Source organism: Argiope bruennichi, chromosome 3 (genome assembly GCF_947563725.1).
Source record: "Argiope bruennichi chromosome 3, qqArgBrue1.1, whole genome shotgun sequence".
Taxonomy (NCBI): Eukaryota; Metazoa; Arthropoda; class Arachnida; order Araneae; family Araneidae; genus Argiope; species Argiope bruennichi.
Window position 1 is genome coordinate 32045460 of NC_079153.1, and position 56949 is coordinate 32102408.

Below are 56949 nucleotides of genomic sequence, written 5' to 3' on the forward strand. Positions count from 1 at the left end.
GCTTCATTGTGTTCATTTCCTATTACAATATTTATAACATCGAACATCTGCTTAAATCAGTCATGATACATCTATTGACTAGGCCGTTTAATATAAAGATACCAAATTTGGCACATCATACTTTGGAGGGTAAAAATTTGGACCTCGTTGCGAATTTAAAAAAAATGTAATTAGTATTCTAATTAATTAAAATTAAGCGAAATTTTCGTGCTTTTCCGCAATAACTTCCGAAAATATGACAGTACAAAAATCTCCCATCAAGTGATAACGGGAATTTTGCCAATAAACCTCAGAGCAACGGAAATTTTCCCTAAATTTCAAATAAGAACTTCTAGTATTAAAATTAAAATAGGAAACAAATGCTTCAGCAAAAAAGATTATGAGATGTATTTTGACAAGTTCGAACAACATCCCGTAGAATGGTTTATTCATGGTTTTCAAATTACAATCCCAGATATGTATGGAACAGAAATTTTTACAGATGGTTCAAAAGATGAAAATAAAGCAGAAGCTGCAATAGTAGTATACTACTATGGGAAAGAGATCGATAAAAGTCTTGTGAAATTATCGAAGCATGTCTCAAGTTTCCAGGCAGATGTACAAACTTTAAAGATGGCCATTGAATATTGTGAAAGGGTGGAGGACGGACAGAAGTGCTCAATTTTTTCAGATTCTCTGTCAGTCCTACAAGCCATATAATTATCTCACAATTGTAATATGGAAATATGGACGATAAAAGAAAAGATAAAAAGTATAAAAACTAACAAGTGGATAGAGTTGAATTGAGTTAAGGCCCATATTGGGATATATGGTAATGAAAAGGTGGATCAATATGCAAAGTTGGCGGCACAGAAAGAGGGTGTTGATATGGTTGTCCCCAAATCAAATGGTGTCTTAAAATGGGAATTAAGAGAAGAAATAAAGCTCCAGTGGTTTGGCAGATGGTATATGTCCAAAAACGGAAGAGTAACTTTCGATTTTATTCCTAATCCAGAAATAAAAATAAGAAGATACCATCCACTGATAATTCAAATTATATCAGGGCATGGGGGATTTCCTGCATATTTCCAAAGATTTGGAAGAATGCAGGAAAATAAATGCATTTGTGGAGGAATCGGTACTGTTTACCACTATTTAAAGGAATGTATTGAGATCTCGGAGTTAATAAAAAATCTGAAAATTATAAATAATGACTTAAGTGAAGTACTGATGGTACCAGGTAATCTGAAGGACATGATGTCAAAAATTGACAGTTTTTTTACCAACTATTTGAGAATTTATAGATAAGGAAGTAGGACAGTAATTGACCACTTTGTGGTCAATTACCCTGAAGAGAATGTCAGTTTGACAAATCGGTCAATGCACGGATGGACAATTCTAAAGATAGCAGTCGGCCACAACAAATCCTGTCGATACTGCTATGTTCAGTGGTGGCGGGGTGGTCGGATGTGCGCAAGAACAAGAAGTACAAAAACCTTAAAATTCAAATAAATAAATAAATAATCTTTTCAATAATATTAGGTTTTATTTAGGCTGTATAATTTTTTTTCTCTATATTTATTCGGTTTAAAAAAATATTTTTAGCATATTTTACAACAAGAATTCTGAACGAATACTAGCGTGTCAGGAATAATAATACAAAGAGATAAGAATTCTGGTAGACCCCGAAAGTTATTGATAAAAATCACTATTAAATTTTTTGTTTTGTTTTACAATCCTAATTACTATCGATATTAAAACCAAAAATAATAAAACATAAAAGTAGTGAAATTAAACTTCTGTCCTTAACACAAATCATCATTATTGACAAAATAGATTTCGGGAGAGCAAGTTATATGTTTAATTAATTATGAGAAGAATCTAAAAGATTTATATTTCAAATGTACTATTTCCATGAAAAAAAACTGCCATATGTTACATTATTTTAGATTAAAAATTAGGTTACATTGTTAAAAGGTTAGAAATTGTGGAATATATCCACTTTTTACGAATTTTAGGGGAGCTAAAAATAAATAAGAATAATATGGACAAAGCGATGCAAAGCTTCTAAAATAATATAAATTATTTATCTATCAAAATTTGAAGCTTAAAAATATTTTGCTGAAGAAGCTTTAAGATAACATAACATGTTAAATAAAACATGTAATTGAAAATTTTAGTTACCATAAACCCCTGTGCTGTGAACCACTAGGTCTCCAAAGTATATACACTTTCATAACAAATAAAAGCATATGCACTTTTACAAAGTTACTAAATAAATCGCTGAAATGAGGAACTATCTTGGCCAATTTATTAAAAGAAAGGCATCGTAATGCACATAGGGCCGCGACTTACCTAAAACCACTACTGAGTAAGAACTAAGTGCCCTTCTTTCCTTGTGACATTAATGTGGTCTTGTGTTTTCTAGAAGTACTGACTTGATATCAGTTGCTTATCAGTTTGACCTTGTAAGGCATACTTCAACATGTCCAGGGAAGCGCAATAATATTCTTTACTAATACTTCTTCAACGTCCAAAAAGTCTATGAAGATCGCCTTTCCTTTGTTTTTCCTCAAAAGATTTTCACTATCAGCTTATTTCATCTCCTAGTCCGGTTTACTTTCTTCGCAAAGGTCCTGTATGCCTCTTTGGCGGTATGGGACGCACCAGGATAGAACCTGGGACCTTGTGCTTCGCAGTCCAGTAGCATAACCATTATACCAAAACAAGTGTTCGGGTAGAAGAGCTGTTAACTGGCTTATATGCTATTCATCACAGACTCTCCCTCCAGTGAGTCGGAGGTGAGACGAACGATACGGCTGTTGAGTGGTGATGTATTTATTAGCTTTTGTCTAATGGGCCTGTACCCAGTTGAGTAGCGCCAAGCGTCATAGCGAGCGTGTGTGGGTGAGTGGTTGCCAATGCTGCGTCACGTCAGCGTGACGACTTACGGGTTGCGTCAAGTGAATCTGACGACTTTGGTTTGCTGTGGGTAGATGGCGCCACAACAGCTGTACGAAGGTTGAAGGTTCATTGCCCGAGGTCACCAATTTGGTGGTATGGGAAGCGCCAGGATAGAACCTGGGATCTTGTGCTTCGCTGTCCAGTAACCATTATACCAAAACAATTGCTCGGGTAGAACAGCTGTTAACTGGCTTATATGCTATTCACCACACCTCCATTCAGAATCTGCATAAGAAATACGATCCCAGCTTATTAAAATGGTGCTAATTATTCATTCGTAGTGCCTTATTGATAACTGGAAATATGAAGTAGTGTAGGGGAGATGGTAAAAAAACAAATGCTTCTACCTATAAAATTATATTTCTCTACAGTTTTCCAGTACCGAGTTTTTTGTGACTGTAAGTTACATTTTGAATGACCTTTTGTTCTTTCTAACCTACGGATTCCCGAACTTTTAAACATTGCTACCCACTTTTTAGATACGACTCGCTTCATCTTCGGTACATAGAATTTTTTCAGACATACTTTTCAAAAGAAGTTTTATAGACGCTCTAGGAACTTTTGTGAAAAAAAAAAATATATATTATTAAATATAATTACAAAAATATTTTTAATGCGTGGCTTAATAAAGATTTTGAATCCATATCATATTTTTGCAAATTATGGTAAAAAAATGCATATGCATTCAAGATCTAGTCGCGACCCCCAAAAACTGACTGGCAACCTACACTTTGGAAAATACTAATCCAAAAATGAAATTGATATTATTGAAATAGTTAACTTTTGAATTTTAAGAAAGTATTAAAATATTTCGTATAAAATACTTTGCTCCAAATTTATCAACAAAAAAAAAAAAAAAAAAAAAATGACAAATTTTTTGTTAATTTCTAATTAATTGAATGGGTGAAATCGGCCCAGTCGTTTTGGAAAAGATGTGGAACATGTATACATGCATAGTCACAATGACTTTTATTTATAAAGGGTGTCCGAAAATTAACGCAAGATTTGAATTTGCCACCATTCTTGCAGTAAAGCATTGGTTATCCTATTAAAAAACATTTGACATCTGATAGTTATGGGATTAGCAAAAATGGAGCGTTACATGATAGAACGACGTGTTAACGCAAGATTTGAATGAAATAAAAAGTTTTTTTTTTCTTTAAATTTTTATTGAATCGTAAAGAACACAGGATAGGGCTCTGTATGGAATAATATATGGGGCAAATGGCCTTCACTGCTTTGCTGGCACATACGCACTCTTTTGTCGAAATTTCCCATGACCATTTTGCATAAATTTGGCTGAATTTCGTTTATGCAACGTTGAATTTCCTCCTTTAATGCACGCATGTTTATGGACTTTGTGGCACAAACCTTTGACTTCAAATAACTGCATAAAAAGAAATCCAGTGGTATTAAATCACATGATCTAGATCAGAGGTTCACGAACTTTTTTTTCCCGTGGACCACTTTCAAAGTTTTACTATTTTCGGTAAACCCCCTGCTGCTACATTTCTACTCCTATAAGATATCACCCTAAATTGGGGATGTTAAGAAGAAAAAAATCGCACGAAAGTGCAAATAAACGGGTATTCAAAGCATTGCTTCTTATTTTATTAACTGCGTTAATCATAAATTGAAGCGATTGGTGCTATCTATCACTCAAATTTTTCGCTACAAGGTGTTGTCGGGGGATGACACAGTGAATTACAATTAGTCCTGGTATTATTCTTTTAAAATGGCTTATAAACCCACGATATCGCCCGAACATGGCAGGAGCTCCATCTGCTGCCACCGAAATAATGTTTGTAAATGGAATAGATTTTTCTGTAAAAAAATCACTCGGGACATTAAATATATCAGGAAACAAATGAGTAACGTTTTGTTCTTGGCATTCGTATTTATACTAATGTAGATTGCAAGCACAGCGCAAGTCGCATTTCATCCCTTTGCAGGTGTAAACAAGCATCCCGGACGAGCGGGCGGCACTTTGCAAGTCTCGACATGTGGTGTACACTTGTACTATTATCTATTGTTCTATTCAATTCTGTGTTTGAACCGAGTCTCGAATATTTTTGAATACCTACAGATAATACCTGCCTACGTTGATAGGTAAATCCAAGCCAAAATTTTTGTTATTTATTATGAAAACCAGAAAATTTTTCGTGGACCCCCACTTACAACTTGTGAACCAATGTTTTCTTTTCACGTCTACGTGGACCCCCGTGTGGTCTCCTATGGACCCCTGGGGGTCCACCTGGACCACTTTGGGAACCTATGATCTAGATAGCCAATTCTGAAATTTTGAAACTATGGCTTCCAGACTCATTATTTTTGAAATATTGTTCAATAATGAAAAACACTTTTTTCTATCATTTTTCTCTAACTTTAAACAATCAACTGGATTTTTAACAGGGTTGCCAACACTTTACTGAACGAATGGTGGCAAATTCAAATCTTGCGTTACTTTTGAGACACCTTTATTAAGATAAGCATGTTTTTTTAATTATAAATATTTTTATTTAAGAATCGAGGCATTTCCGTTATTTTAAAATGTGTTTATAATCTAGCTTCATTAATACCGCCCAGAAAAATTAACAGTCTTAAATTTTTATTGTGAATAAAGTCAATTGTTTTTAACATTTTAAAAAGATAAGCGATTGATAAGATGCAAATATTATAATGACATTTTTAAGTCACTGCATTTGTCAGGATTTATTAAAAGGAGATTTTTATTTTCAAAAGAAAATGATTGATAATCAGATGAGAAATTAATTAAACTGAATATTTTTATTTTTGCTATAATAAGGATATTACAAACTTGATTTTTACACTGAGTTCTCCAGCATTTTAATTAATTCAATATTACAAATAATTATTTAATATTTAAAGATGTTTTATAAATTCTTCCTTTAATTTACGGAAATAATGATTAGTTTAGAGAGAAAATTAACATTACTAGTTGAAGTCCATGCATACATGTGATATTTGTATGGATGAAACAATTTTCGGTACTTTCCCGTGTACACAAAGATAAAATACTGTAGTCATTCAATAATACGAATTCGAGATTTTAACGAATTTGTATGCTTAAGTTTATCCTGAATCGGGGGAAAAATATATTTGAATTTATCCGTTTGTATGCGAGCGTACCTCAAAAAATAAAACGATTTAGAATAATCTGGCCGGCTATTCAGTTATAAATGAATTCGATAACTCCAAAACATGAACTAGATAGATAAAATTTGTTACCCGGGTTTAGGCTTTAAAATATAGATTCTTATTAAACTTTTGAACAAAATCTGTCAAAGAATTGACCCATGTTCTGCATGCATTTAAACGCAATAACTAATAAATGAACTTAAATCGATAAATTTAGTATGGTATCTTGCGATTACAACCATAATTCCATATCAAATTTTGATTTTATCCGGTGTTCAAAAAGGTATTTAGTGGATAAAGGAGTTTTAAGAAGTATATAATAGTTTCCGAGATATCATAAAAAATTCATGACTCTTTTAACATTAGAAATACCATTTTTTTGAAAACTCTGTATTTTTGGAAATTTTATAAAGTTTTCCAAAGAAGCTAATTTCATGACGGAAAACCAATTCAGAAAAGAAAATAGGCCGGTGAAAGGACAAAATTGAGGTATCAGCTAATTAAATTGTGTTAATTAATTCAGTTGTTGATTGGAATGAACCTGCTCTCTGGAAACATTTCCATCGATAGCAATTTTCTGAAGAAATAATAATAAATAACAGTTACAGAAATGCTAAATTTTTATAGTAATATAATGTCCAAACTCATACATAAAATTTTCATTTTGCAAAATCTTTCACCATATATGCAAGTGATGTCTGCATATGCAAATAATGATTTTAGCAGCCTGTTTTTTTCAATTGTATTATTAAATATATGATGGTTATAAAATCATCACAATGTGTAAATGATGAATCAATTGGAAAGCTGGTTAAAATTTATTTATTTATTATTATTACACTACTTTTAGTCTTTTTAAATTTATTTATTTACTAAGGTAATCGGAAAAATGTTTAAAAACATTGTTTCTAACATCACTGGATTGGATTCTAGGCAGAAAGTTTTTTGTACAAATGTGATTTGATATACTATGAATTTTTTTCGACAAACAAAGGGATTCAGTTTTGTTTTTTTAAATATTTCATTTTAAGATTAAAAATCTAAAAGAAATTTCATTCATTGACAACAAATTTAAATATATGTAAAAATTTAATGATTTTTACTCAATAAAAGAAAGGGGTGGCACAATTCTGCAGCAAGTATCTGTTCAGAATTTTAAAAATAAATTTTTTTTCTACTACTGCATGTATGACACATGTAGAAATCAATTATAATACTCCAAAACGATACATTGACTGACATTTTTATTTTAACATTTTTATATACACCCTTACAAGGATCAATGTAACAAAATTACAGTCACTCACATATTCAGACTGTAGAGATAACAAGCATATGCATCAATAGACAGGAATAATGCTTGTGGATAAATATTTATATGACAGGAAAGTATATATACAAATAATAATGTACTTTGTTGCCAGGAAACTATTGCTTAACTAACAGCTAGAAATTATCTATTATGTTTTTATAATTAATTTTTGAATACAAGGATACAGCTTTAGAAGTTTTCAAAGACTGTAATTGTGAATAACTTAGCAAGCAAATTATATTCAGGTGAAACAAAAAAGAAAACAATTGCAAAAATTACAGCTGTCAAAGCAAGTCTAAAATGCTTATAAAAATCTTACTTGGCTAAGAAAGTTCTTAAAATTTTGTAAGGGAAAAAAAAAAAAAAAAGAACAAATAGAAATACTTATCAAAATTCAAGACATATTCCAATTACAATATCAGATTTATACATTACATAATTGCTCAAATATATAATTATAGGATATTATTCTTTTAAAAATCATTTTAGTTTAAGAAATTATGTTCATAAAAATAATAGTGGATTTGGCAATTCTATATATTTAGTTAAAAAAAAAGTTTGAACTCAAACAGGAAAGTATATATACTTTTACTACTCTATTAAAAACAACTTATTTATTGTTAAATTCAGTCACCACAGGGAAGAATTAATATAAGAAAAATTATTTGTCCAAGATAATTAACCTAGAGAAGATTAAAGTTATGAAAATATCTCCAACTCTTTCACCATAAAACAAGAAGAAAATTCAAATAATACACACATTTTGCCAGTGACAAATATTTATAATCAATTAAAATCAACACTAATTGATTTCTACTTACATGAAATATATGAAAGATATTATGAATGAAATACAGTAAATAAACTAATTTGTAACTACACATTACTTTACATATATAGTTGCAGAAATTTCTTTACAATTCTAGTGATAATTAAACAAACAAAAAAACAATAAGAAACTATTGACTTAGTTATTAAAACCACATTAAAGGTTATAAAAAGGCACATTACATAATGCAACAGGAAGGTCACATTACAGTACATTCAATAAGAAATACAACAACAGCGATATTTCACAATGGAAATGGTATGGATTGGCAAAATACTGTACACATTCATTATATGTATATGAAATAAATTCAATAAAGATACTAATTTTTTTTGACATTGCAATATTCATTAACAGTAATAGCCAAGTAAGTTACATAAAGCAATATTATAAGTGCAGATGCAAAGAAAATATTACGACGCAAAATTTCTATGAAATCAGGCTTCACACCTATTCATGTTGTCCAATTTTGAACTATCACGCAATCTTAGGTTCACTTTATTACTACTATATAAATATTTACATCTTCACATACATGACTGAAAATTATGATACAAAATATTTTCTTTCATATTGACTATAAAAGTGTAAGAAACTATACATCATAAAACATAATTTGGAAGTCACACTAAAAGAAAAATCAAAAGTAACCGGGATTGAAAAACAAATAAAATAACACTTTTTGAAAATATATTTTTTAATTACTCTTTATTATTCTACAATAAGTAGCTCTTTCCTTAAAATAGTTTGGAAATGCAGAAAAAGAAAAAGTTAAAATTAACCCTCTTTTGTACAAACTCAGCAAATTTCAGACTCTTGTTTCCTTCGCTGATCGGCAAGGCGTTGTGATCGACGCAATCCACCATCGCCGTGGCTATAAACAGTTGAACCTTCTTCTGAATCTGAATCGATTTCAGTTTTGTTAAAGGTCCATTTCACAATAGTACCATCCCACTAAAATAATAATAATAATAATAATAATGATAAATACTTTGGTAATCATACTGTAACTAACTGATGTGAACTTCCATTAAGTCTAATCACTAATATTCAAACAAGAGCTTAAAAAAAAAAAAAAAAAAAAATAAATAAAAAACATGCCTATGCAGTTAAATAAAGTTGTATAAAAACTACCAAACAGATATAGTTGAATTATACCAACTTTCAGATTTTATAATTTTTATAAAAAGGAAATCTTTTATTACATTTGTTTATTACAATAGTTTGAAAGTTATTCTTACTTATCATACAAAGTACTGGAAAGAATTTTATCTTGCAAGTATAAAAATATGCAAATTGTTTTCTAGTTTCTAGACAAAAAGGTGTGGAACTCTTATTTTCTATATAATTAAATTCTACAAAAATTCTTTTGATATTATAATTCTGAAAAAGTGCATAATTGAAATAAAAACATTTAGTGTGATCTAAGGAAATTTTTTGAAGGTTTGATAAAACAAATTAGGCTTAGTACTTACTGAACTACTCATTATTTCATTTCTGTATGGATGCCATGAAACATCACGGACACAACCTTTGTGTCCTTTTAAAGTTGCTTTTATTTTGCCAGTAAGAACATCATAAACTGATAAAGAAGAAAAGCATTACATATTAACATTGTGCATTAGAAAATTATACATATTTAAATGGGGGGGGGGAGATGCAAAAGCAAAACATTAAATACATTTCAGGGAACCAATTTTACATCGAATTATAACAATAAATGCAACTCAAATTTGGAATTTAGAATTATGAAATTTGAATTATGCAAACCAGAAATTAGTTTCTAATATTTTATAACTCAAAATAATCTGATATAATTAATATATTGGCTCTAATTAATATACTAAGATAAAAAATATTGAAATATTAATCACACAACTTAAAGCTTAGAATTCAGTAATGCTGAAAAGACCAAGACTGTAAAGTAAAATTCAGGAATTTTTTTAATTACTGAAAAACTGGAAAAAACAAAACAAAAACATTTTTAAATATATATATAAAAATTCAGATTTCTTTTGAATTTCTTGTATTATCTCAAAAATAAATTGTAAAATGATATGTACAAGATGAAAATTGTTTAGAAGTTTCGAAATATTTATTTACTTATAAAAAAAAATTAATAGAATGTGCCTGGTTTCACTAAAGAATTTATCTATGAATATGGCGTTAGGTGTTAAAAGAACAGTGATAAATGCTAATGTTCTAAAGGGTTATAGAAAATCAACTGACCAATAATACGACCTTGAGCACAACCAGTATAAATATAACTTTGTCCAGTAGTAGTTTCTGGAGAAAAGTGACATCGAATCAAAGTCTGCAGAACACTGTGACCTCTATAGGTCATTAATGAGGTATCCCCAGGCAATTTACGTTTCTGTCTATTCACTGAAACAAACAAAAAATTTTACTAATGAGCATTGTATGAAACAAAAATATATAAAAAATTTCATGCATCTGTTATTTGAAAATTTTTTAAATCTTTTTTAGCATCTCTATGAAAATATAGAGCTTAGTATATAAACACTTGTTAGTTTCTTTATTAAATATTTCATTTTGGCTTGAAATTTCTTTTACAATTTTAAATGAATACACATAAAAGAAAACAACAAATTAAGCCACAAATAAATTATTAGAATTCAAGTCAACTGTTCTTTATGATTGTTTCTCATAGCTCAGAATAAATACATATGGAGAATAATTTAAAATGTATATAGTATACAGAAATAAATAGCACAATTTGACCATATCATCTTAACACTAATTAGCAAAGGAAGGGGAAAAAAAAAAAAAAAAAAAAAACCTTTGTTTTTAGCCTGTTTTCTTCATTTCCTCAACAGTTTATATTTTAGCTTTAATTTAATTACATTCCATAAATAATTCGTTGCTATAATATTGTTACATTTTAAATTTCCCTTTATATATATAAGTTATTATGATACGTTTTTAGCCTTCTCTGTATAATAAGATTAAAAATAATTATGAAACTTACAGCTTGTTGGGACTCTCTGCCATCTGTAGTCCCAATTGTGTGATTTGACAGCTTTATATGCACCCTGCAATTACAAGAATATGTGTTTTAGAGTATTACTAATCGATCAATTGATAATGTAATTCCAAAATACATTAATAGGATGCAAAAATATAATCAAAATAGTCATAAACTATAATACTGCATAGCTCTTAAAATCCGTCCCACAATAACATACAAAAAAACTTAAATCTCAAGGAATTTAAAAGCCTAATTTATCAGAAGAAATTAAGATAACAATTTTGCTGTGGAAGTGTAATCACTATTAGTAATAAAGGAGAATGTGTATGACTACTGTTTTGGTGTTCTGTAGGACACACAGTTTGTCTACAGCTACCAAATTTGACATGGATATATTTTGGATGTTGAAAATGAATATTTTGATAGCAATAATTTTTAAATCTTAATTAGAAATTAAGCAAAATGTTAGTAATGTTTCATAATAACCTTTGAAAATATCATAGCACAATTAAAAAAAAAAATTCAACAGTTGAAAGATTGTTTTTTAATGTTTCCAATTTAATTGTTGGCAAGTATTTCTTAAAATTTATAAATAAAAATATATGCACTATTTAAAACAATAAATTTCATTGCTGATATGAAATTCAAATTCTGATGTACAATGAATAGAGGCATATGCATTACAGATTTAATTGATAAAAAATACAGCCAATATTCTTGCTGAACCAGAAATCTGCCAAAAGCAAAAATTAAAAAAAAAAAAAAAAAAAAAAGCTTTATTATCTATTCTGTAAAACAACTGAATGTCTTGTAACAGCTCTTTGGCATCTCCCCCCCCCCCCGCTTTTCTTTAAAAATGATTTTGAATACACTGAAGAAATTTCCCAAACACCACTCTGAACAGTTAACAGAATTTTTAAAGTATAATCTGAACTGACATAAAATCAAATTAAAGGATTAATAAATGAAAACGAATGTTAAATTTTCCAAATGCAACATTAAAATTGGAGACTTCTGTAAAATACTACTTGGAAGTCCACTGAAAATTATACTTGTCAGTTTATTCAATAAACAACACTAGAACATATTTTTGACTTAAATAATAAAAGAAACTTACTTCCATACATGAAGATGGGGAAAACATACGCATATCCCATAATTTAATTGTCTGATCTTTGCTGTTAGTTATTAAATGCCTGCCATCACCCTAGAAGGAATATATTAGATTTTCAGAATATTATATATATATATATATATATATATATATATATATATATATATATAATACAAATAAAAACTGACAAACAAGATTTATATAATTCTTACTTTCGAATCAACATATGTAATACCATCTTCATGCCCAGCAAGAATACCTACAGGTTTTGGGGAAAATTCACAAAGAGTCCTGCGATCCCAAACCTGCAAGGATAAATCATTACATTTACAAACATAATAAAAGAAGCATACAAGGAGTGAGTAATTTTCATTACAGATACAAATGAAGCATTAACAAATATTATCAAGATACTGAGAAAAAAAAATTCTCTTCTAGTAACTCTGTAGCCAAAATCACATGGATAAGTTTTAAGAAGCTGTTCCAAGAAGCATAAATATAAAGCTGGTCATATAGTAAGTTGTTCCTCATGAGATTTGTAGATGCTCAAATGTTCATTTAGTTGACTTGGGAATTTGCATGGAGGAGGTAGTTATATTTCAATCTAGCAACCCCTAAACAAAATGCCCTGTATTTTTTAAAAACAATAAGTATTTGTCCCTTTTTTGGAAATGGTATTCTTGAAATTAATTTTTTTTTTTTAATAATTTCATAATTCTTCTGTCTTAAATAAAATTCTTTTCTTTCACCAGCAAACTTTTTTTCAGACTTACTAACTCATGGCTTGCTCACCTGCTTGCCATGGATATAAGATGATATGGATAAAATTATGGTATTGATGATTTGAAGGATCATTCAAAATAAATGGGATAATAATGCATGGTATTTAAATTTTCTTTTTAAACACTGTATATAAAAGAAATTCAAACTTTTACACAATGGCATCAAACAGAACAACATTTAAAATTTTAATGTGCATTTTGCAGACAAAATTACAACTCGCAAAATGAAGTGTAAGAAGATTAGAGAAGAATTTATATTTTTGAAATCAATTGAATTTTGAATAATCTATAACCAGTTTTTATGATGTTTTAGTAGGACTCCAGAGTGGCAATTCTTTTTGAATAAAAACAATCGAATCTGATCCTTTTCATGCAAATCAAAACATTTGCTTATTATCTAATATTAAGCTTCTAGATAAAGTCCAGTATCCAACTTCAGCTCCCCAAGACATTATCAGTAGGGATTGCAATACCGGTATACAGGGGTGTTTGTGGGACCCCAAAAAATCCTCGGAAACTTTTACGGACTTACTACCGGCATTTTGGAGTTTCGAGAAGGGGGGGGGGGGAGAAATGAAAAATTACAATTATGAAGTATTGAATGACCTAATTATAAAAGTTCAATGAATTACTTTTTTTGCAAAATTAATAACCATAAATTTTCAAACATATAAACTACTACATTTTATGCAAATCTTTTAAATTACCTAAATTAATTCTTTTAAAAAAAATTATCTAATTTCTGCTGCTTTTTTTTTTTATTTTCTGATGTTTGTGGGCTTGTCTTTCTTTTGTGGTGAACTTCATAATTGCAGGAAGGTTGACTTTTATTTTCCTCATTTACAGTTGAAGAAATTTCCTCGAGAACTGCACATGCAGAGGTAGAAGCAGTTTGCTTTTCTGCTAATGTAGAAGGTTTTTCAGAGACTTTTATAGGTGACTCATCTGAAATACATGTTTTTAAGTCCTCTTGATATGTTTTCCAACTTCTGTTCATATTCAGTAAGAGATCTTTGTGAATTGGATCAGTCATTGGATTTTTTGAGCCATATTTTTCACATGAGGTTTCTTTAGAAGCCATTAAATCATATTTAATAGTCTGAACTGCATCTAGGGAATCAATCTTAAGAGAGGTTCTATAGTCAGTGACAAGTGTATCCATTAAGTTGAATGCACTTTCCCTAATGGGCCATGGAAGCAGCTAAGGCAGGCTTTGACCAATTTAGCCAATGTAGGATACTTATAATCATTTGTGAAATCATCTTTTAAATTAAAAACTTTAGACCAATATTTATCAATTGTACACTTGACTTGATTTCCACTTTCATCAGATGTGTAGAGCATTTCTTTGGTGATATCAATATCACTCTGGTATAACCTTATTTCAGCTTCTACTTTTGACTTTTCATTATCACTAAAAATATGGGACATAAAAGATGATAATTTTTCAAAAGCTAATATTGTACTGGTTTTACCTCTTAGCTCTGGATCTAATGCTGTAAAACTAATTAGATATGAATTTTTAAGGGGTAATTTCTGTTTCATATGCTGAAATTTCTAAATGAAATTCTCTTGCGTACATAAATAAAAAAATATTTCAATAAGCGAAACGAAAAATTTACACGTGCATCAATAAATGAAACGAAAATTTTACACAGCGAAGAAAAAAAAGTTCCGAAGCGATCAATGACAAATAGCTAATACGGCGAAAAATCCCCCTTCTCTACTTATTGGCGCCACGCCAGTAGAGATAAGACCTTTGAACCCAGAGTCACGTTATCGCACATCTGGTCGAACGAAGTCTCCCCCTTTTTTTTCTGCCGCGCCTACTTGCCGAAAAGAATCAAGAAGAGAATGTCCGAGAACCGGGGGAATGAGTCATAACTCGCAATAAGGAAAGAACAAAAAAGAAGTTTTTTCCCCCTTTTCACGCATTATCACTGCCTTTGGAGAAAGAAAGGAAAAGTTTTCACCACACACACTGACCTTGCGTTTTCTGCTTTAAAAGCAAACAAAATTACCCAGATCAAAATAAATAATTCATTATTATTCCTACTTCCTTTTGAACGACGATCCCCGGAATTTCCGGGTGTCGAAGTTCAAAATCCCCGGAATTCCGGGGTTTCCCCGGAGCCCAAACACCCCTGGGTATACTGAATACCGGTATTTTGAGCCATTTTACAATTTCGTAATACCGGTATTCACAAGTTTAAATACGGGTTTTTCGGTATTTACTAGAAATATTTTAAATTGTCTCCACAGGGATCGCCAACATAGCAAAATAGTATACGTTTTTGTTTTTATGTCTCCCCAACGGGCGAAATTAATTAGCTAATGGCTTAATTAATTGCTTAAATCTAAATGAGCGAAACATGGATTATCCCTGAAAGAAGATATTGTATCTATAACGACTCATGGAGTAACAGTTATGAAAAAATTTGGAAAGTTGATTGGTGCAAATCAGCAATTGTGCTTTGCTCATGGATTTCAATTAGCAGTAAATACCAAATATACCAAAAAAAATAAAGAATAGAAGAATCCAAATATTGCGGATATAGAAACTTCGGATTCCGACATTGAAGACAGTAAGAGTGAGAGCGATATTGACAATGAAGATAATGACAATGTAATTGTGGAAGAAGATATTGCTAATGAGGATGAAATATTAACCCATCAAGAATTGCTTCCTATAATTTATAAAGTTCGAGAAATTGTTAAGATATTTAAACTTTCCCCTACAAAAAATATATATACTAACTGAAAATAAAACAGAATATATGTCAATAATATATTCTAAGACACGTTGGAACAGTTTACTCCTAATGATGGAGCGGTTTTTGAAATTTAGAAATCCAATCCAAAAAGCAATAATCAACTTAAACCTGCAAATTAATTTTTTCAGACAGTGAATTCGTCTTAATATCCAGAACTATACCAGTTCTACTTCCAATAAAACTGACTATAGAGGCATTATGTCGGAGAGATTTTAATTTATTAACAGCTAATGCAACAATAAATTTCATGTTGCAATCATGAAAGAACAGCACAAATCACTATCTGAAGAACGTAGACGTAGATACCGAAAGAGCGTTTACGACAGCTGGTAATTTTTACACAAAATTACTTTTCAGCTTTAATGACAGTACAACTGATGCATTATGTTTTTTAAGATCATATTTCCAAAATTTGTATTAGTACCACAGACTGAATAGTGATATTTACAATTTTTTTTTTTTGTGATTTAAATAAATAAGTTGTTTTTTTTTACTTTTTTGTGATTCTTTATATACTATTATAAGTTCCATATTATTTTTTGTGATAATACACTCTTTTATAAAACTGGCAAATAAAACAAAGAAACACCTTGTTTTCTTTCTTTTTCTAAAATTTCTAATACCGGTATTAAAACCGGTATCCCGGTATTAAGATCTATAAAATACCGAATACCGGTATTGAAATTTTGGTCCGGTATTGCAATCCCTAATTATCAGACAGTTCCAATTGCCCAAAGTAATAAAATCCTCCCCACCTTAATTGTACATGCGAAGCATCTATAATAAACAATAACTTCTTAATATGTATAAACTTGGAAAATGTGCGGCGACATTTCATTGCTTTTGGAAAACAGTATCTTTATTTGCCCATATGATAAAACTATAAATAGGTCACGATTATTTCATAACATTTAATTAATTGATCAAAGTGTACTTTACCTTACAAATACCATCATCTCCACCACTAAAAAGAATTTGCGAAGTGTTATCAGCAAAGGCAACTGTATTTACATCATCCTCATGAGAATATATCTGTAAAATAAAAATAGATAACAATGTACATACAATATTCATTATACATACATGACATTAATGTTAGTAAACCACTTATTAATTCACATTTAGGTTGTATTTAGTCATAAATGAAATTATATCTGCATTATAAATGATAATTAAGGAGGATTTAATCTATCAAATCAGTATTAAAGATTCATGATTTCTACATCTCTGATTTTACCTGTGAAACATGATTAAACTGATTACAGTTAATCTAACAATATTTTATCACCAGCATATATAATTAAATCTAACGTTTCATGAAATGTGCAAACTTTTTTGAAATAAATTTTAAGGATCTCATTTCTCAAGATTTATATGAAATTGGACTTTTTCAAGGATAATGGTGATAAATGTGACAAAAACAGATAACTTTTCTCTTATTAATGTACATGTAGGATTAAAATTTGAACATTAATTTATTGCCAAGTAGGGGAAACTGTAAAATAATTTTCAAATTTTGGTAAATATAAATAAAATTCATAAAAAATCAATTTTATGTCATTAATAATGCATGGATATTTAGAAAAAACTGTCTGTAAAATTAATTAACCATATTAAAACATAAAAGAAAATTTTTCTATAACAAGGTAGTTCATTATATACTGCTACAATGACTCCTATAGCATTTAAATTGTCTTAGAAAATTGACAAAAATTAATCTACTAAAACACTTTTTTTTTTTTTTAAATTTTCAAAATACAATCAATAAAACATAAGTTATTTAGTATATCCAAACTCTTAAAAAGATTGGCCTTTTAATTCTTATGGAAAAAAAAAAAATATTTTAAAATACAGAACAAGAAACAATGAACAATTTTTAAAAAATAATTTTTTGTAGAATAAAATGAATTTTTATAGATTAAATTCTTTTATGAATAGATAACTATATAACTTTTTTTTATTATCACAGTCAATAAGATTTGACAAATTTTACAAGGAACAATTTTAAATCTCTCTCTCACACACACACACAAAAACACACCAATTTTTCTTGTATAAGAAAAGAAATACTTACTCTTAAAGTTCTTCTATTTACTTCTCTGTTATATACATATAAATATTGATCATTGGCCCTAAAAATATAATTAAAATAGTAAAAAAAAAAAAAAAAAAAAAAAAAAGGAATTGCTACCATTTTCCTTCACCACTTCTATTATTATTAAAAGAATTAAAAACAATACTTAAAAAATAAATTCATTTTAAAAAAATTTAAAATCTCAGAATAAAAGACAAAATTACAAAAAAATATTCATTAATAAGAATAAGACAGCAGACATAAAGACTGGATGAAAATTAAAAATAAATAATAATAATAATAAAGAATATTAATCTACCCGCCAAGAATTTCACTTCCGTCTTGAGAAAATCGAAGAGCAAAAACACAAAATCTTCGTTCTTCAGGGTAAAGTGGAAGAGCCTCATGAAGTTCCTGATCCTCACTTACATTACAAATATGAACTAGATTGTAGAGAGAAAATAAATAAAAGTAATAAAACGTCTCACTTTGCAACGTTTAACACCACAGCATGGTATCTGATTATTAGTAATACAGTATTATTACAGTATTTTCTGTTTGCAAAATTACTTCTTAGAAGATAATAACTAAATCATACATTCCAAAACTTTTTCTTTAAATGAAATGCTTGATTTTATATTATCTATGGAAAATCATGCTAAAATTTCTTGTACATTTTAAAAATGAAGGCATTTGAAAAATTGCATAATATTAATAGAAAAACTTAAGAGTATGATGTAATCAAAAAAAGAAGACCAAAATTTTTTATATTTGAAAGTGAACTTGTCAAAATGTTAAATGATGTGCCAGTAATTTGACAAATACAAAATACATATAAATAATAATGACAGAATAGAAAGCAAAATCATTCAATAAAACAAATTTTCAACAAAAAGCACATGCGTTATTAAGTTTATTTTTCATCTAAAATACCAATTTTTATAATTGAAAGAAAAATCACTATTTTTGCAAAATTCAACAATTTAATGTCTTTCTTTTTTTACTCATGATTCTATAATGAATCACTATTTTCAGAAATGAGGGATTCTAGTTACATTCTGAAGTATTATGAATGTGGTAAGATAAGTAGATAAGGCATTACAAATTATGAAATATATATCCATATAATAAAATTTCTGAGAAAAAGCAAAAAAGTTCTCTTCAAAAAATTTATGCATTTGTAACCAGACAGAATGTTTAATTTTATAGCAGCTTCCAAAATTGCTTTTTTAAATTCATTATCAAACAATGATCACATCACAGGAAGACAGTAATCAGAAAAAGGGAGCAAGCAGAAACATTCAGAACTAATATATATTTGTATACCATAATATATACTAATATACATAAAATTAATATAAAGGGGATTTTACCAAAATTTAGCTGAGCATGCATTTATTTTAAGCATGTGATTTGCATATGACACTATACCTTAAAGTTGGAGTCAACACTATAGAAATAATACTCTGAGAAATATTAGAAAGCCAGAATCCTATGAAACTCAGAAGTCTAAATTCAAGTATTTAGAAAATAATTTTAACAATGCAGATAAATTGGATTAATTACATTTTATGTAAATATAGAAGCTATAGAGAATGAGTGAACTACTTACTACATTCAGACCAGCTGCAGTAAATAAAAGTGTTTCCATCTGGGCTGAAATTAGTTTGAAAAATTAGATAAAATTATATTTTGATTTAAAAAACACAATTTAAAAAAAGGAACCAGAATTAAGCATGAAAAGAGAGCCATTAATTCAAAATTTTAAAATATAAAAAATGCCCTTAATAGCTATAAAAAAACTCTTAATAGCATTATATTAGTAGAATCAAAAATAACCCAATATCTTTTGCAATTTATTACCACATTGTATATAATCACTTTTTAAACATGTATTTTTTTACTACCACAATAAAATAAATAGTTACCTAACAGCAGTGTCTAAAATACTCCATCCAACATCTCTTGCTTCAACAAGTTTTTTCAGATTAAAAAGTCCTTTACTTGTATCATATAACCTGATACAATAATCTGGGGGCCAAGTAAGAGATTTTTTAGTATATTTAAATAAAAACAGCAGAAGTGAAATTCTTTCTTATGAATTAAAACGTAATGAACAAACAAATTTGTTACTCAGTAACTCTTACCTTGTGCAGCTGACATAAAAACATCACCATCTCTGGCAAAAGTACCACAAAATACCTTTCCTGTATAACGGTCTAGAACATCTTTCTTATTAGGAATTACCCTAAAAAAATATTTTTATAAAAATTAATTCAACCCTATAAAAAATGAACATTGAACAATAACAAAAACATATCAAGAAAAAAGTTATCCAGCATTAAAATATATAGAACCACATGAATATACTATAAGTGAATAGTAATTAAAGATTATATAAGGGACAGAGAGATACTTCTATGCATAATGAAAATAAAATTAGCATTTCAACATTTTTAATTATGAAAAATTATCAATTTAAATTATTATTGATTCAAAAATGTTGAACTATAACTATAATTTTAAGTAGAATAAAAAATCAACTTTAGATTTAAATCTGAGGTCAATAATGCTAAATTATGAAAAAGCATACCAATGTAATCAGATATAATTCCTTACACAAGAACTACTAAAACAAATTCTTAAATGAAGCATGTTTTAAATTGAAGAATATTAATAGCATTGTGTAAGAGAGGCTTGGAAATAAAAGTAATCTGCAAACAATTACCTCCTCTCAGTTTTATATTAACAAAATGGCATACCTGATCTTGAGCATAAACAGTAATCTAAAGTTTCTGCTTTCAATGGTATATTAAGCTTATAAAAAACAATTATATAGCACCCAGGTTTCAAACCAGTAAATAATGTTTTCAGACTTACAAATAAAACTAAATACAAGTATTTATCCACTGAAATGTAAATATACAAAATATTTTCCATTAGAAAGAAGGCAATATTTAAATGAAAATATTTGAAAAACGTATGTTTCTAGGAAAGAGAATATAGAAAAGCATATTCCAGTGACAATATGCTTTTCTCATTATCTTATTACACACAATGAGGAAGCAAAATTAAATATGACAATAAAGCAAAAAATTAGATAAAATTCTATTTATTTGTAGTCTTAATAGATAAGCCACGAAGAAAATCAATGCATTTTAAAAGTGTAATACAAATTTATACATATTATTACATCATTCACAGACCTATCATACACTTAAAATTAATTTCAGATCTATACTGTCTTATTATAAAATTTATTGACCAAGTTAGACAATTAAAATAATGGAATAAACTTTCAAACATTCTAAACAAGTTGGACCATTTCTAAAACAAAATATTACAAGAAAAATCAACAATAATTCAGCTAGTAATGAAAGAAGCATATTTGAATATTCCATCACTAAATAGTTTAAAAATATAATATTTTTAAAATCATTTCAAAAATTAAATATTAAAAAATGATAATGCATTTGTTTAAATATATTTCATTACACAAAATAAATTTAGATTCGTAATCCTTGTTTCTCACATCTCATGAAAGAAATATGAATTATCAGAAAAGAAGGAGGATGCGTATTTTCTTGAATCCAATTCTTATTTTTCCAGTATATTCAATATTCAGAATAAAAATAAATGACTTATGTAATGAATTTGTACACAGATGTGAAAAAAAAAAAAAAAATCCAGCAGAATTTTAAAAAAATAAACAATAGGTATACATTTTTCAGATATCCTTTTACAATAAATCATCGTATCTAAGCTCAATCCATACCGCCTTAAAAAAAGATCTGAAATTCTCATCTTAAAGCAATAGATGTCAAGTAAATCATAAGCAGTTAAAAAACTTTTCTACTGACACTAGTATTAAACTGAATTTTATATTTTTTTTTAAAAAAAAGGAGACATGGAGCTAACAGATAGAACTGGAAAAAAAAAAAGTATAAATATAGGACAAATTTTACATTGTAATTGTAAAACAAATTTTTGGTCTCTTGCATACATGATAAATATTTACAAAATTCAAATGAAAAAAAAAAATGTCAAAAATAATTTAATAAACCATTTATATACAAAATAATTTGTTTATGAATTGTAATATGCAACAGACTATAATTTAAAGCAATGCAGGAATAAGCTATATATCATTAAAAACTTCAACAATTGATAAGTAAATTAAATTATAATTATAGTTACCTCTGCATTATTTGACAACGGTCACCTAAACTAAAATGCTGCCTGCCATTCATTCCAATTTCTCTCTATAAGAAAATAAAGCACTTATGAGAATTTTCAAGAAATTAAGGGACAATTGGTCATTTGAATAGTGAAACAGAAATTCTATCAGCTTTTTAAAATTATTCTCTTACATTTCTTTGAATATTTGAATGATTTTTTAAATTGATTGAGTTTTCATTTTTTATCTTTAATACACAGTAAGAAAGTGATTATATAATTACATACATTATTCATAACACAGGGACAATGATATCAAATCAAATCTTCATTGCCATCAAGAATGGAAGAGAAAAGGAAGAATAAAGATTTAGAAATATAAACAAAACTGTGAAAACAGTAAATAAAGATTTTAAATATATGTAGCATATTTTAGAAAGATATGAATATTCAGCAGTACAAACTGATTCTTCATAACTTATTATAGTAAGACTTATAAAATGAAAATAAGAATCCTAAAATATCACTTTATTACTATATAATAGTCCTTATTAGCTTTTAAGAGAAAGAAGAGAAATAGTTAGTAATTTCCACTTTTAATGCAAAATAGCAGAAAGGAGGTGATAATTTTGGGGTACAATGTAGCTCTAAATGCATTCAAAGAGCAAAATTCAGATTTAATTTTACAATACACATAAAAATAGATATTAATTTAGTGATGTGCAACTTCATAAATATGGTTTGGTTAATTATTACAGTACACTCCCGATTATCCGCGGAATTGGGTGGCGCGGCCGCCGCGGATAACAAAAATCGCGGATAATCCGAAAAAAGCTAAAAACGGGTATAGCAAAAAGGAAAACAGTCATTCCAACTTTGAAAAATCGTTTTACGTACAATAAAACGTAAAATAAACAGCAGGAAATGTTTAACTAACGCTTAATATTTTAGTATATCACTCAAAACTAACCTAAAATGCATTTTGTTAATGAAAACAGAAAAGTGCTTTGTACTTACGAGAGGCGTCTAGGATACACAGAAAAATTAATACATATGTACTGTTTTAATACTGTAATGTATTATGTAATTACAAAAGCATAACGGTAAAACTGCACCTTTTTAAAAAAATCAGACAAAAAAAAAAAAAAAAAAAACTTTTTGCGGCAGGCGCGGATAATCCGCACCGCGGATAATCGGGAGTCTACTGTATTTGCTAAACAAATAAAAATCTCTACATCAGCAGAATTCAAAATTAACATCTTACTGGAAGGACTGGTAAGTAATGTTGTATTTAGATTTAAAATGTTTTTTGTTTTGCAGATCAAGAAGCGAATATTAATCCACTAATTAATAACATGTCATTAGTAATCAAGGTGATTGCTTCATTGACAAAAAAATATAATAAAACTATTTGCATTAACCAGTTGAAAAATATAGTATTAGTTCACCACCATATAAAGATTTGTAACAAATATTTTGCATTTTTTAATGATTTTCATTGGCAATACTTTTAAACATATCCATGAACAGCAAATATAAACATTAGATAGCATGAGAATATCAATGTAATTTTCAGTAACTTTTGAATATTTTTCTCATATGAATTAAAAATGTAATGTTTTTATATGTATCATAAGGAAATATATATCAGTAATAAATGTCTTTAAGTAAATGTCTTTTCCAAAAAGACATTTACTTAAAAGATAGAACTACAAACTTAAGCATAATTTGCAAAAAAAAAAAAAAACCTACTGAAAAATGATTGGAGAAGTAGAAAGTAAAAACTCACTATTGACATCCATTATTAATTTAATTTTTGATATTTTTTAAAATTCAAGAAAACTTATACCATAAAAATGCACTGCTTATCTATAGATAAAAAGTCTTTTAACATATATTGTTATTTTTCCCATACAAGATATTTATTTAGTTTTATTTACTAAATATTTATAGTAAATACACAAACAACCGAAAGAGGAAGTGCTCTTTAAGAATAGATAAAATGAAAATAATAAAATTTTACATAAAATTATTTATTTTTATTAAAATTAGAAAATTATTTGTGTTAAAATGAAATATAAAATTATTAGCATGTAAAATGCAGAAAGAAAAATCTCTAAATGTTATATCTTGAAAAAAAAAAAAAAAATGTTTCATTAAGCAACATAATTATTATACCATCCTCCATCTACAGAAGGAAAAGAAAATTGCAGACACAGAAAAGGGGGGAAAAAACAGTTTAAGGGAAATGTAATACAATTTTTTAAATTCAATTTTTTAAAGAGGCTAGAAAAAATGCCTAACCAAGCATAATGCTTTAAATTAAAAAAAAAAAAAAAAAAAAACTCAAGAGTCACATATATATGTATACACACACATATATATAGGGTAATTTAAAATGAATATAGTGTTACAAATGGCTATAACTATTTAATGAATAAGAATTTATCAATAAGATTAACACATAATGTAGACGGAACTTCAAAATTTTGTATATATACCTCATAGATGTTCTATGCGACTTTGGTCAAACGGACAATATCTAGGCTGTAGTCTATTTCATGCCATACAATCTGAAGCATGTTGGCAGTCACCGATGCAAGCACATTACAATTATGTATTTTGAGTTCTTCAATTGTTTTAGGCATGAGAAGCATTTAGTTTGCGTCGGTGATTGTAGGCATGTTTCAGAATGTATGGCATGAAATGGACTACTGCATAAATATTGTCCATGTGACCAAAGGAAGTCACATAAATATCTATGACATATGTATACAAAATTTTGACATTCCATCCACATTATATGTTAATCTTATCAATAAATTCTTTTCTTTTTCATCAAATAGTTATAACTGTTTGTAATCGCTATATTCATTTTGAATTACCTTGTATATATAGTTTCCTTGCATACACTTACCTACTTTAAGGAATTCTGATAAATATGTAAGAAAATTAAAACACCATTATAATTTTATTATAGATATTAAATAATCATTACATGTTTTTAAATTTAAATAAAGTTCTTACTGATCTCAACATGCAGGGTAACGGAATCATACCCGCTGGAGAATTCGCATGCCGATCATTCAGTGCTCCAGAATTGAGAAGAATGGCTTGGCTTAAATCACTGCCCTAAGAGCAAAAAAATATTGTGAAATATTTTCTGATGAAAAATAAATTTTTGAACAATAAATGTGATGTAATTTTACCTTAAGGCAGGAGGTATCAGGATAATGATCAGCTGTAAAAGTAAAGAAAAAATAGATGTTACTATGACTTGAGCCCAACAGTTCTACATTATGAGCATTTCAATTATATTTCTATGATACTGCTTTGCAATTTCTTAAGTTATATTCCATCATTCAATATTATATCCCCCCCCCAAAAAAAATACTTGCAAACTAAAATATATCATGCATACTAAAAGTGGATAGATATTAGTTGATAACAAATCAAGATTATATCGTAGAAATTCATCATTTGGGATAAGTATGGGGTATAAAAATTCACTTGAGGATCTTTACAATCATTGCAAAATCTGTGTAAAAACATCAGACCATTTGGGAATGCATTAATAATACTTGCAGATTTGAGGCAAATATTGCCTCCAATTCCTTGCTTGATGTCAGCAGATGAAATAAATTCTTGCTTGAAATAATCTATTTTGTGAAAACATGTAAAGACATTGTAATTAAATACAAACATATGTGCAGAGCTAAAAAATGATTGATTAGCTGATATATTCTCATACCAATTGCCAGAAGTTGGGAACAGATTAGTCTGTTGATCTGATTCAGGAGGAATTTCATTGCATCACAACTTCTGCATTTTAGCGACATCAAAAGAAGAATTGGTTGAAAAAGTATTTCCTAATATTCAAACCAATTACTACAATCCCGAAAGGCTGAGTTAGTGATCTATCCTTGCAGCAAAAACATTTATGAGCTTAACAGTATTATTTAGTTTAACATTCAAATCAAGGCAGTGAAACAAACAAGTCTATCCATTATTGAGGAAGCAGGTTAACTGTCAAACAATTTTTGAATGCACATACTGCAATTGAAAATTGATGTACCAGTTATCATGTTGCAAAATATCAATCAACCAAGGCTTTCAATGCTTGTAGTAAAAAAATTAATGCCCAACAATCTCGACAGGACCTTTCAATGATGAAGATGCCCTCATTCTTCATATTCCAGTTATTTCAACAAATATGCCATTTCAATTTAAGAGATAGCAATTTCCAACTTGTATGGAGTTTGCAATCTACATCAACAAAGCTCTAGGCTAATCTTTAGAAGTGTGCGATTTAGATTTACACATGGATTCTTCTCACATGGATAATTATATGTTGAGTGTTCTAGAACCAGCAAACCAAACAATCTTTAAATGTACAGAGACAATGAAACTACAAACACTACTGTATATCTAAAAGCATTATAAAATTAATCATATTGGAAACATACACTTTCTCTCCCCCCCCCCCATTTAACCAGACTTGAGTCACAGGAACAAGTGGCCGGATACAGCTAGTTTTAAAGTACAAACAAAATGATATAACAAAAATATTTTTTAAATTAACTTTAAAAATTTCAGACAATAAATCAAACATCCCAAATGAATCAAATTTTCATCAACTTAGAAACAACAAATATGAAGCCAATTCATCTGAAAAGAAACCAAATACAATCTGATATTTATGAAGTGAATAATATATATCAATATGCAGATTTTCATTAAACATGGATATACCTTTTTTTAAATATAAATATTCTATGCAACAAAGTTGAAAATGAAAATTTGAAAATGCACATCAGAAAAATAAGGAGTGTGTTCACATCAAATCTTAAAATGCTTCCAGATTATGATAAGTTTTGTGTATAGCTTCAAAAGTAGAGAAAGGAATAAAGTGCACATTTTAGAACTATCTCTTTCTATTGATCAATTTGATATGTAGCATATTTTTTTTTTTGATATTTACACAAAATAAGAAATTTCACTTATCTAGATTATTATAGTGTTGGATGACATAATTTACTCTCGGATGAAATTTGTCTCAAATCAATACATATCCATATTTTGAATTAAAGAATATATCAATATATTTAATTTATCTAGACCATTATATTTCAGATATATTTATATACACATGGGTAACCAGATATAGTTTTCCCCACTCAGATTTTATTCTGCTCTACCACTTTCAAGTAAAAATCTCATATGAAATTTCACTGTTTTGCTTGTTTCACTTTTAAGTTATTTTCAGAAACACAATTTTAATTGTATCATATTAATTTTGGGAGATTAATCAAATTCTTCAAGTTAATTTTTATTATATATAATCATAATTCTATCTTCAAGTATACAAGGTGTTTTATTTAAATTGAAATAATTTTTGAGATGCTAATGTCACCAGAATTGCTTACAATGACAAGGGACATAAAATGGAATTTTTTAACATTCCCATTAATCTTTTCTAATAAATTTTCTGAAACTGATATTTATGAAATGAAATAAGACTATTGAATTCTAATTTGTATTTTTATCAAATAAATAAAAGCTATGTTCACATCCATCATTCACTACATTAACAAATTATTATTGAATTTTTTTAAAATTATTATTATGCTATAATGCCACATTAGCAATCACTGGATATAACAATTTTTAACCTTCTGACAACGACCAATAATAAGTAAAAATTATGGACCATTAAGCACTTAATAAAGAACAATAAAAAATATGTATATTTATCTGTTGTATTTTATTAAAATATCAATTTACAACAAAAATGCATTACAATGAATGGTACAATAAAAAATTGATTATAAATTCAATGTAAATTCTTCACTAAACATTAAAATATATTACTTTTGTATGTGTCTCATCAAAGATTTTATATCCAACTAAAAATTATCTGTACAATATAATCACAGGAAATCTATTTTTTAAATTATGCAACTGACTAAATTATAAAACTTAATTTCGTGTTTTATTAAAAATAAGTATTTTTTAAATATAAACATACAGATTTAACCCCTTTCTTGTACCTATATTAATTAATTTAAGTAAGAATAAGCAAACAATCAAGATATATTAAATATGAACATAAAAAGACCTTTAGGAGTGCAGCGAACAGCAGTTTCATCATCAGAACCATCATTGTATAACTGAGGAGATGCTGCAATTATTCGCACTTGTCCACTGAAATAAATTATTATTCAAATATTAAATAAATTAAACTATCTAACTTTTAAAAATATTTAATTTTAACTATAATAATATACAAATTTCTTTTAAAATAAAACTTTTAATATTTGTGGCACGAAGATTAGAATTTCTATTTTGGATGTTTGAAAAGTTAAACAAAGCTCAGTGGTAGAGTATATGTTCCATTTTCTCATTAAAAAAAATCATTTATGGTTTTTGAAGAGTACTAAAAGAGATTATTACAAGAAAATATTTCATAAATTCTATCTTTCTATTTTTATGACAGCATATTACTATTATGTCATTGCTTCCATAATTAATTATCAAAGTTAATTTAGAAATTACAATCATGCTATTATTTAATACAAAGGAAGTTTTAGCAAAGGATTCAATTCGATAATTTAAATCCAAATTGAAATAACTAAGTATTGGAAGTTTCATACAATCAACTGCATCTCAACAGTATTTGAAAACAATAAATATTTGCATGAAATCTTCAAAAAGAAACTAAATAGTTACTCATTTATGCAGAACAGGTAGGTTTATATTTTTTAGCAATAATTTCAAGATGGATATTGAATTAATTTGAACAAAAGTAGCTCAGTTTAACAATCTGAGTTATTAACAAGAAAATCATCACATTTAAAAATTCAATAGTTTATATGAAACTTTTCATACTTGTATTTTTCATTTGAAAAAACTCAAATAATTATTTATTTTAATGTATTATTTAAAACTTGAATAAGAGAAACTAGAAACTGTTTCATAATTTATAATCAAATTACAAAGGATAAACAGTCTATACACATTATAAAGTGTACCAGAAAAATCGCAATTAAAACTATTAACATGATTATTATGTTTAGAAAAACAATTGATAGGATTGCAACCCTTACATTTTCATGAAAATTTTGGTTCAAAAAGAACTTTTCATGAAATGGCATTTTCTAAAAAATATATATTCTTAAATAACCTAAAATGATAATAGTAGTTCTTAACACATTATTACAACTCCAATCTGCTTTACACTGACACCATAACAATTATGTTAAAAACTGCTCAAATGGATGAAGTTATATGCATAAGTAAAAATCTAATTTAAATTCTAAAAAAATTAATTTAATTTATTCTTACACTGCTTAAGTAATAGTTTGCTTTAAAAGAATCAGGTTTAATACATGCTTTTTCTCCACAAAATGCAAAAATTTATAAAATAATTTATAAGTACCAAATAAAAACTTATATTATAGAAATAAAAGCAACATTTTCCTTCCACAAATTTCAACTAAAATGCCTGAATTTTGACTTTGAACCCTAAAAGAATTTATATCAAAAATCAAACATATCTCCTAAAACCAAAATTTCAAAGTGATAATTCTATATAAAAAAATCTGCTCAAATTCAGTCGGACACATTTTTAGGTTCATTTCTTTTGACGACATATACAAAGAATATATTTTTATCTTAAAAATTTACATCTTCCTTAATATTGTTAAACATTTACAGTTATTTTTCAATAATGACAATATTCCTCTGCAAAATACATAAGACATTTGTTTTTATATATCTATCATCCAATTTGAATGCTTCTTTATAAAAAAATTCTTTCTTTCGTTCTTTATAAAAAATTGTATTGATCATATGAATAAACTTCTTATTTGCATAGCGGTGTAACAATTTTTCTTTAAAAATTATGAATGTAATTTTGTATAAGATGTAATGAAAAATGAGATTGTATTTGCAGAGACTAAATTGATACTATTTTTCAATAATGAATTTCCAGCATAGGAAAAAAGAATATACTTATAGGTATAAATTAATAGTTCACACAAATTTTTATTATTCGAAAAACTCATATGACACACTCTTATATAAGATGAAAATATACCTGCTGATTAAGTATTGTAAGATGGCTGCAATATCATTGCTGTTATGTTCACTATCGGAATCCAGATCGTTGAAATCCATCTTTTCGTTCTATTATAATATAATAGCTTTTACAAATAAAGAAGCAGAAAAAAGTTAAAATAATTTATAACATCTTAAATACGCGACGTATCATGCCCTATGTAGCAAAGGAAAGCTATACAGATTTGTTGATATTCGGAAAATGATAGTACAGCAGAAACGACAAATATCATATCTAATATAAATTAAGAAAGCTTGTGTTTTTCTATTGTACAAAAAATAGTTTTTAAATTAATTAAAAAGCAGGAGAATATTTTTGTGCATTAAAAAAGTTTATATTAATTAATTTTTTTTTCAAATAATGAAATTCTAATAATAAGCAATTGTTACTTTCTCTTTCGTTTAGAAAGTTCGTAAAAAGTTATTGCTGCATTAAAAGTGTAGTGACTGATAGAACTTTCAGAATGTTACAATTCAGTTTTGCTATTAGAATCTCAGAAAGAGATTTTTTCAGTCATGAAATTACGGTTGACATTATTAAATGGAATAGCTCTTGGTCACGTGACGTAACCATTGTTTAACGAGGCAAATGGCGCATCTAGAAGGAAGTCTAGTCAGTTTTGGTCTTTTAATATCATGAATGAAATATTCACAAATTGAATTTTTATAGTTTGCTGGACGAAATATGTGTACCATTTTATTTGAGGATATGTGTTTTGGTGAGTACGTAGTTTATTTGAGCTCGGAAGCTTCTTAAAACCTTGAATAATTGTCGGCATCACACGTGCGTTTGTGTACATCTCGAAGAGCTTGACTTGAACACTGATCATTAAAAGGATTTAACGCTTTTGAAATCAAAATATGCTATTGGGAATGCATCTAATGACATTTGTGACTTCTGATTTTGTATTTTGAGACGATTATTACTTCAGTTTAAGAAGATTTGGACAACAACATTTTGGCGCATCATGCAAGCAGAGCTGTCAAAAGTTCTAAGACAACAGAAATGTAAATATTAACTTTTCCAGATTGATTTTAGTAATATAAGTGATGCAAATCCTACACTATTTATTTATGGAACACATTTATTAAGTGTAACTTCCTTCAAATTTTATTAATACCATGTTTTTAGCCGAAGTGTCATATGTTACATATCAACAACGTTCTATGCTGTAATTAACCATTTCTTTTCAATTTTACCGTTGTTAGCGTTTGAAATATTTTGAAGATTCCAAATGTTTATGAATTAATTTGTTTATTAGTCACTTTTTTTCTTACTATTGAATGAAATGTAACTAATTGGTTGCTCAGAATAATTTCTGTATCCTGATTTTGTAAGTCATCTGTTACAAGTCAGTTATTTTTCACCATACTTAGTCTTCAAATTATAATTTTTTAATACCTTGAAATGTGATAATTTAGGGAAAACATATCTTTCTTTATACTGTAAAATTATATTTTTTTATGAAACTTATTGTGTGGAGAGCTGTGAATATTCTTTTTTTGCTCTACTAAATAAATTTAAATTTTTTTCTATGTTATTCTGTATATGATTCTAAATTTAAGATAATAGTCTTGCACAATTGCTTGATGCATCAATTTTTTAATTTTAAGATTATCTCAGTTATTAAAATAATGATAACACCTATTAATACATATTAAATTGATATGTTCATATGTAATATTTAAACTTTCTTATCCTTAAATTAATAGATATAAGCTAAATTAATTGTTGTAGATGTTGGAGAAAATTTTCATTCACTAATAAATCAATAATACTTTTTTAATAGTTTTAAAATCGTAGGATAACAAATATAGGAAAGGCATTAATTCCTTTCCTCTTGAATTATGAAATTTGTTTATTTCTTTACATGGTTAGAAAACTGATAGTCAGATGTTTATAGATGATTGTTTTTTTTCCCTGGCATTTGTTATTAAATATAGGGATTAAAAGAAAGGATTTAAAAAAGAAATAATTCATTATTAAAATTAAAGCATTAAATAAAAAATAATAAATATTTATTAAAGAAATGTATGTTTTTGTTGCATGGAATTTTATCATTACTCTATTTACTCCACTGATCGGTGTACAAAAATTAAATTGTAAATTCATATTGCAACTTGCTGAAACATTTTTTTCCAATCTTTGAAAATCAAATTTTTCAAAGATTGGAATTTTCGGAATTGTATTTTTCGTCTTGTTTCTCAAGAGATTTTCAAACCTTTCCATTAATTATATCATTTTTTCAGGATTCTATTTTAAGAAATCTAAAATTGTCCATGTTAATAGCCACAATAACTTATGTGTATTATAAACATTTATAAATTAGTAGAAAATATTTTGTTGCATTTATATTGTTGTAATTTACTGTTCTTATATTTCCAAGTAATATAATAGATTATTTTAAATCACAATTATGATTTACTAATTGTTGATGACACAAAATGGTTGGATAAAATTTTGGAGAATCCAATCTATGCACAAAGATTTATTTAAATACTGATCTTTTATTAGTTTACTGTATGTTTGGAATAAATAATCAGATTTGTAATATCATAGAAATTGAGTTATTAAATTTGATCATAAGAACATTTGTTTAATATATATATAAAATAAGTTACAAGTAAGAACTGGGTTAATTTTTGCAACTAAATTAGCAGCAAAGATTTATTTTTAATATTTAGCAGTTTTAATAAATAATTGTAATAAATAAACAATACATATTTTTAGTAAGTAAAAAAAAATAAAAAATAATTTGTTTAAATAATAATTTCAATAATGTATTTAAAAATACTGTACTGAACTCTGAATCCAATAATTGTGCAATGAAAGTTCATAATAAACAGAAATAGTCCTATCTATATATATTTGAAACATTTTTAAATCTGGGAAATATAATTTTTTCTAATGTAAAGTAACAGTTTTAAAATCTTGAAGTGAATTAAATCACATTGATAGCTATTTTCAATAAACAAATCTGAAACGAAATTAATTTTCAATTTTAACTTCAAGTTAATCAGAATTGTTTCAAATTATTGACTATATTTTAGTATCTAGTAATAGGTACCAGAGAAAACTTTGAATAACTGACAAATTAGAATGAATTAACGAAATTCTATTGTATCTTAAACATCTTTTTTATCATAGATAATTTTTAATATGAAATACATGGAAACATTATTTATTATCTACATTTTCAGTTAGTCAAGAGCATATATCAACTGTTTGTTTTAAAATTATTTTATTGCTTTTTTTCCCCTTAAATCTGATATTATTTTATTTATGTCTTTTATGTCATAGCCTGTTAATAATTTGAATTCTTGCTTAAAACTTAATATCTTTTATCATTTTTGTATGCATTTAGTTACAATTATGTTAGATAACTGAATTAAATTGAATTATCCTATCTTTTTTTTAATATATAAAATTTACTGTATTTGTGATGAAGACTGTTATAAATTTAAATGTTATGAAATAACCTATTCAATTAGGATCAAGCCCTTGCTATATGACAATAGTTTTGGGTGCTTCCAAGCTAAAAAAAAAAGAAGAAGAAAATCGAAATATGATACAAATATATAAGTTAAATCTGCTGTTCTGTGCAATAAATACATATATACTGCCGCATGAAAGATAGTCTTTTAGTAACATTGATATGGTATAGGAATTTTAATTTTATTTAAAGTGTTAATCTAACTTTAATTCAAAACTCTGATATTCATCTGTAAAGATTCCTGTATGCAACCATAAAATTTAATTAACTATCATCTATATTTCTGAATTCTGTTTTATATTTGAGAATATTAAGGCAAGAACTGTGGAAACTTTTCTTATATATTTCTCGTATAAGAAATTTCAAATTAATGTTCCATATGTAGAATTAGATTATTTAACATAAAAATTGAACATATGTTTTCTTATTTTCTTTTGCTTATCTGTAAGTTGTTTTTAAGAATTAAACTTCAGATGTATAAATTATTATACTTTTTGTGGTTTCAATTATACTGTAAGAGGTAAAAAGGCATAAAAATTAAACAATTCTTATGCTGTATTTTAATCAATAGTAGTTGGTCTTCATTAAAACTTTTTAATACTATTGTAATTTTTGTTATATTGCAGGTTAGTCATCACTGGTTATTTTTGCTGTATTCCATTTGTGTGCTTGTAATTATTTCCATAGAAGATCTTTACTAATGACATATTGGACGTTCGACAATGAAACTGGCTGGCTTTAAAGCACCGAATAGGTATGTAATTTTTATAATAAGAAAATTTAAAGTGTTTGTGTATGAAGCCTTATTGAAATTAGTTCTTTTAAAATTTTAATTTGTGGATTTTCATCTGTTGTTCTTTAAAATTATAATTGATAATTTTCATATAATGTGTTTGCAATTTATACAGTACTGAATTTTTTTATAGCAGATTTCATCTTCATATATTTTGTATCAAATAATAGCAAGTGATATTTTTTGTGTTAGTTAAAAATGGCAATTTTTATTACCTTCTATCTCCTAATTTGCAACCAAAATGTAAATTTCTGATATTATTAATAGGTGTTACTTTTAAAAAAGATGACAACAGTTCCTGTTACTAGAAATCATTCGTTAGATGAGGAGGAGCTCAGGAATCATGGTACATCAAAATTGTTAGACTTGAGTGAGCACAAATTTGGTGAAGTCAGTCATGCTGATTGGTTAGATACAGCAACAAGTGATAAATCTGGTATGTATATGGGGAGTTCTATACTGTAAATATGCCACTCCCCATAAAATGTGTTTAATTTTGGTATCCATTAGTTAAATAGATTGCAATTTTTCAGTTTAATTTTGACAAAATCCTTGATAAAATACAATGGATGCAAATAATCCAGAAATCAACTTTTATGATGAAGTTTTTGCATTCTTAGCAATCATGAGTTTAGTATTTATAAAACATCAGAAACAACCAAATCTGGGTGCTCCTTATTCTTTTGGTATTGATGGTGTGTGTGTGTGGATTTAAAAAAAAAAGTACTACTAGAAGACAAAATAAATATTCTTCTCTTCAAAAATTATAAATTTTTAAGAAATATTGAAAAAAAAAATGGTAGGTTTTTATTAATTGCATAAAAATAAAACTTTAACAAAACATCTTTCTTTTGGTGATAAAAATTTGCATTATCATTTTTATTTTGTTAAATTAAAGACCTTCTTTATTTTGCAATAGATGTTGTACTGATACAGAAATACATATTAAAATTTTTTTAAAAATACATATTTAAAATTAAAATTATGTGTTTCAGTTTTTATATCAAAACTATATTTTTTATAATAAAAAAACAAAAACATCTTGTGCTTGTTGGTGAGGTAAGTGCATGTATAAAGGGTTTTTTTTCCCCTCTTCCCACAAAAATGGCATAATTTGCAAAGTAATTTCTCACTAAGCACCTTGATATAACATGTCTGCTAATCTGAATTCTTATTTTACTATTTGGTGAATTAAAAAATTTTGAGAAAATCCCTTTTTACTTTTTGGCAGATAACTCATTAATTTGATAAACTGCTTATTTTCACTTAAATTTTTAATACTTCAGTTAATTTTTTAAAATTTTCAATTTCAGCTGCTGCATCACCAATTCTTCGTAGGCATAATTCAGTTCCTGCCGAAATGCCCAGTGTATCTCATGTGAATTCCATGATGTCTCCCCAAAGTACTCAGGGGGGACCTCTCATGTCACCTAATCAATATGGTTCTAATGATCCAGTGCATGATCTACCTCCAGAATTGCTTCAAGCTGGATGGAGGAAATTTTGGAGTAAAAGAGAAAACAGACCATACTTTTTCAATAAAATCACTAATGAATCTCTTTGGGAAATGCCTAGGCTAGGACATGTAAGACATTTTGTAATGTTTTTGTGATTTGTGTTTCAGCATATTTAAGTGCATAATCTCTTCATATATTTTCATTATATCTTTTTTAAAAAAATCATATCTTTCTAAAATAATGAGTTTCTATTTTTTTATAAAATTGATATATGTGCCAAACAATCAATATACTTAGATTAGTTGCTATGAATTTTTTGATGTAAGGGTTCTATATTTTGTTTGTTAAGTTAACCTGTTTTAAATTTATACAGTTTTCCCAAGTTCTACTTCTCCATTTCAGGATTTAAAAAAAAAAAAAAAAAAAAAAAAAAAAACATTGCTTTATAGATTAGCATAAATTGGCTAATGCAATTGTGCAGTTTTGGATTTGAGGGTTTCTTTTGTTAAGGATCTTTTTGTAACTAAAAATACATGCATAATCAATGGCAGTATAAACTCATGCTATAATAAGTGCAAAAGATCTTACTGAAGGGTTTTATAATTTTAAAGAGAAAAATTATGAAAATAATATTATTTATTGAATTTTAGTTATGATTGGTTCTTAAAAAAGTTATGGAAATATTTTAATAAGTTGATCTTTTAATTAAATTAATTTTTTAAAGCAAATCCAAAATATTTATTTCTTTTCTCCTCTTTGAAACACATTTTATGTTGTAGATCATGAATGTTAATTGTTATTTTAAGTGGTGGTCAAATTTGATACATTTTTTTAAAAAAAATGAATAGTTATAAAAATTTGCACCTTATGTAATGCAATGAATTATGTATTTATTGAAATGAAATTAGTGCTACATTCCAGACAAAAAACAGAAATAAAATATATGTATTCCAAGTTCTAAATTTAGTCAGATAAATACAAAAAAGAGAATGACCTGACTGCAATAATTGCCAATTCTAATTATTCATTTTGAAAGCCAAATAAATAACTGTAGCCACACAAGTTCATGTTCAAAATTGGAAATAATTAATTAGGTTTTTTTTTTTGGTAGATTAAAGTTATTTCATAATATTATTACTGCAATTATAGTTTTTGTTTTGTGAATATTGTTTCATTTTGTTAGTAGAGAGATATATATCACTTATAAAAAGATATAGGTTTGCTTTATTGTATAAAAATGGTTTTATAAAAAAATTGCAAACAGTTTTATAAGGAATCTATAATTGCATCAGGTGTACAAATGCCATGTTTACATTTTCAGGAAATTGTCTGTTCAAAACAAATAAAAAGACTCCCACGACAGAAGAAGAAATGTTGTTGATGATAAGAAAATAAAAAAAGTGTGTATCATGGGCAAAAAAAGATGTGGACATGGGTCTGAGATATGAACAGAATGCATCTAATATATTTGTCAGTTTCAGAATAATATAAAGGAGATGGCTATCTACGCTTGGATTGAAAAGTGGAATCTGGGGGGGGGGGGTCCTTTACAGAATAAAAAGCATTGATAGATAAGAATACAGTGGGCAAGAAAGGCATTAAATAGAAAGATCATTGGAAATAAGTCATACTGAAATTATGATAATGTTTTGGGAAGAAATACTTTAGACATGAATGAAAAGTAGTATATCTGGAAGGATAAAGTGTAAAGAAGAATCAAATGTTATCATTGGGACAAGTTTGTCGCCATTTGCTATAAATTATCTTCTTTCAATTGTTTGATAGTAGACTACACATAGAGAATACTTTAATTACATCTTAGAACTAAAATATTTACCTTCTATTTTGAAATAATGAATCATTTCTATAACAACTGGCTTCATTCCTTACTATTCAGCACTGATATACAATTGGTGATTCACAGAGAATGATGTAAAATTGCAGGAACTTTACCTAACAAACATATGTATGAATGAAGCATTTATCAAATAAAGGAAAAGTAATTAGTTTTTTACAATATCACTATTTAAAGCAAAAAAAAAAGTTGGGAGTGAAAGAAGAAAAGCTGAGTGAAAAAATAAGGGATATTCAGTCAAATACTGATAAAGCATTAGAATGATATATATATGTATATATATCATCATGGGTATTAATTTTAACTTTCCTTTCACTTCTAGTATTTTTAATTGAATTTAGCATCGAATTCCTATTAATATATAAAATCATTATTTTTTAAAAAGGTAATATTTAATATAAATACTAAAACTTGAAAACCATTATTATATAAAGTGATCCATTTCTTTTCTCCATTGTACATAAATTTTTCTTGGATTCCCTGGAAATGTAAAAGAATATTTTTTCTTATATTTTTTTTATTGAATTGTCATTCTTATATTATCTAACCAAGGTTTAATTTTTTTGATTATTTATAATTGTTTTGATGAATCCCAGTAACTCAAAATTATTTAAGTTCATCTAATCGATTAAACTGATCATTTCTATTTTTGATTGCAATTAGTTTTGTAATTTTTAAAAATTTCAAATTATTACTTTTTACTTATTTATGTATATATCAATGATGTAATGTCTTTTCATGTTTAATTGAGTCTTATGTATATTTTCAGTATGATCCCTCCACTGATCCATTAGGTATTCAGATGTCTCCCCCTGGTGGTGGAGAGCCTCATACACCAGTGACCCCACTTGCACATCCTCCATTTCCTAGGCTAGGAGAGAAAAGACGAGCATCTGAAGATGGTTTGGCACCAGCTGCTAAGAAATTTATTCTCTGGTATGCGTAAAAAATTTATTTGCAATTATTTATTCCATTAATTTTCTCTTTTTTGAAAACAAGTAAATTATTCAAATTTAACTGTATAACTTTTCATTGACATTTTTTTTCATATTTCAGCTAAAGCTTTCCAGCTTTTTAGTAAATTGGCCATGAATTAAAATGTTTGATCTGATTGATGACTTTTTAGCTGCAATATCTTTACAATTAAACAAAAAAAAATTAAGCACTCTTATTTTTATAATTAAAATTAATGTTGACAAATTTTTGCCTGTTATATGATCTTTATATAGAAGAAATCTTACCATCAAAGATTTTATAAATTATCAATTTCCAATTAAGGACTTAAGCGTTACTATCAAAGATTTCTTTTTTAAAAAAGAAATATGAAATTGTGTTAATATATTTTTAGAATTCAATTCTTCAATAACTGATAAATATGCATTGTTGAAATTTCTTTTTTTTTTAATTTAATCTAGTAATAAAACAAATTTTATGGGCCATTAATACAAATTATCAAATGAAATGTATTTATTATTCTTTGTTAACTTAGACTAAATCTTTTAATGCATTATATGCTTTTATACTAAGAGTGACAAAAAAATAGTTATTAAGTAAAAAAAAAGTTTTTTTCCCCCTTCTAATTATGTGATTTTATTTTTCAAATATGAACTTGATGAATTTGAAAATGTACAATGTAAACATGTTTAAGGGAAGATTTTAAGTTTGAAATGTCTTTCAACTCTTTCTAGTGGCTACTGGGATTTAGAAATCCCAACCAATGTAGTTATATGGGAAAGATCTCCTTCATTACTTCCGCCTCCTCATCCAGAAATTGAGCAGTACAGATCAAACCTGGTGATAAAATTGCGACAACAATACCAAGAAATGTGTCACTCACGAGAAGGTATGCTTCTTGTTAACACTTTTTTATAATGAAATTATGAATTGTTTGTTATTTTAGTTCAGTGAAACCAGAAGCAGTTCAGATAATGGAATAATAGTATGAATTTAAGTTCATGATTCATACTGTTATATATATCTTAGTATTCAAAATTTTCAATTTATATTTTAATACTTTATACTCTTCTTTAGGATGGGACATAAAATGACAAATTATTCAATATATTAATCTCATAATAAAAAAGGCAATTTTTTAAAGAAATATATCAAGAAGAGTATAAATTATCTTATGCCTTGTAAGCTTTAAATATAAATTAATTATTAAATAAAAAGCTTTATTCATGTATTAAATTTATAAAATTAATATCTTTTGCCTAAACAATATATAGACACTATATTATCTTTAGATCAAATCATGCTTATAATTTTGATATTGCGTAGAACAGAATGCATGTGGATGGTTTGTGGCATAGGCTTTACCATTCAACCTTTAAACTACCAAGAACTCATTAGCAAGTGGAGTTTCCTTTATATAAATCTGTGTCCTTTAATTTAAAAAATATCATGTGTAATGTTATACATTTAGTTTGATTGAAGGAATTTGTATGGTTTAAGTTGTCCAATTAAAATTTTCATTGTTTGCAATTATTTCTTTATTACTTAAAAATGTTCTTTCTTTTGATAGTAGATTTTTCTTAACCCATTTTTTTTAATTATCTAAGCATTTAAAAGACATGAATTAACCTCTTAACAACTTGAGTTCTTTTAAAAGTTTTCCTTGTAAATTTCTTTTAGATAAGTATTCAAAATTAAGAAAATTACGTAGTAAAAATTTTTATATTTTTTCTTTTTTATAAGAACTTTGTTGTATATTTCATTCAGGAATTGATGCTCCTAAAGAATCATTAAATCGATGGTTTATGGAGAGGAAAATTATTGATAGAGGAAATGATCCTCTCCTACCATCTAACTGCTATCCTGAAATTTCTCAGTCTATGTTTCGGGAAATCATGAATGACATACCGATCAAGCTTGTGAGGCCAAAATTTTCTGGTGATGCTCGCAAACAACTTTCAAAGTATGCAGAAGCAGCTAAAAAGATGGTAGAATCCAGGTTAGTATGCATAACTGTGTTTTGGTAGTTTAAAACATCATTAAATTGTATAAACATATGTTAAGATTTTTTTTTTTTTTCATGGACAATTAAAATGCTGAATTAGGATTTTTTGTTGTTTCATGTTTAAAATATTTTATTTACTGTCAATATATGTGTCATATTGCTTTCGGTTTTATTATAAATTTGACTGGATTTTTCTTTTTCATTACTAATTGACTTAAATAGAACCTTTTTTTCCCTCTTAGACATGATTCCCACAATTATAGAAAATCCTTTATCTATATATTTATTCTTTTAGCTTTTAGAGAGGAATAAAATGTATATGCACAAACACACACCAAAAAAAAAGTATTCAGGAGGGAATTTGGCAGTTTTTTTTTTGTTAATCACTTTTCTTCCATTTTTATAATTGCATTTTAATTGAAACAATTTTTTTCCCTTTTTATACATAAATTTTATGCCAGTACTCCCTTTTTTTAAAGGTTTTTTTTTTCTTCCTGAAATCTTAAGTTCATGAAATTTTGATTTTTCTAAATATATATATATATCCTAAAATGGATAAAAGTTGTAGATTATCAAGAGATATTTAATCTACTAATCAAATTTAATTTAATCATTTAATCTAAATTTAATCCACAAATCTACTATTAAGAGATATCAAATAAATAAATTTGTTGCATTCTTTTTTTCATTTGAAATCATGACTGTTACCATTTTTTATTTGTTGTTACTTCAATTATTTAATCCTGTCTTATCATATTTTCATCCTAGGTTCATTTTATGAATAGGTAACGCTTGAGGTAGATATTCAGCTCAGAGTTGGAAATTAAATTCAGGTGTATATAAATAAAGTTACTCGGTGAAAGTTTGCGACAAAAGAACTATTTGTAGGTATTGCAAGGTGTGAAAAATAAAATTTATTTTCTTTAAAATACATTCCCATTACTTCCTTAGTAAATATTTTTTAATTAATTTCAAACAAAAAATGTATGTTAAAAAACGAAAACTGTGGGAATCATGCTTAATGAAGTCCTACCATTAATTTTAAATTGTTTTCCTTTTTAAAACAAAAGGCAATGTTAATATCTCATTTTTAGGAACATTTCTCCTGAAAGTCGAAAAATTGTCAAATGGAATGCAGAAGATGCTTTCCAATGGATTAGGAAGACGCTCAATGCTACGTTTGATGATTATCTGGTATATTTTATTTTCTTTCTTTTAATGAACTCAATTTTACACATTTAATCACATTTAAAAAGTGAATATTTCATAATTTTCTTTTTCACTTCCATTTAGGAGAGATTGGGTCATTTAAAACAGCAATGCCAACCTCATCTTGTTGAAGCTGCTAAAGATTCTGTTGAAGCAATATGTGCAAAGATCTATAACTTATCTTGTGATTATACAAAGAAGATCAGAGATAAACATTGGACGCTCTTACGACAGCATGGGATTGAAGGTATAATACCAAATAGTAAAATTATATGAGCAATAAGAAAGATATTTGAATGTTTCATATATTGAATTTTTTTTTAAATTATAAAAGAGCATGAGGGTTGTTAGACAGTTTCTGCAGCATTTTATTAAATTAGTTTGACAGTTTATATGTCTATGTATTTTCTATTGGTTATTATCGTGCTTTAGAATTAGTTGTTATAGAAATGTCAATATTTTTTTTACTGACTTTTTTTATTCACTTCTCCTTTTCTAAGTCAAGAAATATGTGATACAAGATGATAAAAAATAGGCATTTTTAACAGGTTAACATTAACTAAGCTCTGTTGGTCATATTTGCTATATCATATGTAAAGTAAATAAAAAGATGCCAGCCAGTAGATGCATATTAAGATGGTAGTAGTCATTCTACAAATTTAAATCTTATTGTGTTTCTTTAAAGTTGAAGAAGAACAAGTTTTATGTGAATTCTGTCTAGAGATGAAGAAGAATCCTTATGTAAATTTCCATTATGGCAAAATTTTGAAGTCTTTTTTTTTTTGTCCCAATTCTTTTAATTTGTAGTTATTTGATGCTACAAATTTTGAGAGAATGAAATAAATTGGGGTCAAGTGGATATGCATTTAATCTATATTGGTGGAAATGTAAATGAAAGAAAGTCATAATGGTTGTTAGGAGAGCTTTTACACTATCAATAGTTGCCCAACTGTTATTCACATGTTAAATCTTTACATTGGTAGATCTGTAAATTAAAATATTTACATGTCAGAAAATCAGGTTTGAAATAAACCATTCTGAACATAATAACAGTTGATCTAGAATGAAGCTGCATTGCATATTCTTAGTATTAACCAAGTGGGAAATTTTATATCAGAATCAGTCATACTAGTTCCATTTCCAGGGAATAATTGTTACATTTTTTAAAATTCCTGGATAGGGTATGATATAGTAGCTGTACTTTCCATACTAGAATATTTCATAACATGTGATAGATAATACAATAAACTGAAATGAACATACATGAGCAAAAATTCACGTGCATCTTTGTGTCTTTTTATTGGCCAGAGATATTGTAAGAGAATGTGTTCTAATCATTTATTGAATGGAATTGCATCATAATAATTAAGAGTTGAATTTTAAGTTTTAACTGAAATTAAATATTATTCTTATTAAATATTACTTCTGGCCAGAAGATTATACGAGCTGAAATTCCAGGGTTATTTGTTCTGCAAAGTTTTGACTTCTTTTTGTGAAAAATTCTACTTTGTCATGCCCCCTTCCCTGCTTGAATCTGGCAAGGAATTCATCAGAATTTTGGTTAATTATTGCTGATAGAAAATCTGTAATATGCCCGGTATGGTGAAGATAAATAACTTCCTTATATTTTTGTCTTATCTTATAGATAATATATTTATTAGTGATAAATGTCTTCATATGTAATTTTCGACTCTACAGATTTTTGTTAAAATATCTTATCTAGGATATCTTATTTATCTTTTCATATTTGGACATATATATATAATATCGCATTCTATAATGATTAAATATTCTTTTTTATTGAATTCTTGAATGAAGTATGTCCAAAATTATTTTCAATTGATTTTTAACATTTATTCCAGAAATAACCAGTCCTTTGCAAGTAAGTGTTCATAAAAAGGTCTATTGCTATCCAGTGCAATTTGCAATCTCTTCCCCACATCTTCCTCCTGTACAGCTTTTGAGTGAAAAGGAACATACAATATTGCGTTACAAGGGGGATGCTGTTCGGATAAACACCATCTCTTTTCAAAAATTGGTAAGTGTATATGATTTGAATTTTGTTCTTATCTATACATGTATGAAATTCTTCATGATTCGTATTTATTGTATCTTCTGAATGAATAAATATTGTATGTTTATTAATATTTCTCTGTTTCATTTGAAAAGTTTAGATTTTTTCCCTAAGAGTTTTCTGAAAGTTATTATTTGCTATATTTATTTCTGTTTTACATTTTTATTGAATTTATATGATTCTAACTGATTTTTTTATTATTTTCAGGAACATCTGTATCGTTTAAACTGCTCAGATGACAGGAAATTTGAGAATTTCTTAGCTCGTGTTTGGTGCATGCTAAAGCGATACCACGTAATGTATTATGTGTTTATTGAAACAAAAATTGATTAGGATTTTGTATAATGCATTTTGTTTTTTTGTTATCTATAAAAATATTATGCTTAATGAGCATTTGTTAAATTACAATCTGCAACAATTTAATATTTGGCTTTATTTCTAAAGCTTTGGTTTTTATTTTTATTATTATTTTTGCTCTCTTGAAAGCATATCAAACTAGGTTATAAATTAATTGGAAGAATTTGTTTCCTCAACACTTTATATCCTCTTGTTTTTATTTTTAAACTTAGTATTGTTTTCAGACTCATGATAATTTTTTAGTATTTTAAACACAGTAAAAACATTAATTTTAGTCCAGAAGTAATTTTCTAAAAGCTGAATAATAACTAACTTAAGATTAGTATCATCTGATACATTGTGCTATAAAATGTAATTTTTCTTAAATATAATGCAATTCACATTTTATGCTTGAATGTTTCTTTCTTAATCTTTAATTTATATCTATTTATCAACTATCCCCCCCCCATAGGCTTTTGCTGGCATTAGTCACAATGAAGGTCATGGTATTCAAGGTTCATTACCAGTAGCAGTATTTGATTGTCTGTACAAACATTTTGGAGTTACTTTTGAATGTTTTGCATCACCATTAAATTGCTATTTCCGACAGTATGCTTCTGCATTCCCTGATACTGACAGTTTCTTTGGATCTCGTGGGTAAGCTTGTTTGTTTTAATTGCTCATGTATATATGTATTGTTTATTATTAAATATTTTATTTTTTTCAATGTTGCAAAGACATATATTTCTGGGGTATATGTGTTTTCAGTTTATAGATCATATATATTTTCTTCATATATATTTGTTTATAGATCATATATATTTATTTATCTTCTCGACTATCCTAATGACTTTTGAAAAAATAGATTTTAATGTGATCTGATATAATAAATGTTTCATTTATTATATATATTTATATATTGAGCATCATCCTGGTGTAAATTTGAACACTGAAAAACATAAAGCTTACTTTTAAAGATTTGTAAATGCGAAAAATTAAAAAAAAAACATCTTTACAAAAATAAGAAGCATTGTTACATATTTTATTTTAAAATATTGTTTTATCAATTTTAAAATGAGGGTGAAATTGCACGTCTTATAAATTTATAGTTATCAAAATGTAATTGTTTAAAAAGAAATTTGTGTAACAACAATTTTTGTGATTTAAGTAAAATTTAAAGAATTTCATGTTAAAAAAATGTATTTTATTTTCCAGGCCTATTTTAAACTTTTATCCTGTAAGTGGCTCCTTCGAAGCTAACCCACCCTACTGTGAAGAATTGTTAGATGCATCTATTATACACTTTGAGGTAATTTGTAATTTAAAAAAATGAATTATTATTGTTTTTAAGTAATGCAGTATATTGTTTCATAAAAGGAACAATTATACACTTGTATAATTTTATTTCATTATGTATCAGAATATTTACTTTTCAATAGAAGTTTCTTATATTCTAATTTTAATTATTTTGTGTATTTATAATCTATTTCTACTTGTAAAATGTGCCTTCAATAATATACTAATATATATACTATAAAATGAATCACAGTTTATGAAACTTACTGCTTTTCATTCATTTTAAATCCAACAATGTGTCAAATATATAATATGAAGATATGGTGTAAATCCTGTATTCCATATTAATATTGAATATTCTTGTATTTGATTGTGTTGTCATTTGCTGTCAAAAATATTTTGTAAAAGACTAATCTAATGCTTTATGGGGGAGAGCATGATTTGGAAAATTGAGTTTGTGATGAGATTTAGTATAATGGTAGTATAAATTTAGGATACTCATTTATTAAAACATTAAAGCACAATATCCAACCAATTCCAAAAAAGTAGCGTTCAAACTTTCCCCATAATTTTTATATTAATAAGTGTCTGCTTTCAACAACCTAATGGCATAATTGTCAGGGCAGTCACTTCATAAGTAAGTAATCAGTTGAATCCTCAGTGCATCCTTTTCTCTTTTAATTTTTTTGAAGTTAAATAAAAAATTTACAAATCATTTTAATATGAAAAATGAAAATTATCATTTAAAAAATGAATGTTTATCATTTCCCAATAGATTCAGTTTCTTAACATTTGCTCTCTACCATTTCCGTCTTATATATTTTGTCCTAAATATATGCTTACATATTTAAAAAATTATCAGCTGTTTTTGATATATAAATACAGTTTCATTGAGATAAAATAAATAATTTTTCATTATTAAATCCAAATAGTTCTTAAAGATTATAGTAATTTAATTTTTTTATAAATATTATACTACATTTATAATTATTTTTCTTTTAAAAAACAACTCGAGTATATGAAGAATAAGCATTTATTTTTGCATATAAGATGAAAAACGTTTTAAAGCTTTTCATAAATTTTAAATTTAATTTGAATAATTTTGAAAAAATTGGAATGAAGGACAAAAGACACATGAAGGATCAAATCCTCACTCTTGCACACAACCACATTTTGGATTAGTGGACGTAAATTGCTTATAAACTGTAGATTATATTTGGATTTAAAAAAGTAGAAAACAGATTTTTTTTTATTTGCAAAATCAGCCAGTAGCTGAGGCATATGGAAACTTGGTGTCTTGTAGGTTGCACTGTTGTCACTGCCTTTAACCCAGTTTCGAGTTTAATTGGAGAATTACCCAAAAATTGATATTTTTTTTCTTTGTTAAAAATGAGAATTTTAGAATGTGTTTTTTTCTTTATATTCATGTAATAATTAATTTGAATTTTAAATCTAAAAATTTTTTTTCATATTTTGCATATACTTTGTATTTAAAAAAATATAATTTTGTAATAAAAGTCATTGTTCCTATTTTACCATTAAATGGTTATGTTTTTCTTATTTTAATTAAGTCACTTTATCATTCTAGAAACTTTTGTCAGCTTCACAAGAGCCTTTGTCATTCATCGTTTTTATATCTGAATGTCGAGACCCTGTGCCATCATTTCTCACCAAAATAGATTCAAGCAGGTAAGATAATAAAACGAATAAGAGAAGCTTTGTTTTGCAATACTGCATAAAATGCTTGTATTAAAATTACAAATTTCTCTCTCTCTTTTTTATAAATATATATATTTATATAAATTTGTTAGTTTTTGTTTAACTTCTGCTAAAGTTATTAGCCAAAAATGGACTTAATTTTAAATAATTAAAATGTGAATATAAATTAAATAACTTCTGAAGTGTTATTTCCACCTTCCTAAGTATACCTGTCAAATTTGATAGTTCTATGTTCAATGCCCTATTCTGTAAATCAACAACAAACAGACTTTTATGTTTATTAGTATTAGAGATTCCCTAAGCAATTATTCTTATATTGTGTTTTGTACAGATGTATACTTTTATTATAGGTTCAAGAGAAAGCAGCTTTTGATACCTGCTTATGATCATGAGTATCGTCATGGATTTCAGCATGTTATTCCAAAGTAAGTTTCTTATTATAGAGTTAGAATAATTTTGATTGACTAATTTTAATTTTAATGTTATTGTTTAACTAAAAAAAATTGTTAAAAGGTTAATCTTTAACTTGCCTTCACTCCTCGAGCCTTAGATTTTAATAAATCATTTTGATTAAGCAAATAATTTTAAAGAACATAATTACAAACATTGTAAAGATGTTTTAGTTTTTGCCAAAAAAAAAAAAATGTTTTTTAAAAAATTTAAAATTGTAATTTTTATGAAAAAAATTAATATTGTCTTTATGTATTAAAAAATGCTTGAGTTGTATAGCAAAAATATGTATTACAAAAAAAGAAAAAAAAAACTTGCTTTAATGCAACTTATCTCATTTATAACTACAGTGAATTCCTGTCCATTTTGATATGAATTTAATATATTTTTTTTTTTTCAGAAGTGAAATTTATCAACGGTCCATCCATGGAACTCAAGTCTTCTTTCTTCAAAATGATTCTGGTTATGCACGTTGGGGACCAACACCAGAAAGAATTGAAGCGTTGCTGGAAGCTTTCAAACTGGGAAAAGATAAAGAACGAGAGCAACATTTAGCTCCAGTAGCTCCCACCTTACAGCAGGGACCATCAGCTACACCCAGTACACAAATTTCTGATCAGAAGCAGTCGAACACACTTCCCAAATTAGGGGGCCCTCAGTTAGGCCGAAACAATTCGGATAGTGGAAGCAGTATCAATCATTCTACATTGTAAAGTTTTCTTTTGCTTTTAAAAATACTGTTGGATGAGAACCGTTTCTTCTCTGTTTATTTTTCTTGGAATTTTACCGTCTTTTTAGATCCTGTAACATGCAAGTTTTGCATATTTTTCCCGTAAAACATGTTTTTAGCTGTCTGCTTGAAGAAGGAAATTTTATGGCAAAATATATTTTAGTGAACCCTTTTGAAATTCACTAAATCTTTAAATTATCCTTCTAATTTGCATTGAAAATATTTTCTGCTAAAAGTACAACTGCTAGTTGATATTCACTTTACTTCATTTTTATGTATCTGTAAAAATTCTTGCAATGAAGGCATGTTTTAATTGCTACAGAAATAAAAGAGAGTTCCATTGATTGGAAGTAATGTGTGTTCTCACTTAATATTTTAACAAGTGTTATTTGTTATTGCATATGGAACATTTTCAATCCTTTATTGTCATCCACTGTGACGCACACTAAATCCAAGTCCATTGTTGGTATTGTTTTAATTTTACAAAGTGTTAGGAAGAAAAATTGTCCACAAATAGTCAGCATTTGATAAGACATTAACTTGAATATAAATTTAATTGTTAATGCTATTACTATATGCAAGTTAATTGTATTATTGTAGCATGAAAATGTAAACTTGTAATATAGTATAATCTTTAATTTGTATTTTAGAATTTTATTATTTATTGTTTATTTTAAATAGATATGTTTTAACAACTGAATAAATTAATGCATTTTTTTTCTCTGTGGAATTTTAAAAAAATAAATTGCCAAAAAGAATTTCATTAAGTGAAGATTGTTTATGAAATTTATAAAAATAAGTTTTTATGTGCAGAAAAAATATATAGTTCCTTCCATATGAATTTTCATTTTTTTTTTTATCTCATTAAGTTTTTGTGCCATTTTGTTAATTTTTATACTTTGGAGGAATTTAATATTCTTTTACCAAAGGTCATAGTTTTACATTGATATGAAATTTTGTAAAGTTTTTTTTTATTGTTTTGTTATGTAAATATTAAATTTATCAAAATTTTAATTGTGAACTAAATTAGTTTTAATTTGTAGTATAGTAAGTGCTGTAATGTTGTCTTTTAAAGCATTTTATATTCACTGTACTATAGTTTGATCCCATTACATTACAATGATGCTCGCATTGTAAAAAGTTTGTCATTTTTAAAATTCTCATATCTTAATAAGCATTTGCACAAATTATTTATAATACATAAGTTTAATTTTTGTAGCAAAGAATTTGTCATCAGTTTAAAGCATTTTGTAGATATTGTTTTATTACATTGTGTAAATATTTTCAATTATATTTGTTTGAAGTTAAAAGTATAAAAAATATATATTTCTTAAGTTTTAGTATTTTGAAAGTATATGTTTCTAAACCAAATATTTGAAAATGTATTTTAATTCTATCTCCAAAAAGATTTAAAAAAATTTTTTTTTTTTAAACTTTTTGTGTGAATTTTTAAAATTCTTACATATTTGAAATTGTACTGTCTCTATTGTAACTAATAAATCCTGATTATTTTACATAAATTTTGACAAGAACAGTACAAATTTAAATAATTTATTCTGTGAGATTCTCTAAATATTCTGGAAATATTTCAGTAATGTGATTCATGTACTTGTTTAAATAATAGAAATGCTTGATTGAGTTTTAATGAAAAACCTCCTGTATTTGTCATGAATACCTCAACTGAATTGAAAATTTTCATTAAATTCATTTTTTTATTTAGCAAACAGCCAAGCAGGAAAGTAAAACTAAAACTTATGTATTTGTTACTTGTTTAGATTTTTTGCATGCCATGTACTTTAAAAAAAATTTTGAAATTAAATCTTGAGTGAAATGTGATTTCTTTTGCATTTGATCAATATCAAGCATTTTTATACAGCATCTTAACGAATATTTTATATTTCTTTATTATTTTTTATGCATTTTATTTAAATACCCTCCATTTTTTTCTTCTGTAAATAGTATAAATCATTACAATATTAGTATTACAATATTAATTTAAGTAAATAACTTACTAAAGATAATTATACTTAATAATCTGTATTATTATTCTATTTTATATTAATTTAAATTACTGTTTCTCTTCTCAGTTTTATCATATTAAATGTATGTGTAGGAAGTACTAATTATCAAATATAAATGATATTGACAAATGAATTTGTAATTGTAAAATAGCATGTATTGCTGTTTCATCATTTTCATGTTTGGAAATAGAAGTAGAGAAAAGACCAATTCTGAAATATTCCTGCACCAATTTTTAATTCATTGTTTAATGCTGCTGTTATGTAAATTTTTTAATGACAGCTTTTTTGCATCAGTGGAAGTTGAGGCTTTAATTGCTTCTGTACTTAACTTTTTTATTAAATAATCAATATTTATTTTTTAAAAAATAATTTGTTAGTTGTTATTTATTTTTTCCCCTGTTTGTTTTTTACCTTGCTTCTTTATTCATAAATGTACAATACACTAGTTCTCTTTACCATTAGAGCACTGACATATAAAGAAATGTAATTTTTTAAAAATTTTATAATCATTGATTTATTCAAAAGTTACTGGATTTTAAAATAGCACTAACTTCACATCACTAAGGCTGTTTTTTGTAAAAATGTTTTTAAAATCATCATGTGTAAATAGCATTCTAGCATTTATTACATTCACCAGAATATTATTAGAGTCTAAAAAGTTTTTATGTAATTGATGTATTGCATGTGTTAAAAAAAACATTGTTAAAACATTACATGTCGATGAATAAAACAGTTACTGTAAATTATTTTGCTCTGCTTATTATTGTAGATATTTCCTATTAATAACAGTGTCATTCTTAAACTCTAGAAAATATGTGAAAATGATAATTTGACATTAATTATTTAAGAAACATTGGGGCAAGGAATTTAAGAAGCATTCTTCATTTTTGTGGAAGAATTCCACAAAAATGAATAGAAGTAAGTTGTACTTAATACTCATTTTAAACACAGACAAAAGACTGTATCAAGATTCTGAAAAGATTAAGATTCTGAAATTTGAATTCCTTTGTGATCTTTATTGTATCTAACCCCGTTTATGTTCCATTAGCTCATGACTAACGAAAGTAATAACGATTAGCTGCTAATGAAATGAAAAAATAATTTAACAATACCATGCTAATTAAGTAAATATTAAAAACCAAAATAGCTGTAAAGATATTTTATAAGGTCTGCCTTGTGCCTGTAAAATAAAATGAAGTGTAAATTTTTAAGTTTAGTTGGCTTCCAATCAAAAGAATTTACACCTTCATTCCACAAGTTTTCATCTCTCTTTTCCTACCAGGCTCGCTTTGTAGAAGAGAGAATGGAATGTGGATGTATTCTGGAAAATCAAGGGAATGCTCCCTTTTGTTTTCTGTTTTTCTTTACATTTATATTAACCCTTACGCACAGGGTGGTGTGGAAAGTGTGCCAGTGGATGTATATATATATCTTGACGCCTATCAACGCTTTTAAATCTTGAAACAGTTCGATCTGGTCGCACATGAAGCGCTCTATTGCGCATTCCGTACGCCAAAAAGCAATTGCTCGTGTTTCGGCTTATAAGCTTTTCACCACAAAGTAATAAAGCAAAATTTGTTTGGATCGTACAAACATTTCCTCTTTTTATTAATATATGAAACTCGATAATGCATACGTAATACACTTTTAGCGCAAATAATAAGTTTGATGCAAATATTTATTAAAACTGTTCGCTAGACGCGTCAAATGTGAAAAATCTGAAGTTCGAATTTTTTGATCAATACAATGCTTTCTCTATACAGTATACTTCTGAGTATCCGGTTCGTGACTATCCGGCCTAGTTTTCTGTGAAAGTAAATAAATGAGGAAGGCAAGGCGTTGCACTTGCAGTCATCTATTAAGAACTTTTTCAAAAACTAAAGACTGTAAGTTTTGACTCTAATCGTAGTGTTACCTTTTCATATCTGTGAAATCATTTATCAGTGAAAAATAAAAACAGTCTGATCCAGTGTTTTTAAGAACTACGCCTGGGATTTATTTTAACGTTTTGTTTATGTTTCCTGCATTTAAGTTAGGCATTACAGAATTTGTGGTAAAATGTGAACAGTTTATATCCTTTAACACTTTTTCTCCAATATATTCTTGAGATGTGCAGTGCAGTATATAAACATACATAAACTATCAGTATAGAATCTTCTATTTTAAGTCGACACGTTACCGGCTATTGTCTCTATGATTCACTGGGCCACGGCACCGCTCACATCCTTCGTGGCTTGAGATAAATGAAAGGCTTAGTACTCAGTAAGAAGTGAGAAAATATATATTACGTAATACCTTTGGTATAAAAACTTAGTTTTCTGGTGTTGGTGGGCAAAGAAGTGAGTTCCTAGAACTCCGGCTTACCTGGCTTTTTATATAATTCGGTCTGTCCTTCCGCCTCATTAGGCCGGATACTTGAGGGTGTACTGTATTTTATATACGAGAAATTAAAAAGTGTTACTTTACATTTCCATCATTTATCACATTAACATCTAATCTTATAGCATAAAAATATAGTTGTATTTAGTTAAATAAACGTAGGCTGGAAAAAAATAGAGTGTGGTATGGAGTGTGTCAAGCTGTCTCAAGGCTCCCACAAAAGTAACCTTGTGCTGAGAGTTATTGAAAAGAACGTTCATTCCCATTTATTCATTCGATAAGAATCGATCATTGTCTTCGTTCAGACTTTATTTGCAGCTGCTCATCGTGTGAAATTGCACCTGTCTTGATGCATCCGTGCGTCGGAAATACTGACTTCCTGCTCAGGAACAGAAAGGGTTGCCAAAATCTAAAAATTTCCCAAATGTGGAATGTCGCCGCAGTAGGCTATACAAAGAGCGGGAAGAGGAATAGCTTTCGACTGACTGTCAACGTCGGCTTGAAGCACAAACGATTTCTATTCGTACTGTTGAATTGTAAGCTTGACATGTGTCGAAAATGTTCTGATAAATTCCATTTTTTAAATTGCCCATAAAACGTTTACGATTCTATAAATATACAGAAATAGCTCCATTGTATTGAGTTCCCTTTGACCATCAGATTATATAACTTTTCCAAAAATTAGTTTTTATTTAAATAAAGAAATTTTTTTGAGTGAATTGAATTTCGAAATTCATAAAAAACGTCATACAATTAAATTATCATAAGTTTTTGTCTCACTAAACTTAGTAGAAAAATCGACACAATTTTTAGTTGGTATTGAAATGAATACATTTTATTCCCTTAAGAGGTTGCCTTTAGTTTTCTGAAACTGTTTCCTGATAATGCAAAAGATTGGGGAAGGACGAGTCAACTTACGTGTTAACCTCATAATCTGATCATAATTCAAAATTACCAAGATAGTACTAAAAAAATTTGTATAACTTGAAAAGAAGATGTAATATAATTAAATTAAATCCTACCAAGCTGCAATGTTTAGGTGATAAAGTTGACTTTTGGTTCAGAGAATAGCAATTCAAAACTGATTCCCGCAACGATATGCTATGTTGTAGAGTCTGAAACCTTTCAAATCTTCTGTCTTCATTAAAAAATTTTCACACTGGTAAAGCGTGGAACTTAAAAAGTGAGATGTCAGCTTAGATGTCCTCGTTGGTAGTGGTTGCTTGGAACCAGTGTCACAGAAAGCAGTTAGTGAAGTACCAGCAAGTGAAATTTGAACAAGCATGGGGCTTTGGGAAAAATCTTGCATAGAGATTTGGCTTACATTTCTGTGAGATGTAGAAACTTTAGGATGGGATTTCGGTTCAGAATTCCTAGAGTTTTTTGGCAGTTGGCATGAACATGGCCAAAGTTTTTGCAGCCATAACACATTTTAACACGTGGTTTATTCGCATAAGAGGAACTTTTAAGTTCTTTCAAACCACAAGAGAAGCAAACTGGTTGTGGAGGACGTTTTCGATCAAATTTTGTTGAGTGATAGGTGTCAAAAGTGATCAAATTTTCTGTCACCACTGTGCCGAAAAGGTTTTGAAGCATTGAACATTTTCTGATAAACTTTTAATTTATCTTTGAATTCAGGGATTGACTTGCATCCATACAAGATAATTTTATTGTTGGACGAATCTGGAATGCCGTTAATCATATAGTCGATTAAGGAGGATTCATTGAGAGAGCCTTTGTGAGCTAAATCTCGCATAACTAAACAGTATTCTTGCAGTGTTTCACATGGTTTCATACGCTGAGATTTCCTTAATCGATGTAATTGAATGCTGTTAATTTTATCTGAAAACTCATCTAATAAATGTTTTTTCATTTGGCCCCAAGTGGTAATACCACGAATTATTAGAATTAGCGCAGGACCTGTCAAACATTTCTCGACAAAAACAACTTGATGAATGGGGTTAATTATTTGATGTAATTGAAAAATGTCTTCGACATCAGAAATAAAAATTTCAACACTGTTACTATCATTAGATGAAAAAGGCTTAATCGAATCTGCGATGTTGTGATGAAAGCTTATAAGCCAGTTAACAGGTACGCTACACGGGCAATTGCTTTTGTCTTGTGGTCTTGTTACTCGGCTGAGAACCGCAAGGTCCCAGGTTCTATCCTCTCTCATACCAATTCGCTTCATTGGTGACCTCGGACGGTGAACCTTCAACCTTTGTACGTTTGTTTTGGCGCCATCTACCCACAGCAACACAAAGTCGTCAGACTCACTTGGTGAAACAGCAACCACTCACCCACACACGCTCGCCATAACGCTTGGCGCTTCTCAAATGAGTACAAGTGCATTAGAATCAACAGCTAATACATCACCACTCAATAGCCATATCGTTCATCTCACATCCGACGCACTGGAGGGAGAGTCTGTGGTGAAAGCATATAGGCCAGTTAACAGCTACGCTACACGGACAATTGCTTTTGTCTTGTGGTCTTGTTACCCAGGTTCTATCCTCGCTCAATTCAAACAGCCACAATGTCTTTCAGACTAAAATCCTGAAAAGAATTAATAAAAGTTCTCTGCATGTCGATAGAGGAAGAAGTTTGATCTGTATCTGCAGCGAGAACGGATAATTCACAATTGGAATTCATTTGCGGCATACGGTTTTCGTTCCGCGAATGTTCAAGATTAGTTACATCATTTCCACACGTAACTTTTGGTTCAAGGTCATCTAATTCGCTAGTGTAGCTGGTTTCGGTTTGCAATAGTGAAGAGTCACTAATTGATTACAAAATAGAGTCGCAGCATTTATCTGCACCAGTAGAAAATTCTATGTGAAGCAAATTACAAATAGCGATCAGATCTTTAAGTGTTAAGTCCCTGAGAAACTTTAGTTTCCTTTCGTCAAATCGGAAATTAGATGCAAAACCTGGAAATTTCCTGAACCGGGAACGGTTTTGTCTATCACCCTCTTCATTAAATATTAATCGATGCAAAATTTTATATGGCTGGTGCTACCGTGTTTTGGAGTGTGTGCTATTTTTGGGTAATCGTTTAAAGTAGCCATAATTCAAGATTTTCAAACAATGATCACACACAATAATTTTGTACTCAAAGATTGAAACATTAAATCAAGTTTCAAAATATCACTTGAATGTATATTTTCAAATCAAGGTAGGATATGTTATTTCAAGGACAAAACACAATTCCCATACCAATATTCAATTTTAGTTAATGAAAATAAAGCTCAAAATGTAAAATGTTCTTCAAGGTACGTAACATATAAGTATGTTACTTCAATAAAATGGCATTGATTTCAAATATGCAATAAAATAATTAATTTTCAAATATAAAAACACAATTTAATATTAATGCTTAAAAAATTCTTCAAAGAGTAAATATCTTCAAGTATATTACTCATATAAACACAAAACAATTTTAATATTGAAAATGTTCTTCAAAAAAGTCATAAATCTTCAAACAGTTTCATTTTCAAGCTAACTATCTTTTCCTCATTAAAACGAAAATCAGAATTCGAATATGTATCAACGCAATAATACTTCACAATTTTATCAAATCAAATTTTTCTTAAAAATAAAGTGACTTCAAATCAATAAGTGATCTTCAAATATAATAAAGAATGCAACACATGACAAAAGCAATTCTAAAATATTCTTCAAAAAATATTTATGATCAAATAGTTTCGTTTTGAGAACGAGCTTTCTTTATTTCCTTAAAACGGAAGATAAAAATCAAAGAGCATCAAAAAATTCTTCACTATGTTTTAAATGACTCCTTCAAAATATAATTCTTCAAGATGGAAACAGGGCCAGTGTTGTGGCTGGTTCGTGAGTGCTTTGAAAAAATTTAGGCAAATAGAAAACTTAACAGATTTATTTCAGA

At 27.6% G+C, this 56949-nt stretch overlaps 2 protein-coding genes across 3 annotated transcripts; one reads left to right on the plus strand and one right to left on the minus strand.

The window, feature by feature from the left end:
- Window positions 1–7319: 7319 nt before the first annotated feature.
- On the minus strand, window positions 7320–30463 carry LOC129962606 (DDB1- and CUL4-associated factor 11-like). The gene is made up of 17 exons (XM_056076425.1): window positions 30251–30463; window positions 28271–28356; window positions 25362–25393; window positions 25180–25284; window positions 22174–22238; window positions 20124–20224; window positions 19905–20007; window positions 19589–19632; window positions 18296–18419; window positions 17977–18034; window positions 16842–16934; window positions 12559–12651; window positions 12350–12439; window positions 11233–11296; window positions 10473–10628; window positions 9719–9825; window positions 7320–9197 (listed from the first exon to the last, which is right to left on the minus strand). The coding sequence occupies exons 1-17, from the start codon at window positions 30328–30330 to the stop codon at window positions 9042–9044; spliced, it is 1557 nt and encodes a 518-aa protein (XP_055932400.1). The 5' UTR covers window positions 30331–30463; the 3' UTR covers window positions 7320–9041.
- A 222-nt stretch (window positions 30464–30685) lies between these two features.
- Window positions 30686–49825, plus strand: LOC129962607 (mRNA (2'-O-methyladenosine-N(6)-)-methyltransferase-like). Of its 2 annotated transcripts, none has more exons than XM_056076426.1 (16): window positions 30686–31278; window positions 34391–34518; window positions 34825–34993; window positions 35871–36142; window positions 38639–38805; window positions 39558–39712; window positions 40591–40822; window positions 41923–42022; window positions 42122–42284; window positions 43900–44075; window positions 44319–44405; window positions 44920–45104; window positions 45663–45756; window positions 47332–47432; window positions 47813–47887; window positions 48313–49825. In XM_056076426.1, the coding sequence occupies exons 3-16, from the start codon at window positions 34843–34845 to the stop codon at window positions 48623–48625; spliced, it is 2271 nt and encodes a 756-aa protein (XP_055932401.1). In that variant the 5' UTR covers window positions 30686–31278; window positions 34391–34518; window positions 34825–34842; the 3' UTR covers window positions 48626–49825. The 2 variants fall into 2 exon arrangements, with proteins under 2 accessions (XP_055932401.1, XP_055932403.1); XM_056076428.1 differs by having other exon boundaries at window positions 30686–30989.
- Window positions 49826–56949: the final 7124 nt, after the last annotated feature.

What these genes read in the sequence shown, in the direction of transcription:
- LOC129962606 (XM_056076425.1), bottom strand. Translation starts at nt 30,330, where the DNA reads ATGGATTTCAACGATCTGGATTCCGATAGTGAACATAACAGCAATGAT. An exon ending in GCAGAGAGTCCCAACAAGCT is followed by an intron (nt 10,629 to 11,232) that starts GTAAGTTTCATA and finishes TGTTTGTTTCAG; the next exon opens with TGAATAGACAGAAACGTAAA. An exon ending in ATGAAATAATGAGTAGTTCA is followed by an intron (nt 9,198 to 9,718) that starts GTAAGTACTAAG and finishes TTATTATTTTAG; the next exon opens with TGGGATGGTACTATTGTGAA.
- LOC129962607 (XM_056076426.1), top strand. Translation starts at nt 34,843, where the DNA reads ATGACAACAGTTCCTGTTACTAGAAATCATTCGTTAGATGAGGAGGAG. An exon ending in GCATGCTAAAGCGATACCAC is followed by an intron (nt 44,406 to 44,919) that starts GTAATGTATTAT and finishes CCCCCCCCATAG; the next exon opens with GCTTTTGCTGGCATTAGTCA. An exon ending in ACCAAAATAGATTCAAGCAG is followed by an intron (nt 47,433 to 47,812) that starts GTAAGATAATAA and finishes CTTTTATTATAG; the next exon opens with GTTCAAGAGAAAGCAGCTTT.